Raw genomic sequence first — 72,089 nt, forward strand, 5'->3', positions numbered from 1 at the left:
TTGCGTCAATGGTCTAGCTACCTGAGAGAAATTCACTATGAAGCGACGATAATACCCTGCCAGACCTAGAAAACTACGGATCTCAGCCACCGTCGTAGGACGTGACCAATTCAGCACTGCTTCGATCTTGCTGGGATCCACAGAAATTCCTTCCTTGGAAATCACATGACCAAGGAATACTACACGATCAATCCAGAACTCGCACTTACTCAGCTTAGCATACAATTGCTTCTCGCGAAGAATCTGCAACACAATCCTCAAGTGCTGGATATGCTCTTCCACACTGTGAGAATAAATCAAGATATCGTCGATGAAAACCACAACAAACTGATCTAGATAATCCCGAAAGACTCGATTCATCAGATCCATGAACACCGCTGGCGCATTCGTCAATCCAAATGGCATAACTAGAAACTCGTAATGCCCATATCGAGTACGAAATGCAGTCTTGGAATTATCATCATCTCTGACTCTCATCTGATGATAACCCGATCACAAGTCAATCTTGGAGTAAACAGAGGTACCCTGAAGCTGATCAAACAAGTCATCGATACGGGGTAATGGATACTTGTTTTTAATCGTCACACGATTCAGCTGGCGATAATCAATGCACAATCGCATAGATCCATCTTTCTTCTTGACAAACAAGACTGGAGCTCCCCAAGGTGAAACACTCGGGCGAATATAACCTTTATCAAGAAGATCCTGTAATTGCTGCTTCAATTCTCTCATCTCTGACGGAGCAAGACGATAGGGGGCACGAGAAATCGGTGCAGTCCCTGGCATTAACTCAATGCCAAATTCCACCTCTCTAACCGGAGGAAAACCAGGAATCTCATCTGGGAAGACATCAGGAAATTCACAAACCACTGGAATATCCTCTATACCAACACTACCTGTGGACGAATCAATCGCATAGATGAGGTAGCCTTCCCCGCCCGACTCTAAAGCACGACAGGCTTTCAGAGCAGATACCACTGGCATCGGAGGTCGCGCTCCCTCACCATAGAAAAACCAACTAGAGCTCTCAGTCGTACGAAACTGAACAAGCTTCTGGTAACAATCCACGGTAGCTCGGTAGGTAGTCAATAGGTCTATACCTAGAATACAATCAAAATCTTCCATCTCCAAGATCATAAGATTCGCAATCAATTCGTTACCCTCAAAATCTAAGGGACAACCCATCACTAGACGCTTTGCTAACACCGAATGACCCATCGGGGTAGAAACGGAAAGAATGACGTCTAGAGAAACATATGGTAACTTATGACGCTTAACAAATCGTGCAGAAATGAATGAATGTGATGCTCCGGTATCAATAAGAACAAAAGCAGGAATACCGCATAAACGAAAAGTACCTGCTATGACTCTCTCCGTTTCATCTGCAGCCTGATCCTGGTTCAGCGCAAAAACCTGACCTTGGGCACGAGGTCGAAGATTTGAACTACCCACTGCCTGACCCTGCCTCCTCTGCTGAACAGTCGTCTGAGATCCGGAACCAGATCCTGCTCCACCTCGCAACTGAGGACAATTCTTCTTGAGATGACCCATCTCTCCGCACTGAAAACAAGCTCCCGCGGCTGATCGGCATTGCTCCGATGGATGGTTCTTCCCACAATGCACACAAGAAACCTTCTTCTTACCAAAGCGGAACACACCGCTAGACCGTGATCCAGATCCAGAAGAAGAAGAACCAGATTTCTTGAAAAACTGAGATCGAGGGCTCAAAGTACTCGAAGGTCTAGAAGAAAGAATAGCCCTACCACGCTGGAGACTGATCTCTGCCTGGCGACACCGGTTCACTAACCCATCATACGAAGTAGGATTATCACAGACAGTGACTCGATCAAAAATCTCCTGGTTAAGACCCTGGAGGAAATGGTCATACTTGGCCTCAGAACTGCCACTGATATGAGGAGCAAAAGGTAACAACTCAAAGAACTTCTGCTGATATTCGTCAACAGACATACTACCCTGCTTAAGATTCAGGAGCTCAATCGTCTTTGCCTGACGAAGGGCTGGAGGAAAATACAGCTGCATGAAAGCTGCACGGAAATCGGCCCAAGTCACCCTACCCTGGGACTGGACTATCGGCGCAGAAGTCGATCGCCACCACTTGCGCGCACGGCCCTCGAGAAGAAAACCAATGGTCTCCATCTGCTGCTCCTCGGTGCACTGGAATGCACGGAAACAACTCTCCATGCGCTCTAACCAATCCTCAGCATCATCGGGAGTCTCACCGCCGACTAAAGGCTTAGGCCCCATCTGAATGAAACGGTGCAAATCAAAACGCCTAGAACCATCCCGACGATGACGATGTTCACGATGACGCCTACGATCGTCCTGGTCACCCCAACGACCCACACTTCCCTGACTACTCTCATCACCAAAGTGGTCAGCCATCGCTACAAGATAGAATGGGGAAAATGGTAAAATGGTCAACGAAAATCCCAAAACAGAATCTATAACCCAAAATCGTAAGCATGCTCTGATACCATAAATGTAGTGACCCGTTCCAGAATCATCTACTAATCAAGAACTAAGCATGCAACTAACTTAATTAATAATAAACAGAGATAATTGCGGAAAAGGCCAACAAACGATAGTTATACAACCCAATCGAAATCCAGAACAACTCGAACTAAAATGAAATATACGGTACAACCATATCGAAAAGAATAGTACTGAAAATTAAACCAACCAGCCACTCACTGTCCTCCTCCTGCTCTTCCTGAGCTGTCCAACCTGAGGCCTGCCCCGTGGGAATGGGGTGTCCAAGATAAACAAAACCGAGGACGTGAGCGATAAGAACGCTCAGTACAAAAGCATGAGTATACAAGCCTATATGAAATGCACATGCTATGATATGATACCAGGGTAGTCAAGAAACAGGAGTAACAAAGGATCTCAAAATGCTCAGTCTAGAGGCGCCAAGTGGATAGTGCCGCGCGGTACTCCTCTGGGTCACTGCATCCACTACAAGAACAGACGTGGACCAAAAATGTCCCGGATCACCGAAGCCCTCCCGACCCGTCGGCCACTGTGTACTCTCGGTGTCCATGCGTCCACAAGACAAGACAGGGCTGAGCGGCCCCACAAGATATAGCTTATCTCGAAAGAGATACAGCTCAACAGTAAAGGCTATCTCGAAGGAGATACGGCTCAACATGAAATGCAACATGCATCATAAAACGTGACATAATAGCATGCATCATATGACATATATCAATGCACCACATAATCATGCAACACATATAAGGATGTATACTCGACCAGGATATCTCGGATAGTACTTTCGTACCTCTATCACAGCAAGCCTAGCCTTACGCAACACCGCTAATCAGGTCTAGAACAAGCCTACGCATCAAAAGCATACCCAATGAACAATACTACCATGCTAGACTAGCAAAACCAGTACTACCAAAGGTTTAGGGTTTACCTTCGTCCGTCGACAGCCCTTTGATGTCGATTGCCTCGTAACTCAGGCGTCGCTACGCTACCAATCCTGGCAGCTCTTGGCTATCGCTCGACCAACAACTAACCCTAGAAACCTTCCAAACCTCTCAACTAGGAGACACAACTTCAAGAATTTGCAATCCAAAATGAGGAATTCCGAGCACTATTTATAGGCTATGTTCGGATCCACCGAACACACTTCGGAACGTCCGAACTCCTACGTGTCCATCGGCTCTTGACACCTCATGATCGGATCCACCGAACCTACACTTCGGATCATCCGAACTTGCATGCAAACTGACGTGTCGATCAACTCTTGACACCTCATGATCGGATCCACCGAACCCACTTCGGATCGTCCGAACTCTTCGGTGCTACCGAACCATCTTCGGTCCGTCCGATCATGACCATGGTCAAAATTACACATTAAACCTTCTTAATCACCATTAATCCGTTAATTACCCAATTTGGAATTCGGGCTACTACAGTAAGAATCATACTCTTCAATAATAACATATTTTAATATCAAATCTGCGCAATCTCAATCATATCAAATCTAAAAATCATAACAATTATATAATCAGTCCGTTCTTCGATCTGACTTCAATTATATACTGATCAGTATACCCAGAACACAATATATCAGTCAAGTATCAATCCCAACATCTCATACTCAATAACACCACAAATCTGATATCAATTCAATCTTATCAAAATCAAATCAACTCTAAAAATTCATAATAATTTCATACGGTATCTGTTTTTTTATTCGGTTTCGATTATACGATGTCTGATATCGTAAGAACAACATATATTACTCATATCTGATTCTGACAGTACCATAATTTCAAATCATGTCAAAAACGTAAGAAACTTACGTCCAGTTGAAGCTCTCGTCGATAGAAACACGGTGCTGTACTCAGATTCAAAATCAGACGGGCGAATCGTCACCAGGTCAAATTTCAAAATCAGAATCTGAAGTTTCCCTCGGTTCCATGCTTTTTTTCTGAATAATGAAATCAAGTTGTATATATATATATATATATACATACACGGTGCATGAGAAGGCTAGGTGGCTTGATCCATGCACTGCACGTCTCGCGCATATGCGCGACTAGCATCGGCGCATATGCGCGAGACACAAAGTCTCGGCGCGTAGTATGCATAGCGCCTCGCGCATATGCGCGCCCTAATTCGGCGCATATGCGTGAGGTCCTCTGGACATATACTTTGGCTACTGGACACCTCGCGCATATGCGCGCCCTCACGCCGAGCATATGCGCGGGGTCTTCTGCCAAATCCACGCATGTGTGCGGACAAGATCGCGCATGTGCGCGAATGGCGTCTCCCTGGCACATATTTCGCGTCTTTTCTCGTCTTTCCCAGTCTGATCCATTCCGTCTATAATCACATCAATTAATCACTAAATCATTTCAGATTAATTTCAGATTACGGTAATAAAATCTCGGGCCTTACACCTTTGTCCTAACATGACATAACATAAAACCTTTTAAAATGATCATAACCATTTTTCCTTTTTCTTTTCCTTTCCTTTTTCCTTTGCTGAATTCAGATCGTTAATTATGACTTTCCTCAAACCTCAAAAATTCGATGGATCTATCTACATGAAACCGCAGTACTGGGCAGCGGGGGACACCAGCAACACTCTCACCGATCAACTGGGCCCTGGCCTATCCTCTTTCGAATAGAAATATGATCGTCGGGGTTCGCTCAGGGCTTTTTCTCCTCACGATATTCTCATTCTTATCGTTACCTCATATTCGTAATAATGAAAAAACGATCGTCGGGCTCCCACTGGGACCGTCACTCTCACGATATCTCCAACATTATCGAATTAGTCACAATTATTTCACTTCCTTCAACGTTTACATTCTCATTACTTTATAAAAATCATGCATAACATATAATTTTGTTTTTGAAACTAAGCATGCAACATGTCTTTTAAATGTTTTCCTTAAATTATAAAAATCCCATAGACATTTAAAATCATAATTTAATCATGAACATTTCATAAACATTTAAAAATAATCATAATATTATAAAAACAACATTTAGAGCACTGCCATGATGTTTACTGATTTTTAGGTGTAAAAAGACCGTTTTACCCCTAGAGTGAAACTCCTCGATTTTAAATTTTTCTTGAATTCATTGACTCTAACATGTCCTGAATAATTTTTTAAGCCTAAATTAATTTTTAATTTTATAAAACATAAAACTAGGCTTTTCAATTAACTCGTTAATTAGCGTTTCGTGCGGCGATTAAATCGCGAATAAATCAAAAACTCATTATTTTGATCCCAAATTTTTAACATAACATTTTTAAGATTTATTCTACCCTTCCAAGCCATGAGCCACCCCCGTGGACCCATGGATTCAATTTTACTCTAATTAAATTCGAAATTGACTCCTTATCGAACACATCGAGCCATCTTTTAATTTACTCGAGCCACGCCCAAGCCACCTTGAGCCAAAACCTAGCCAACTCACCTAGAGACCCTCCTCACCAAGCCCAGCCCAAAAACCCGGCCATTCTCGCTCAAAAAACCTGCTGGACATTATACCAGATTGCATGTGTATGTGCGTGAGTGCTTTCTAGATTATATAGGACTCCTAGTTGTCTTAGGACTCGTCAAACCATCTAAGCACCGACCCCCATGACCCTTACTGACCCTAGACCACGCCCAGACCCAGCTGGGACCTAGGCCAACCTCTGAACCCGCGTAGCAAACACCTGAAGCTGACAGCAACCTCCCGCGTAGCACACTGCCATGCTTCCCTCACGTTCCCACTCGACCAGCAACCAACCAGGCCGCACCAGCCCCTAATCAGAACCTTGTGCACCCTCTTAGGACTCTAAGGAATTAGACTAGCCCAGCCCAGAGCCCCCTGGCCGAGCAACTTCAAATGCACCAGATAATCACCTGCGCACTTCCCTATCAAATTCCCGGGTGGAGTCCTAGCTTGCTAGGACTCCTCCCAAACCCCTGGTCTCGATTCCTAGCATGGCTAGGACTCTTCACTCGACTCATACCTGACCCTAGCTAGCCTTGGCCCAACCCGAACCAACCCATGCTAAGCTTTACCCAAAAACGAGCCACACCTGCAACAAAACAGAAAATTGGTTCCAGCTTGTTCTCTCGTGCGTGCAGCAAGTTTCGTTTGTGTCTAAGACTACTTTAAACTCGTGTAAGACACCCTTGATCCTTTCCTAATTCATGGCAGTCCCTTTTTGGACATATTAAACAAGTTTTGGAACAAAATTCATACTTTAAATTCCACCTATGATGCATAAACAAGATTATTTGAAAGCCTCACTTAATTTTTCATACAAACATATTTAAACAAATACTATGATGTGATGGATGAGAAAAATGGAGAATATGACATGCCTTTGCGTATTTTACGCACGAATAAACGTTGACGATTGTGAAGAACGGCGACAAACGACAAGACTTGAAACTCCCTTGAAGCTAACGAATTTTCGTTCAATTGCTGAAGGTGTGTGTCGTTTATTTGTGTTTGAGGGGGAGAGTTTATCAATTATTGGGGTGTGGGGCGTGAGTTATGAGAGTGGGGGAGGATTGTTTAATATATTATATACCTAATTAATCCACTAATAAGGCTTAGTACCATTAATAAATTTAATTAAGCCCACTTATCCCATTAGTGGTTAACTTAAATATTTAAAATAATTTTGCTTAATAAAGTTTCTGAATTTATTAGTCGGGTTTCCAAAAAGCTCGTATTTTTGTTGAAAAACCAACACCGATAAAATTTACGTCCTGGTGTATAAAATTACCTCAAAACCCCTTATTTTCAAAAACAAGAAAAATCATCACCCTTAATTTAAATAATTAAAAACAATTAACTAATAAAAACATTTTCTATATTTCAGCCCTCGGTCTCCGTTCTTCGATCGCAACTCGAATAACCATTAAAAATACATTTTAATGCAACCATGTTGAAAAATATATTTTAAACATGTAAATATGCACAACATAATTAATTCATGCAATTTAAAACATTTAATTAAAATACAAGGAAATTTAATAACTACATGCATGTGGTTTGTGTGGACCTTAAATTTTCGAGGCGTTACAGGTTGAGTGTTCTATCCTAGTATATATATGTATCTATATACCGGGGCATTTGCCAAGGATATGAGTTGGTTGTATGCAGTGATTTTAGTCATGTGTGGGCTTGTTTTATGGTGTGATGTGTTTGAAGAGACTTTATTATATACTATTTTAAGTTTTATAATTATAGTTGACATATTTTGGTCTCATTGTAAAGAAATTTTTTACTCATTTTCCACTGTAATTAATTAACCCTAATCAAATTGCATTGTAATAACGCTTAAGACTTAAGGGCCCCACATGAAGAGAACGAACTAGTGGTGGGCCGAGCGCTCAAGCTTGAGGGGCGAGCGTGGCGTGCTGGGCGAGTGCTCGAGGGGGGAGCGTGGTGGCGAGGCGGCACATGCGAGTCAATGGAGGGGCGAAGGTGAGGGCTAACTATGGTGGCGAGGCGGCTGTCCGAGTGGCAGGCTAAGGGCGAGGGCTAGGGTAAGGTGGTGGCGAGGCGGCTGTGAGAGTGGCTGGCGGAGGGTGAGGCGAGGGGAGAGGAGGGCGTCCGGGAGAGTGGCGTGGCTATCGCGAGACGACGAGGGTTGGCGGTTGGGCGTAGACGAGGAGGGGCGAGGGTTGGCTGCTGGGCGTAGGAGAGGGTGTGCGAGCTGACGGCAGTAAGCCTGGCGAGGGGAGATGTGGACGAGGGAAGATGCGAGGTGAAGGGGCTAGGGGCTGCGCTCGAGAGGAGGGCGAGTGGCGAAGGAGAAGGGTGAGGCGCAAGAGGCGAAGGGGCGAGAGGAAGGAGGGAAAGGCAACGGTGCGGACATGGAGTGTGCAAGGGGGCGAGATGAGATGAAGCCTGGGGCGAGGGTGCGGGCGGAGATGATGGGGCGATATGGCAGTGAAGCTGGTGAGAGGGAGAGAGGGAGGAGGGCGAAGGCAAGGCGCTCAGGTAGAAAGGTTTGGGCGGGGGCGGGGGCGGGGGCGGGGGCAGGGGCGAGACAGTGGAAGGGATGCGGCGTGGTGGCACAAGGGCGGACGAGCAAAGACGAGGATGAGGCGTAGACGGTGGAGAGCTGGCGAATGAAGTGCAGAGAAAATTCTTTGTGGGAGTAATGAGAATGATGTGAGGAGGGGACCTCAGATCTGGCCCTTCAGAACGGGGAGGTGATTTAATTTGCTTCCAAAATTTTGGAGACTAATGAGCGGCATGAGGAGAATACAAGACTCACATGTTGTAACCCGAGGACAACGCAATTAATCGAACTTCGAAGACAAGACTGATGATACCTCATGGTTGGACCCATTAAGATCAGGCCCAAACCAGATTTTGGACCTTGAGCCCTCCCCAACCAAGGTAGATGTAACACCCTCTGAACGGTTTTAATAAAATAGCAGCGGAATTTAAAATTTTACTTGAAGGGAGGAAGGATTCAAAATACATTTCCATATATAATAAAAAGTACATACATGATCAATAAAATGATGCAACAAAATACAAAATATCATTTTTGTGATCATGTCCAAAAATGCTATCAAAATAGCCTTCTTCCTTCCTTCTCTATATGCATGTGACTCCGGCCCCAATCAACGTCCCGGCTCGTCGCTCTTATCTGCATCACATGAAATAACTGAAATGAGTATAAAACTCAGCAAGTGGAACTCTTACATAGCAATGAATACATATCATACTCTGAAAAACATAACTTTGAAAACATTGAATACCATCAACTCTTGAAACATAAATATCATAGCATGAATAACAATAACGATGGTATTTCTCTTTTCTCTGATGGATTGATATCTAGATAGTATCTCTGTCTCTGTACCTATATCCCATCGATATGAATCGATATTCTGTTAGGATATAAGCCTATGGTCGTTGATCAACTAATTGCATGCAATCTCTGACTATGTATCTATCAATCCAATAAATCATTTGAACTCTCTTTTAGGCATTAAATCAAACACTTTGCATACTCTTTTTTTTTGTATTTCCTTGACATAATTGAGACATAAAATGCCTCTAATATACAACAAAGTGTATTAATACATAGCATGAATCAAATGAAAGGGAATAACATTTTAAAACCATTGAAACACAATACATATATTATCATGTGAGCACAAGGAAATGAATTCCACTTACAACCAACAAGAAGCTTGATTCTATTCTCTTGGTACACTTCCTACAACAATAAACCATATATTGCATCATCAACAACTCCATAATCACAAACCCATAACATTAAATCCATAAAACCAACACAATAAAATACCCATGACTTCTCCCAACACCAAAAACCAAGAATAAACTTTACCACAAGCTTACCTTAGCTCCTTGAATCCTAAATAACCTTGTTCTCTTTCAAATACCCAAATAAGAATCTTGAATCAAAGGCACAAAATGAAGAAAATAAGAACCCTAGGTTACCCTTGCTCTGAAAATCGAGAAGAGGTGGAGAAGAAATGAGGAAAATGAGACCAACTCTTGCATTATATCACTTAAAATCGAAAACACGTTTATACTGTTCATCGACCGCGGGTGCGGTACCTCTTCTACTGCGGGTACGCTGCATGTACTGGATAACATCCGAAAATCTCAAAACGTCGACAGCAGGTGCGCTACAAAACTGACCGTGGGTGCGGTGCCGCCTCTGCCAATCCACCGCGGGTCCGGTCTCCCCACTGTCCAAATACCACGGGGGCGGTAGCTATCTGACCGCGGGTGCACTAACACCTGAAGCCAACAATCAACTCTATGCAATAAAAATCGAATCACAACGTCACTTCTTCTCATAATCCGGCAACACTCCCAACAAGAAAGTTGCACCTCTATATCTTATCTAACCACTATAATTGGCCTCATACCAATTGGCTCAACATACTAATTACCATGAATTAAATCGCAACAACGCTACAATAAAACCACATAACAAGTACAACTAACAACACTATAAACCATAAATCACAATTCTTAGCATCAACTATACTTAAACTTAACCAAGGAGTCAACAAACATATGAAATCATAAACCGTACCGTTCACCAGGATTGGCTATTACAATCTCCCCTACTTAAAGGAATTTCGTCCTCGAAATTCACGTCACTGCGCGAACAACTCAGGATAATTCTCTTTCATCTCATCCTCTGGTTCCCACGTGGCTTCTTCAATCAAATAATTCCTCCAAAGGACTTTAACAATGCCGATCTCTTTGTTTCTCAACACTTTAACTTTGTGATCCAGAATTTGAACTAGAATCTCTTGGTACGTCAAATTCGGCGTCAAATCCAATGGCTCGTGGCGAAGAACATGGGAAGGATTCACAATATACTTCCTGAGCATGGAGACATGAAAAACATTATGAACTCTGTCAAGATCTGGCGGTAGGGCAAACCTGTAAGCTCGATCATCAACTCTATCCAAAATCTCAAATGGGCCAAGAAATCTCGGATTCAACTTTCCCTTCTTGCCAAACCGCATCACACCCTTAAGAGGTGCTATCTTCAAGAACACATGATCACCAGCCTCAAACTGAAACAGCCTACGACGCACATCAGCATAACTATTCTGTCTCGACTGTGCTGTCTTCATTCTCTCTCGAATAACAGTAACAACATCAGCTGTCTGTTGGACCAACTCTGGACCCAACATCTTCCTCTCACCAATCTCATCCCAATACAAGGGAGATCTACACTTTCTGCCATAAAGTGCTTCATACGGTGCCATGCCAATCGTTGCTTGGTAGCTATTATTGTACGTGAACTCAAGAAGAGGCAATTTGGAATCCCAGCTACCAGGATAATCAATAGTACAAGCTCTGAGCATATCCTCTAGAATCTGAATAACTCTATCTGATTGACCGTCGCTATGGGGGTGATATGCTGTACTGAATGCTAAGCTTGTACCCATAGCTATGTGCAAACTCTTCCAAAACTCTGAAGTAAATCTAGGGTCACGATCAGACACGATCGACACAGGAACACCGTGAAGTCTAACAATCTCTGCTATGTACTCTTCGGCATACTGGTTCATGGAATACGTCGTCTTGACTGGAAGAAAATGCGCTGACTTGGTCAACCGATCAACAATAACCCAAATAGAGTTAAAACCTTTCTGCGTTCTGGGAAGACCAGTCACGAAAATTATTGTAATATGCTCCCATTTCCATTGAGGAATCGGCAATGAATGCAATGTCCCAACAGGTCTCTGGTACTCGATCTTCACCTGCTGACAAGTTAGGCACTGAGAAATAAACATGGCAATATCTTTCTTCATACCTGGCCACCAATAGAGTCTACGAAGATCTTGATACATCTTGGTGCTGCCTGGATGTATCGAGTATGGCGCGGTATGTGCCTCTGTCAAGACGTCTCGCCGAATATCATCACCAGTAGGAATGCAAATACGGCCTCTGAATGTCATCAAACCATCTCCATTCATGCCAAACTCTGAATTACCTCTCTCCTATGCTCTGGCTCTCAACTCTGTCAACTGTAAATCATTGACCTGCTCTCTACGGATCCTGTTCGTCAATGTAGCCCGAATGACCAACGCTGAAAAGAGAGCAATGGTTCCTGGGACTACCAAAGCTATCTACTCTCGATGCAAGTCCAACAACAACGGCTTCTGAATCATCGAACTCAAAGAAGAACTCGACTTACGGCTCAATGCATCTGCTACAACATTCGCTTTCCATGGGTGATAACTAATCGTCACATCATAATCTTTGACAAGCTCTAACCATCTTCTCTGTCGAATATTGAGTTCTTTCTGAGAAAACAAGTACTTTAAACTCTTGTGGTCCATGAAAATTTAACACTTTTCGCCATATAAGTAATGTCTCCAGATTTTCAGGGCGAATACCACAGCTGCCAGATCCAGATCGTGCGTAGGATAATTTTTTTCGTAGTCCTTCAACTGGCGAGAAGCATAAACTATAACTTTCCCACGTTGCATCAGCACTGCACCAAGACCTTTCTTCGACGCATCAATATAAACAACAAAGTCCTCTGAACCACTGGGCAATGCAAATACAGGAGCTGTTGTCAACTTATCTTTCAACTCTTGAAATCCACTATGGCAGTCATTGGACCACTCAAACTTCACAGTCTTCCTCATCAGATTGGTTAACGGCAGGGCAATCTTAGAAAAGTCTGCAATGAAACGACGATAATAACCCGCCAAACCAAGTAAACTACGTACCTCTGATACATTGGTAGGGATAGGCCACTTCTGAATTGCCACGATTTTCACTGGATCAACAGCTATACCATCCTTCGAGCAACATGGCCTAAGAAAGAAATCTGCTCCAACCAGAAATCACATTTCTTCAATTTAGCATACAACCGTTTCTCTCTCAACAACTGAAGAACAACTCTGAGGTGCTCTGAATGAAGCTCTCTGGTCTTGGAATAAATCAATATGTCATCGATGAAAACAATGACAAAGATATCCAAATACGGCTTGAACACCCGGTTCATAAGATCCATGAAGACTGAAGGACCATTAGTCAGACCGAATGACATCACAAGAAATTCGTAATGACCGTACCTGGTCCGGAACGCCGTCTTAGAGATATCAGACTCCCTAACCTTTAACTGATAATAGCCAGATTGCAGATCGATCTTCGAAAACAATGTAGCCCCCTGAAGTTGGTCAAAAAGATCGTCTATTTGCGGCAACGAATATTTATTCTTGATAGTCACTTTGTTGATCTCTCTATAATCAATGCAAAGCCGCAAAGACCCATCTTTCTTCTTGACGAAAAGAACCGGAGCTCCCCAAGGAGAAGAACTCGGTCGAATAAAACATTTATCTAAAAGATCCTGCTACTGCATCTTCAACTCTTTCATCTCTGAAGGGGCCATTGTATACGGAGCCTTGGAAATAGGAACCGTACCCGGAACTAGATCAGTCACAAACTCGTCATCTCTGTCCGGCGGTAAACCCGAAACATCATCCTCAAAAACATCAGGGAATCCTCTCACCACATCAATATTCAACTTAACCATTCTATTCATATCAACAATCGAAGTCAGAAACCCATCACAACCTCTATACAACAACTTCTTAGCCTCAAGACACGAAATAAAAGGAAGGACCAGCGAAGTACCTGCACTGGCGAGCATACCTTCCCTATTGCCATCATCTGCAAATTTTACCGTTTTAGCAACGCAATCAATCACTGCACGATAGGTTGATAGCCAATCCATGCCAAGTATAATATCAAACGCAACCATCGGAATAACAATCAAATCGGCATAAACCACTCGCTCATCAATTTGAACAGGGCATGCATACACAATAGATTTCGGGCACAACACATCTCCCGAAGGCAATACAACATTAAACTGGAGGGGAAGTATAGAAGGAACTAGACCCGAAGATCTCAAAAATAGTTCAGACATAAAAAGAATGAGTAGCACCTGTATCAATCAATGTCGTAGCTACTCTGCCTGAAATTAAAATAGTGCTAGAGATCACAGAAAATCATGGTTTGTACCTTCCTTCGTCATGGTGAAGATGCGACCCTCCACCTTCTCTTTACTCGAGCCTCTTGGACAGTCCTTGGCAATATGGCCTGCAGTGCCACATCGATAACATGTATGAGTACCAAATCTGCACTCTCCCCGATGATGACTACTGCACTTGGGACACAACGGCTTCTCTGGATCAAATTGAATTGCCGGTGCTTTAGAACTCGGTTCCATCTTTCCTTTCCCCTTAAAATTGCCCTTTCCTCTTTGGCTTGAACCCTGACCCCTTTGAGCAATAGCATGTTGCCTCACCTGTCTCTCTCTTGCAATATCTTTCTCGTCTTGCTCGGCTAACAAGGCTTTAGCCACAATCTCTTTATATGTCACCGCCTTCGACATATTGATGTCTCTTCTGATCTCTGCTCGAAGACCTCTAATGAAGTGAGCCCTTTGTCTTTGTCATTGGAGGCAATATACGGGGCAAACAGACAACCCTCCTCGAACTTTAGAATGTACTCGTCGACATTCATACCCCCTTGACGAAGCTCTAAAAATTCAGTCACCTTCCTTGCTCGAAGTGCATCTGGGAAATACTTGTCAAAGAAAAGATCAGTAAAATCTTGCCACTTCATTGCCGGTACATCAACACCTACCTTGGTATCATTCCACCAAATGCGTGCAGCTTTGACTAACATGAACACTGCACAACTAATTCTGTCCTTGTCTTCATAGTTGAGATGATCGAAAATCGCTTCAATTGCTTTGATCCATTATACGGCCACAAATGGATCAGTACTTCCTGCAAATTCCGGTGGATCCATTCTCTTGAAAGCGGTAAAGATCCCATCAGTTCCAACTGCTTGTGCCACTTGACCTGAGACGTTTGCTCTTTTTATTGCTTTAAAAGTACTTAGAAATTTTTATTTATTTTTCTAAAATTTTCGGCTTTTGCTAAAATATTTTCATAAAATATTTTGCCATTTTAAAATAAATCATCAACCAACTAACATTTAAAAATCAAATGAAATAGTCATAATAAAATCGTCTACTGTTTTACCAAACCTAAAAAGAAATAATTTGAAAAGAATAGACCACACTAATCCTCTCAAAAACCCTCAAAGGCATAAATAAAATGTCGTAAAAATCTTTAACTTAAAATCGTAAACTTAAATGCGGAAATAGAAGCACTGGTCCTCGGGTTATGTGCACCGACAGTGCAGCAAAGTCACCCGCCAAGACATCCAAAATCATAATTATTAATATCACATGCATCAACACCTAGTGAGTCTAAAGACTCAACACGCCCTATCTTTGATAACAAGTAATACGTAATACAGTTAACATATTACAGTGAAAAATACTTGTATTTAAAATATCATTTTCTTAATAATGCATAAACTTTAAACTTAAACTTTTTCAAAACATAAAAATTTCCTACACATAAACATATCACATAACCATATTCATATTCGTATCCATATTCGTATTCATATTCATATCCATGTTCGTGTTTTGTTGAATTCTGATCGTGATTGTGACTCGTATTCTTAAACGTATTGGCCGATGGATCCATCTAAAAAAAACCACAGTACTGGGCGGCGGGGACACCAGCAATACTCTCACCGGTCAACTGGGCCTTGGCCTACGTATTAACATATCATGTCAATGAAATACGATCATCGGGGCTCCCTCTGGGGCCTTTTCCCATAAATGGGCTCCCTCTGGGGCCTTCTCCCCTCACGACATCTCCAATCATATTATCATATTCGTATCAACGGAAACACGATCGTCGGGCTCCCACTGGGACCATAACCCTCACGATATTTCCAACATATTCAGTAGTCACAATCCCTTCACATCCTTCAACATGTCGTATTTCCATCACTTAATAAAAACATGCATATAATATTTTATTTTGAAACCAAGCATGCAACATAACTTTTAAATGTCCAATTTAAACCTTAAAATCCTTAAACTTTTAAAATAAACGTTTTAACATCTTAAAAATTCATAAACATTTAAAATTGACATATTAACATGTAAAAATTCATAAACATCCATAATCATTGAAAATAATCATATTAGCATATAAAATAGCATTTAGGACACTTCCATGACGTTTACTAATTTCTAGGTGTAAAATGACCGTTTTACCTCTAGACATAAAATTTCATGTTTTGACTTTTTTCCTAATTTCATTGACTCTAACATGTTCCAAATAATTATTTAAGCCTACATAAATTTTCTCATATTTTTAATTGGAATAATTCGATGACTATTAAATTAATCTTTAAATGTAACGTATTAATGCGTTTTAATCTCGAATTAAACCAACCCTTAATACAAAATTCCCAACTTAAAAAATTATACTTATAATAATTATTTAAGCTTAAACCTAATCTTTCATAATTTTATAAAGCTTAAAACTAGGCGTTTCAATTAACTCGTTAATTAGCGTTTCGTGCGGCGATAAAATTCCGAATAAATCCAAAACTCGTTATTTTGATCCCAAATTTTAAACATAACATTTTTAAGATTTATTCTACCCTTCCAAGTCATGAGCCACCCCCGTGGACCCATGGACTCAATTTTCTTCTTTAATTTCTCGTTTTTGACCCTTTATCGAACATACCGAGCCATCTCCTAATTTACTCGAGCCACGCCCGAGCCACCTCGAGCCAAACCCGAGCCAACCCACCTATGTACCCTACTAACCAATCCCAGCCCGTATAATCAGCTCCTAAAGCGCTCAAACACCCTGGAACCGAGCTACCATATCTGTGCATGTGTGTGGGCGTGAGTCTCATTGGTAAAAAGGACTCCTATCTAGTTTAGGCCCCCTTCCAGCCAAGCCACCCCTAAGCCCACACGACCCTAACCATCCCTGGACCACGGCCAGCCCAAGCCCAGACCGACCCAGCCCCTGGACCCTACGCACGAGCCACCTGAAGAAGGCAGCACCTGTGCGTGACTCTAATGATGCAATCCTCACGTTCCTGTTGCTAGGCCTCTAACCATCGAACCACCCCTTGAACCATCATGATGTGCACTCACTTAGGACCCCAAGGAGTTGACCTAACCTAGCCCAGGTCCCCTGGACCGAACCACAAGCCTGCGGAACTCACAGAACCTGCGCCCCACTCCTTTTCACTCTCGGGTAGGAGTCCATGGTGGATAGGACTCCTCCCAGCCCACTTATCTCGAACCCTAGCCTAGCTAGTACCCTACCCTTGACTCCCCTCACAGCCCTGGCTAGCCCTGGAACCAAGCCAGAACCAGGCCAAGACCACAAGACCCAAAGCCGAATTCTTGAAGAATTTGACAGCAAGTTGGACAGCTTGTTCTTGGCTTTGTGTATGGTGTTTAGATGGTGTTTTATGAGTCTATATACCGTGTAAAATCATGCCTTAACATAACCTATAACATGGCAGCCCTTATATACATGAAACCAACAAGAGTTTGAATCAAAATCATGCTAGAATTTTCATGGATTACATAAGAACGAAAATAATTCAAGTGTCACTTGTTTTTCTTTTTCTTTTTCAAAATTTTCATGTATAAAACAAAAAATATGATGTGCTGATGGTTCGAAGGAATAGTAGGCGTGCCTTTGCGTATTTTACGCACGAATTCTCTTTGACGAATCGAAGAACGACGGCGAGACTTTGGCTACAAGTATTCGTCAAGGCTTCCTCGATTTTTCTCCTCTAAATTTGTGGGTTTGTGCACGTCTATTTGCTGCTGGTGGGGAAGAGTTTTAAAAGTCTAGGGGTGTGGGGCGTGTAGAATAGGTTATGGGGTAGGATTTAGTACTTTAAATACTTAAATTAACTCTTCAAACAAGCTTAGGCCCATGAAAAGATAATTAGGCCCATTAGTCTTAATTAGGACTTAATTAAAATAATAAAAAAAAAATTTGGTACAATAAGTTTGTGAATTTATTAGCCGGGTTGCAAAAACGTTCGAATTTTCGTTGAAAAACCAAAACCGATAAAATTTACGTCCCGGCGTATAAAATCACCTCAAAACCCCTTATTTTCAAAAATAATAAAAAGCATCACCCATATTTCTAAATAATTAAAAACAACTATTTAATAAAAATCATTTTCTAATTTTCAGCCATCAGTCTCCGTTCCTCGATCGCAACTCTAATAATCTTTAAAAATATATTTTAATGCAACCATGTAGAAAAATATATTTTAAACATGTAAATATGCACAACATAATTAATTAATGCAATTAAAACATTTAATTAAAATACAAGAGAATTTAATAATTGCATGCATGTGGTTTTCGTGGACTTTTAAATTTTCGGGGCGTTACATGACCTCTCCCTTGCAACCGAATTAGTTGCTGAATCTGCTCACTATGGACCTTGGCTTGCTCTTTCAGTAACTTGCCGAACTCGTCGAAACTCTCGAAGAAGAACTATCCTCACCCTGTGAAGCCTTTCTCTTAGGAGGCTTTACTCCTACAATGTGCTCACACAATACATATCAACCAATAACAATGAATAGATGTAGAAGAAGACATACCCGGACTGTTGAAAGTAGACGAAGTCATATGCATTGGTCCGAAGAACGGTTCTCTGATACCACTAAATGTAACAACCTCTGAACGGTTTTAATAAAATAGCAGCGGAATTTAAAATTTTACTTGAAGGGAGGAAGGATTCAAAATACATTTCCATATATAATCAAAAGTAAATACATGATCAATAAAATGATGCAACAAAATACAAAATATCATTTTTGTGATCATGTCCAAAAATGCTATCAAAATAGCCTTCTTCCTTCCTTCTCTATATCCATATGACTCCGGCCCCAATCAACGTCCCGGCTCGTCGCTCTTATCTGCATCACATGAAATAACTGAAATGAGTATAAAACTCATCAAGTGGAACTCTTACATACCAATGAATACATATCATACTCTGAAAACATAACTTTGAAAACATTGAATGCCATCAACTCTTGAAACATAAATATCATATCATGAATAACAATAACGATGATATTTCTCTTTTCTCTGATTGATTGATATCTAGATAGTATCTCAGTCTCTGTACCTATATCCCATCGATATAAATCGATACACTGTTGGGATATAAACCTATGGTCGTTGATCAACTAATTTCATGCAATCTCTGACTATGTATCTATCAATCCAATAAATCATTTGAACTCACTTTTAGGCGTTAAATCAAACACTTTGCATACTATTTTCTTTTGTATTCCCTTTGACATAATTGAGACATAAAATGCCTCTAATATACAACAAAGTGTATTAATACATAGCATGAATCATATGAAAGGGAATGACATGTTAAAACCATTGAAACACAATACATATATTATCATGTGAGCACAAGGAAATGAATTCCACTTACAACAAACAAGAAGCTTGATTCTATTCTCTTGGTACACTTCCTACAACAATAAACCATATATTGCACCATCAACAACTCCATAATCACAAACCCATAACATTAAATCCATAAAACCAACACAATCAAAATACCCATGACTTCCACCAAAAACCAAGAATAAACTATACCACAAGCTTACCTTAGCTCCTTGAACCCAAAATAACCTTGTTCTCTTTCAAATACCCAAATAAGAAGCTTGAATCAAAGGCACAAAATGAAGAAAATAAGAACCCTAGGTTAAACTTGCTCTGAAAATCGAGAAGAGGGGGAGAAGAAATGAGGAAAATGAGACCAACTCTTGCATTATATCATTTAAAATCGAAAACACGTTTCTACTGTTCATCGACCACGGGTGTGGTACCTCATCTACCGCGGGTGCGCTGCATGTATTGGAAAACATCCAAAAACTCAAAATGTCGACCGCAGGTGTGCTACAAAACTGACCGCGGGTGCGGTGCCGCCTCTGCCAATCAACCGTGGGTGCTGTAATGCCCGAGATTTTATGTCGTGTTAAATTACGATTATAGATTTTTAATCGAGACGATTATGAAGAGGCTAACCGAGACACGAAATGAGATCACGTGTGAAAATTGATGTGCGAGAACAGTAGCATCGGCGCACATGCACGACTATATGCGCGCACATGCGCGAGGGTTCCAGAGAGGTTGGCGCACATGCGCGACTTGAATTCGCGCACATGCGTGAGACAACCCGAGAGGGGGCAATTTTGAGCAAATGGCCTCACGCATATGCGCCGAATAGGGCGTGCATATGCGCGGAAAGTGGTTGCGCATATGCGCGAGACGTGCAGTAGGCACACCGAGCCACTTGGCTTTTAGCATGTACGTTGGTATATATATATATATATATATATACACATGCAACTTTCATCAGAAGAAAGAAACGAAACTCCGAGGAAGAAAATTAGCTTTTGAATTTTATAATTCGATTTGCGATCAATCCGTCCATCCAAACTTGAATCCGAATACGACACCGTGTTCCTAGCAACGACAGCTATTACAGGACGTAAGTTTTGTTACGTTTTGTTAATATTTGAAATTATGCTATGTCCAGAATCAGATACGATTCATATATAGTGTTCCTGGCATAATAGACATCATAGAATCGAAGTCATATTAAGAAACGGATATCATATGGAATTATTATGATTTTCAGAATGGAATTGACTGAGATGTGATGTCAGATTTGTATGGTGGTTGATTGTAAATTATTGGAATTGATATAGACTGATATAGTTTTATCAGTATCGCAAGATTGTACTGTTGTACCGTCAAAATTTGATAAAACAGAGATGTTGTGATTTGATTAGAATATTAATACAGAATATTGATATTGTCATTGCCAGATTGAACAGTGACAGACTTTGAATCAAGACTTCGACTGTATCAGAACGACAGCAAGAAAGGTATAAATAAATGTTGATTCGGGATTGCACAACTAGAGTTAGGTTTGACTTGAGTTTCCCAAAATCACATACTTTATTTTATTGCATTGATATTTGCAGATTATCAGATTGATATGTTTAGTCTATTGAATTATAGCAGAGCCAGAGTTTGAGTCTAGGGAAGAACAGCCTAGCTAGGGCAGAACCGCCGAGTCTTTCTCAGAACCGATAAGACTCTAGACTTACGGTGTATCGATGAGCTTTAGATGTAGATCGACGTCTATTGTAGACACTCGATACAGCATACCAAAGTCTAAATTTAGGTCGGGATCCCTAGATTAGAAAAGAGTCCTAGATTTAGGTACATATTGGTATCGAATCATGTAGTGAGATTGGATGCATGTTTTTATGATTGTTTATGCTTTTATATATGTTTTATATGATTGTATTTAATACATTGTTTATACTGGGATATTTATATCTCACCGGAGTTATCCGGCTGTTGTCTTGTTTGTATGTGTGCATGACAACAGGTGGGACAGGTTCAGGGTCACAGAGGTGAAGACAGATCGAGATTAGAGTGGAGACTACGGACTTGGACTAGAGATAGGGTTTAAACACTTGATAGTTAGGTGTTGAACCTGAGATGTTTGTTATTGTATGATGTTTTAGATTTATACTTTTATACTGATATGTATAGGAGTTTAATTCCATTACCTTCCGCATTTAAAAAAAATTAGACCCTGTTTATTATAATTGACTAGATTAGTCCCAATGACGATTTAGAAGATGATTAGCGTCCGGGTCCCTACAACAGGTGGTATCAGAGTGATAGATCCTTTAGATTGAGATAGAAGAGGCTAGTGAGCGGGGTAGATTGAGGTTTTCTTTCCTGCTTTTGAATGCTAGCATGTCTTACTGCTTTATTACATGTTACTTGTTTATCTGATTTGATATAGTAATATGTTTTATTGAGATTCGATCAGTACTGATTATAGATTAGCAGTAAGATGATCAGAGGAGGATTGAAACAGAAATGTGGTATTTGCTACTAATCTATTTGATTATCATATATGCCTCCGAGACGAGTACATCAAATCCTCCAATGGATGACACTCCGAATCCAGTGTAAACGTTACTGAAACGATTTCAGTCATTTCATCCGCCGACCTTGAAAGGAACAGAGAACGCTGTGGAATGCGAGAGTTGGCTTGATGATATAGAGATGTTGTTCGAATCCTTGGAGTATACGGATGAGAGGAGAGTGAAATTAATTGGACATCAGCTGCACGATGTTGCCAAGGACTGGTGGATTACAAGAAAGAGGGCATTGGAGCACAGAGGTACGAATATTACCTGGGATATTTTTAGAACTGAATTTTATCAACGATTCTTCCCAGTGTCGTACTGAAAGGACAAGTGGGCAGAGTTTGCCAACCTCAAGCAGGGACAGATGAACATAGAAGAGTACGTGTCAAAGTTCTCCTCCTTGCTGAAATTTGCTCCACATGTAGCTGACAGCAAGGAAGCAACTGCCGACCAGTTCATCAACGGCTTGAACCCCGATATTTTCACATTGGTGAACACAGGGCGACCGAATAATTTTACTGACGCCCTGAACAGAGCCAAGGGAGCAGAAGCCGGTCTGAAGAGACAAAAAGGGGCTTCATTTGTGCCTCCAGCACCGAGACCACAGCAACCACCTCCCAGATTTGAGGGTGGCAGCAGCAGTGGAGGGAAGAAAGAATTTTTGAAAGCCAGAGGGAAGCAATTCAAGAAATCTGGCAGTAGTTCTTCCAGCTCCGGGGTTTCTAGACAGAGCCAGAGTTACACTGGAGTATATTGCAAGACTTGCGGAGGAAGACATGCTACTGAGCAATGCCAGGGAGTGACTGGTAGTTGAAATTTCTGGAAACAGCCGGGGCACTTTGCTAAAGTGTGTCCACCAAAGATCTCAAGGGGCCGAGTCATCGGGATCAGCAGCACAGACTGAGAGACGATCAGCTGTTGTTCACACATTTCAGCCAGCGCCAGCTCAGTCACAGCAGAGGCCAGGAGGTAGCCAGACTATTAGCCAGCCTCCGAGACAGCAGGCCAGAGTATTCGCTTTGACAGAGGAGCAGGCCCAGGAAGCACCAGATGACGTTGTGGCAGGTAACTGTTCTTTATGTGGTTATCCTGTTTATGTATTAATTGATACCGGTGCTTCACATACATTTATTTCTGAACGATTTGCCTTAAGTCATGCATTGCCTGTAGAGTCTTTAGCTACTATAGTGTCTGTCTCTTCGCCTTTGGGGACATGTTTGATATCCGTAAATTCTGTTAAACATTGTGTACTACAGTATGACGGGCATGAGATTGAATTAGATTGCATCGTACTTGGGTTGTCCGATTTTGATTGTATTATCGGTATTGATATGCTGACCAAGTACAGAGCGAAAGTTGATTGTTTCCACAAGATAGTGAGATTCAGACCGGATATGGCTGAAGAGTGGAAATTTTACGGTAAGGGTTCTAGATCAAGAATTCCTTTAGTATCCGTACTATCTATGACTCGATTGTTACAGAAAGGAGCAGAAGGCTTCCTTGTATATTCAGTAGATTTAATGAAATCGAGTCCATCATTGGCTGATTTGCCAGTGGTACGTGAGTTTGCTGACGTCTTCCCAGATGAGATCCCGGGATTACCTCCAGTTAGAGAGATAGACTTCAGCATTGAACTGATGCCAGGTACAGTGCCAATCTCTAGAGCTCCGTACAGGATGGCACCAGTTGAATTAAAAGAATTGAAGGATCAGCTGGAAGACTTACTGGCCAAGGGGTACATCAGACCGAGTGTTTCTCCTTGGGGTGCTCCAGTACTGTTTGTAAGAAAGAAAGATGGTTCGATGAGACTCTGCATCGACTATCGGCAACTGAATAAGGCAACGATAAAGAATAAATATCCTTTGCCTCGTATTGATGATTTATTCGATCAGTTGCAGGGTTCTTTAGTATATTCCAAGATTGATTTAAGATCGGGATATAATCAGCTGAGAGTCAGAGATTCTGATATCTCAAAGACAGCATTCAGAACCAGGTATGGACATTATGAATTTATTGTCATGCCGTTTGGTCTGACGAATGCTCCAGCTGTGTTTATGGGATTGATGAACCGTATATTCCAGAAATATCTCGATGATTTTGTGATTATTTTCATCGATGATATTTTGATTTATTCAAAGAATATGAGTGAGCATGCTGAGCATTTAAGAATTGTGTTACGAATTCTAAGGGCTGAGAAATTATATGCTAAACTGTCGAAATGTGAGTTTTGGCTAAAGCAGGTATCATTTCTGGGTCATATTATATCCGGAGATGGGATATCAGTGGATCCCAGTAAAATGGAAGCCGTGATTTCTTGGGCAAGACCGACATCAGTACCCGAAATTCGCAGTTTCATGGGTTTAGCGGGATATTACCGTCGTTTCATTAAAGATTTCTCGAGTATAGCTAAACCAATTACTCAGCTGACTCAGAAGAATGCTCCATTTGTTTGGTCTGAAGAATGTGAGACCAGTTTTCTGGAGTTGAAGAAGAGGTTGACCAGTGCCCCGGTGTTGACTATTCCATCCGGTACTGGTGATTTTGTGGTTTATTGCGACGCTTCTCACAGAGGGTTGGGATGTGTGCTGATGCAACGAGGGCATGTTATTGCTTATGCCTCAAGACAGCTTAAACCACATGAGACCCGTTATCCAATTCATGACCTAGAATTGGCAGCCATTGTCTTTGCATTAAAGATATGGCGACATTATCTTTACGGGGAGAAGTTTGAGATATATTCTGATCATAAGAGTTTGAAATATCTGTTTTCACAATCTGAATTGAATATGAGACAGCGAAGATGGCTTGATTTGCTTAAAGATTTTGATTGTGAAATAAAATACTATCTAGGAAAGTCTAATGCAGCAGCAGATGCATTAAGTCGAAAGGTATGTTCTTTATCCTTATCGACGATTGGTGTTTCAAATTTGATAGAAGACTGCTGTTTGTCTGGATTAGCATTTGAAACAGATTATAAACCGTTGAGACTCTATACGGTGCAAATAGAACCAGAGCTGATCATGAGAATTAAGGCAGCTCAGAGAGTTGATCAGAATGTACATAAATCAGTATCGATGGTTAGAACAGGACATCGATCAGAGTATCAGGTACGTGATAACGTCTTGTATGTGAATAATCGTCTAGTTGTGCCAAATGTTTCAGATTTGATACGACAGATATTGTGAGAAGCGCACAACAGTCGATTTAGTATTCATCCTGGTGGCAGAAAGATGTATAATGATTTGAAAAGACAGTTCTGGTGGAAACAAATGAATATTGACATTGCCGAAATAGTTTCCAAATGCCTGAATTTCCAGCAGGTGAAAGCAGAACCATGAGGATTATTACAGATCTTGTCCATTCCTGAATGGAAATGGGATCATATTTCCATGGATTTTGTGACGCAGCTACCGCGTTCCTCCAAAGGTTGTGATGCGATTTGGGTCGTAATAGACAGATTGACCAAATCCGCATGTTTTATACCGTACAAGATGACGTACAGATTTGACCAGATGGCAGAGATCTATGTCAGAGAAGTGGTCATATTGCACGGAGTTCCGAAATCGATTGTATCAGACCGTGATCCTCGATTTACTTCGCACTTCTGGCAGAGTTTGCAGCAGGCTCTCGGTACGAAGTTACACCTGAGTACCGCATATCCTCCACAGACCGACGGACAGTCAGAGCGAACTATCCAGACACTGGAGGATATGATGAGAGCAGTAGTGCTTGATTTTAGCACTAATTGGCAAGATGCATTGCCTCTTTGTGAGTTTTCGTACAACAACAACTATCAGACGAGTATTGAGATGGCACCATTCGAAGCGTTGTACGGAAAGAAGTGTCGATCCCCTCTTTATTGGAATGATATCTCTGAAGTGCATGAGATTGGACCTGATATGATCAGAGATATGACAGAAAAGGTAAAGTTAATTCGGAAGAACATGAAGGCAGCGCAAGATAGACAGGCCAAATATGCCAATGTTCGACGTAGACCGTTGGTATTTGAGGTAGGGGACCGAGTATTTTTGAAGATTTCACCTTTCAGAGGAGTTGTCAGATTTGGCAAGAAAGAGAAACTGTCTCCACGATACATCGGGCCTTATGAGATTCTCGAGAAGATAGGAGATCGTGCTTATCGACTCATTTTACCGCCTTCATTATCTGGGATACATGATTTCTTTCATGTATCGTTATTAAGGAAGTACCTTCCTGATGCTTCACATGCTATTCAACCAGACGAGGCCGAATTGGATGAGACGTTGAGCTATGTTGAAAAACCGATTCAGATTACTGATCGTAAAGAAAAACAGCTCAGAACGAAGACTATTCCACTTGTAAAAGTTCAATGGACTCATCATGGTACTGAAGAAGCAACTTGGGAGACTGAATCAGATATGAGACAAGAATTCCCAGAGTTGTTTCGATAATGTAAATTTCTTATACAGTTTTGTATATACTCCCTACTGATATAATTAAATGCCAGTGATTTCGAGGACGAAATCGTATCTTAGGGGGGGAGAAATGTAATGCCCGAGATTTTATGTCGTGTTAAATTACGATTATAGATTTTTAATCGAGACGATTATGAAGAGGCTAACCGAGACACGAAATGAGATCACGTGTGAAAATTGATGTGCGAGAACAGTAGCATCGGCGCACATGCGCGAGGGTTCCAGAGAGGTTGGCGCACATGCGCGACTTGAATTCGCGCACATGCGCGAGACAACCCGAGAGGGGGCAATTTTGATACGATTCATATATATTGTTCCTGGCATAATAGACATCATAGAATCGAAGTCAGATTAAGAAACGGATATCATATGGAATGATTATGATTTTCAGAATGGAATTGACTGAGATGTGATGTCAGATTTGTACGGTGGTTGATTGTAAATTATTGGAATTGATATAGACTGATATAGTTGAAAGGGGATCGGTTACGGTGACCGGAAGCGCAACGGAAGTTTTTAAAAATCAAAATTTTACATCAAATTTTCGGCCACCATGACTAAGTGTAGCAAATACAATAAAAACACATTCATAGTGTGTTGAGAAAATTACCTATCAATCTCAAAGATTGATTGTGGCTCCAACTAAGGTGTAAACACCTTAGCTCTTGAAGGTAGACAATCTACAAGCTTCACCTTTCTTTTGGACTTCTTTCTTCCAATCAAGCCCACCACCAACTTAAAAGATCCCCTCTTAATTTGCACTAGAAAACTAAGAGGATTTTTCAAAGAGAAGAGTGTGTTTTCTTTAACAAATTGAAGAACACAAAAATGAGAGAAAAATGGAGGAGAAAGATCAAGAAATTTCGGCCAAAGTGGAGTGTGGGAGGAGGGAAGGAAGACTAGCCTTAGTTGTGGGAAAAGGTGTTCCAAAAAGTTGCATGCCATGCCTTGAAAACACAAAAAGTAGTCTCCCAACCTTTCACCTCTCATACATGTATATTATATGGTTTTTAATCAAATTAAAACCTTGGACTAAATTTTAATTATCTCAAACATATTTGAGACTAATTAAACATTACTTGAATTTACCCAAGTCCCACTAGTTAAATAATTATTTTAATTGAGCTCTACAAGACCCAATATTATTTAATTAATTCAACACTTGAATTAATTTAATTATTTGGACTCTACTAGGTCCACTAGTGTTTAATTAATTCAACACTTGAATTAATTTAATTTAGTCCATAATAATTTCTATGAAAATCACAATTTTCAAATACATTATTTATTTGGCCAAATTTTAATTTAGGAACACTTCCATAAATTAAAATTTACATTTCTCTCATAGAAGTCATACTTCTATTTTTCTTTACACTTATAAACTCATTTATAAGTCGTTCAACACATTGAACTATTTTCTCCTTTATAGAAGTCATACTTCTAATTTTCCTTACACTTATAAACTACTTTATAAGCCGTTCAACACATTGAACTATTTTTACTTCTCAACGGGATCTAGAAAGCTAGTACTTGTGTGGCCCTCAATGGTTCATTGATACAACTAGCCGTGGGTTCACATCTCCATGTGATTCGGACTAAACATGTCCTTATATGAGCATATCCCAATTGCTCCATTCTTATTTATCAACTCCTTGATAATAAGAACGTCAGAACTCAAGTCTGATAGTATCCAACCAATCATGTTAAACGCCTAGCAGCATCGCTTACATGATTCCCTAGGTATCAAATGATAGTGCCTGCAAGAACTATTCAATTATGGTTAGCGTACAGTACGGTCCCTTCAACTCATATATCCCGACCGATTCGACAACCATTGGTTTATCGAGAGTTGTCAATGAATCGATGCTATGTGTCATGTCGTAGTTGCATCGATGGTGTAATCTATGAAACCCTTTCATAATTACTACCATACTCTGGCCAGAGATTTCGATCTACATACACATGATAACACATAGGATATCCATACCCGAAGGTAAGCGGTGAATCCCGACTACAATGCATCGACTCCTATGTGTTTCGACAGAACACCCAACCTTGCCACCTGATGACCCCATGAGAGTCGGTAAACAAGTCAAAGTGTAATTCTAGCACATAGAGTCTCAATGTTGTCCCGGGTCATAAGGACTAATTCTGTACAACCATAAACCAAGGACTTTTCCACTCGATAAGTGAGAACCACTTGGAAAGTCCTTTTATGGAGGGTTGTTCAGTGCACTCTACTAGGAGCACCTATCTGCATGCTCGGACATCACAATGTCCCCTACCAATGAAACATGGTACTCACATCGCAGATACTAGTCTCGAACTCGAGCGGCCTATATCCTTCTTAATGGCGGCTGAATCGACTAGGAACCGTTTAGAATATACAGTATTCCAAATATGAGTTTCATGATACTCATCATATGAGCATCTCATATTCTTTCTACTATTTGTATATTCAAGGGCTTTATCTATGCAACTAGCATGGGTATACAGATAAAGATTTGCCAAAATAATAATTTCAAATATTATTAAAATAAAGATTGCTTATACATAGGGTTTCATTGTGAACACTCGGCCAACACTTGGCTCGACGGGCACCTACTCTAACAATAGTATTATCAGTATCGCAAGATTGTACTGTTGTACCGTCAGAATTTGATAAAACAGAGATGTTGTGATTTGATTAGAATATTAATACAGAATATTGATATTGTCATTGCCAGATTGAACAGTGACAGAATTTGAATCAAGACTTCGACTGTATCAGAACGACAGCAAGAAAGGTATAAATAAATGTTGATTCGGGATTGCACAACTCGAGTTAGGTTTGACTTGAGTTTCCCAAAATCACATACTTTATTTTATTGCATTGATATTTGCAGATTATCAGATTGATATATTTAGTCTATTGAATTATAGTAGAGCCAGAGTTTGAGTCTAGGGCAGAACAGCCTAGCTAGGGCAAAACCGCCGAGTCTTTCTCAGAACCGATAAGACTCTAGACTTACGGTGTATCGATGAGCTTTAGATGTAGATCGACGTCTAATGTAGACACTCGATACAGCATACCAAAGTCTAAATTTAGGTCGGGATCCCTAGATTAGAAAAGAGTCCTAGATTTAGGTACAGATTGGTATCGATTCATGTAGTCAGATTGGATGCATGTTTATGATTGTTTATGCTTTTATATATGTTTTATATGATTGTATTTAATACATTGTTTATACTGGGATATTTATATCTCACCGGAGTTATCCGGATGTTGTCTTTTTTGTATGTGTGCATGACAACAGGTGGGACAGGTTCAGGGTCACAGAGGTGAAGACAGATCGAGATTAGAGTGGAGACTACGGACTTGGACTAGAGATAGGTTTTAAACACTTGATAGTTAGGTGTTGAACCTGAGATGTAAATTATTGTATGATGTTTTAGATTTATACTTTTATACTGATATGTATAGGAGTTTAATTCCATTACCTTCCGCATTAAAAACAATTAGACCCTATTTATTATAATTGATTAGATTAGTCCCAATGACGATTTAGAAGATGATTAGCGTCCGGGTCACCACAGGTGCGGTGCTCAAATGACCGCGGGTGCGGTCTCCCCACTATCCAAATACTGCGGGGACGGTAGCTATCTGACCGCGGGTGCACTAACACCTGAAGCCAACAATCAACTCTATGCAATAAAAATCGAATCACAACGTCACTTCTTCTCATAATCCGGCAACACTCCCAACATGAAAGTTGCACCTCTATATCTTATCTAACCATTACAATTTGCCTCATACCAATTGGCTCAACATACTAATTACCATGAATTAAATCGCAACAATGCTACAATAAAACCACATAACAAGTACAACTAACAACACTATAAACCATAAATCACAACTCTTAGCATCAACTATACTTAAACTTAACCAAGGAGTCAACAAACATACGAAATCTTAAACCGTACCGTTCACCAGGCTTGGCTATTACAGTAGAAGGCCCATCACAAACCCAGATATTCTCCTATAAGTACCAGGTTTGAGTGTTCAATTCATTCATTCACTATATTGACTTTTAGCAGCACCCTTAGCTGCTCTCTCATTATATACTCAATCTTTGACTTGAACGTCGGAGCGACTACACCGGGACACCCCCCCTTCTAACAGTCTCCTTTGTGGTTTTAGGCTTTGATTAAATTCAAGGTCTGCACTCGTACTAGTATCACCTGCTGGAATCGAACCTTAAATTTTCAGTGAGTATCAGTTTGAAATCTTCTTTGGCTGCAATAGCCTCTCCAGCTCCGGTATGTATGATTTTGAATTTTCTTTTACTGTACCGACCTCTCTCATCTGATGGGGTGGCATTGAGAAATGCTTTTGATTTAAACTTAATGTGTTAAACTAATGGCAACAAAACAATTTGGTTATAGTTATTTAACAATTGATTGTGCAGAATAATTCAGAGTATTATAGGGAAACATTCCAGGTTTAGTCTTTCGAATATCTTTTCTGAGTGAATGGTTTCATTCGATGATCAATTTTTTAATAATAAAATTTTGTAATATATTTATTGCAGTGTTTGGTTTTAGTTCTTAAACTAGCTTCCTTTCCCCACAATAAAAGAGATATTTTCCTAAATAGACTTTACACAATTGTTATAATTAATTTTAGTCTTCAGTTAAATTAATTTACCAAAACAATCTTTTTATCATATCAAATTACAAAGATATCCCTTATGTTTTAAATCCTATTCACCATCAATTTTTTCATATCAAACTCTTTATTTTATTAACTCATCAATTCCGTGCGTATAGAGGCGGACGTGAAAGACATCAATCCTATTTCTTTAAACAATTATGAATTTCTTTTTTTCCACTTAATTTTTACGAAAAAAATTGATTTTATAATGATATTACTGTGTGAGTAGGTATATGAGTTATGGCAAACCCATTTTGTTACAAATTTTGTTTACGTAAAATCATTATAATATATTGCCTAGAATTGATTGCTCTAATTTATTTTAATTTTTTTTAAATATTTGACTTGATTATTTTCATGATTTTTTGATAATTTGTAGGTTTAATTTTTTTTAATCATGAATATTTTGAAAGAATCGAGTTAGAAAAATTGGAATTCTTCAGTTTCTTTTTATGGGAAGAGTTTGTCCGAGGAGTAGTGATGATGTGGGGACCCGGACGCTAATCATGTTCTTAATCCTCATTGGGACTAATTAATCAATTGTAAAACAAGGTCTAATTTTTTTTTTTTAAAATACAAAGCGGAAACGTAATGTAATTGACTCAAATTACATATTAAACATATACATACAACTCTGTATTATCTACAAGAATTCAACTAGGTTCAACTACATATCAGTGCTGAATCCTAAGTTGCTTCAAAGCCCGGATCTCCACGCTATCTAGTCCAGCCTCATTCTCATCTTTACCCTGATCCAGCCCCACCTGTTGTCATGCACACATACAAAACAAGACAACAGCCGGATAACTCCGGTGAGATATGAATATCCCAGTATAAACAATGTAAACATGCAGTCATATAAAAGCATATACGAAAGCATATAAGAATTATTCATAACATGTCTCAAATCAGAAACATAAATCCATATCAAACATTCAATAATCATGAATGGCATAACCAATGTAAATCAACATGTCATATCAGACTCAACTCAACCGACGCGTCGTCTCAGACTCGACTTGTAGTAGCCCGAATTCCAAATTGGGTAATTAACGGAGTAATGGTGATTAAGAAAGTTTAAGGTGTAATTTTGGCTATGGTCATGATCGGACGGACCGAAGAGGGTTCGGAAGCACCGAAGAGTTCGGACGATCCGAAGTGTAGTTCGGTGAATCCGATCATAGGTGTCAAGTGTTGATCGACACGTCATTTTCCATGCATGTTCGGACGGTCCGAAGTGTATGATCGGAGGATCCGATCATGAGCTGTCAAGAGCCAATGGACACGTAGCGTTCGGACGTTCCGAAGTGTTGTTCGGAGGATCCGAACATGGCCTATAAATAGTGCTCGGATTTCTCATTTGTGACTTGCCAATTCATGATTTTGCCTCATAGTTGAGAGGATTTGGAAGGTTTCTAGGGTTAGTTGTTGGTCGAGCGATAGCCAAGAGCTGCCAGGAGTAGTAGCGTAGCGGCGCCTGAGTTTCAAGGCAATCGACATCAAAGGGCTGTCGAAGGACGAAGGTAAACCCTAAACCTTTGGTAGTACTAGGGAGTACTGGTTTTGCTAGTCGAGCATGGTAGTATTGATTGAGTATGCTTTTGATGCGTAGGCTTGTGCTAGACCTGATTAGCGGTGTTGCGTAAGGCTAGGCTTGCTGTGATAGAGGTACGAAAGTACTATCCGAGATATCCTGGTTGAGTATACATTCATATATGTGTTGCATGAGTATTTGCTGCATTGTTATATGTCATATGATGCATGCTATTATGTCACGAGTTATGATGCATATTGCATATCATGTTGAGCCGTATCTCCTTCGAGATAGCCTTTACTGTTGAGCTGTATCTCTTTCGAGATAAGCTATATCTTGGGGCCGCTCAGCCCTGTCTTGTGGACGCATGGACACCGAGAGTACACAGTGGCCGACGGGTCGGGAGGGCTTCGGTGGTCCGGGACATTTTAGGTCCACGTCTGTCTTGTAGTGGATGCAGTGACCCAGAGGTTGGACCGCGCGGCACTATCCACTTGGCGCCTCTAGACTGAGCATTTTGAGATCCTTTGTGATTCCTGTTTCTTGACTACCCTGGTATCATATCATAGCATGTGCATTTCATATTGGTTTGTATACTCATACTTTTGTACTGGGCGTTCTTATCGCTCACGTCCTCGGTTTTGTTTATTCTTGGACACCCCATTCCCACGGGGCAGGCCTCAGGTTGGATGGCTCAGGAGGAGCAGGAGGAGGACGTTGAGTAGCTGGTTGGTTTAGTTTTCAGTGTTTTCCATTTGATTCGATATGGTTGTACTGGATATTTCATTTTGAGTTAGTCTAGACTTCGATTTCGATTGGGTTGTATAACTATTGTTATTGGCCATATTTCCGCTGTTATCTCTGATTATAATTAATTAGGTTAATTGCATGCTTAGTTTTTGATTAGTAGGTGATTCTGGAACGGGTCACTACATTTATGGTATCAGAGCATGCGTATGATTTTGGGATATAGATTCTGTTTTGGGATTTCCGTTGACCATTTTACTATTTTCCCTATTCTATCTTGTAGCGATGGCTGACCATTTTGATGACGGGAGTAGTCAGGGGAGTGTAGGTCGATGGGGTGACCAGGACGATCATAGACGTCATCGTGAGCATCGTCATCGTCGGGATGGTCCTAGGCGTTTCGATATGCATCGTTTCATGCAGATGGGGCCTAAGCCTTTAGTTTGCGGTGAGACTCCCGATGATGCGGAGGATTGGTTAGAGCGCAAGGAGAGTTGTTTCCGCGCATTCCAGTGCACCGATGAGCAGAAGATGGAGACCCTTAGTTTTCTTCTCGAGGGCCGTGCTCGCAGGTGGTGGCGATCGACTTCTGCGCCGATAGTTCAGTCGCAGGGTAGAGCGACTTGGGTCGATTTCCGTGCAGCGTTCATGCAGCTGTACTTTCCTCCAGCCCTTCGCCAGGCCAAGACGATTGAGCTCCTGAACCTTAAGCAGGGGAGTATGTCTGTTGATGAGTATCAGCAGAAATTCTTTGAGTTGTTACCCTTCGCTCCTCATATCAGTGGCAGTTCTGAGGCCAAGTATGATCATTTCCTCCAGGGCCTTAATCAGGAGATCTTTGATCGAGTCACTGTCTGTGATAATCCTACTTCTTATGATGGGTTAGTGAATCGGTGTCGCCAGGCAGAGATCAGTCTCCAGCGTGGTAGGGCTATTCTTTCTTCTTCTAGACCTCCGAGTACTTTGAGGCCTCGATCTCAGTCATTCAAGAAATCTGGTTCATCTTCTTCTGGATCTGGATCTCGATCTAGTGGTGTTTTCCGCTTTGGTAAGAAGAAGGAGTCTTGTGCGCATTGTGGGAAGAACCATCCATCGGAGCAATGCCGAGTAGCCGCAGGAGCTTGTTATCAGTGCGGAGAGATGGGGCATATTAAGAAGAATTGTCCTCAGTTGCGAGGTGGAGCAGGATCCGGTTCTGGATCTCAGACGACTGTTCAGCAGAGGAGGCAGGGTCAGGCAGTGGGTAGTTCGAATCTTCGACCTCGTGCCCAAGGTCAGGTTTTTGCGCTGAACCAGGATCAGGCTGCAGATGAGACGGAGAGAGTCATAGCAGGTACTTTTCATTTATGCGGTATTCCTGCTTTTGTTCTTATTGATACAGGAGCCTCTCATTCCTTCATTTCTGCACGATTTGTTAAGCGTCATAGGTTACCCTATGTTTCTCTAGACGTCATTCTTTCTGTTTCTACTCCGATGGGTCATTCGGTGTTAGCGAAGCGTCTAGTGATGGGTTGTCCCTTAGATTTTGAGGGTAACGAGTTGACTGCGAATCTTATGATCCTAGAGATGGAAGATTTTGATTGTATCTTGGGTATAGACTTATTGACTACCTACCGAGCTACTGTGGATTGTTACCAGAAGCTTGTTCAGTTTCGTACGACTGAAAGCTCTAGTTGGTTTTTCTATGGTGAGGGAGCGCGACCTCCGATGCCAGTGGTATCTGCTCTGAAAGCCTGTCGTGCTTTAGAGTCGGGCGGGGAAGGCTACCTCATCTATGCGATTGATTCATCCACAGGTAGTGTTGGTCTAGAGGATATTCCAGTGGTTTGTGAATTTCCTGATGTTTTCCCAGATGAGATTCCTGGTTTTCCTCCGGTTAGAGAGGTGGAATTTGGCATAGATTTAATGCCAGGGACTGCACCGATTTCTCGTGCCCCCTATCGTCTTGCTCCGTCAGAGATGAGAGAGCTGAAGCAGCAATTGCAGGATCTTCTTGATAAGGGTTATATTCGCCCGAGTGTTTCGCCTTGGGGAGCTCCAGTCTTGTTTGTCAAGAAGAAGGATGGATCGATGCGGTTGTGCATTGATTATCGCCAGCTGAATCGGGTGACGATCAAAAACAAGTACCCTTTACCCCGTATTGATGACTTGTTCGATCAGCTTCAGGGTACTTCTGTTTACTCCAAGATCGACTTGCGATCGGGTTATCATCAGATGAGAGTCAGAGATGATGATATTTCCAAGACTGCATTTCGTACTCGTTATGGGCATTACGAGTTTCTAGTTATGCCATTCGGATTGACGAATGCGCCAGCGGTGTTCATGGATCTGATGAACCGAGTCTTCCGAGATTTTCTGGATCAGTTTGTGGTGGTTTTCATTGACGATATCTTGATCTATTCCCACAGTGTGGAAGAGCATGCCCAACACTTGAGGATTGTGTTGCAGATTCTTCGCAAGAAGCAATTGTATGCTAAGCTGAGTAAGTGCGAGTTCTAGATTGATCGTGTGGTATTCCTTGGTCATGTGATTTCCAAGGAAGGAGTTTCTGTGGATCCCAGCAAGATTGAAGCAGTGCTGAATTGGTCACGTCCGACGACGGTGGCTGAGATCCGTAGTTTTCTAGGTCTGGCAGGGTATTATCGTCGCTTCATCGTGAATTTCTCTCAGATAGCCAGACCATTGACGCAACTTACTCGGAGGGATGTTCCATTTGAGTGGTCATCCGAGTGCGAAGATAGTTTCAGAGAGCTTCGTCGACTTCTGACTTCCGCACCTGTTTTGGCGTTACCGTCAGGATCTGATGGTTTCAGTGTTTACACCGATGCCTCCACTCAAGGCTTAGGGTGTGTGTTGACGCAAAACGGTCATGTGATTGCTTATGCTTCCAGACAGCTGAAATCTCACGAGGAGAAGTATCCCACTCATGATCTGGAATTGGCAGCTATTGTGTTTGCGCTGAAGATTTGGCGTCATTATTTGTACGGTGTTCAGTTTGAAATCTTTACTGATCATAAGAGTCTGAAATATCTGCTCACTCAGGCTGAGTTGAACATGAGGCAACGTCGTTGGATGGATTGGCTGAAGGATTATGATTGCGAGATCAAGTACCATCCAGGTTCTGCGAATCTCACAGCTGATGCGCTTAGTCGCAAGGTGAGAGCCTCTGCACTTCAGACTTGTGCTATGACTAGTGCCATCCAGGATAGTTGCTCGTTGGGGTTTAACTTCAAGCATCGGAAAGGTATGGAGAGCATTCGTGTTGCTACCATTTTATCTGAGCCCAATTTGTTCACTCGGATTCGAGAAGCTCAGATGTCTGATCTCAAGACTCAGAGATTAGCTCGGTTAGTTGGTGGTGATAGCAATTTCCATTATCAGTCCAATGGTCTTCTGTGCTTATCTAATCGGGTTGTAGTACCAGAGGATGACACTTTGAGGGACGAGATATTGTCTCAGGCGCATCGAAGCAAGTTAAGTGTTCATCCAGGAAGCAACAAGATGTATAGAGACTTGAGGATGCGGTTTTGGTGGAAAGGGATGAAGCGCAGCGTGTATCAGTTTGTCTCCAAGTGTCTAGTTTGCCAGCAGGTTAAGGCAGAGCACCGTCGACCGGGAGGATTGTTGTTGAACTTACCTATTCCAGAATGGAAGTGGGAGCATATTACGATGGATTTCATTACTCACTTGCCATTATCTTCGAGGAACAGCGATGCTATCTGGGTAGTGGTGGATCGACTCACCAAGTCTGCTCATTTTCTGCCGTATAATCGTGATTTCACTTTCGATCGTATGGCTCGATTGTACATTCAGGAGATTGTACGTTTGCATGGAGTGCCTGTCAGTATTGTTAGTGACAGAGATCCTCGTTTTACCTCACGGTTTTGGGGTAGTTTCCAGTCAGCTTTGGGTACTACACTGAGTCTGAGTACTGCTTATCATCCGGAGACTGACGGTCAATCAGAGAGGACTATCCGTACGCTTGAGGATATGTTGCGAGCCTGTGTTATGGATTTCGGACCCGCTTGGCATTATCATTTGCCTTTGATTGAGTTCGCGTACAACAACAGCTATCATCGTAGTATTGGTATGGCACCATTTGAGGCGTTGTACGGGCGACGTTGTCGTACTCCATTATTCTGGGATGAAGTCGGGGAACGACAGGTAGAGGGACCGGAGTTAGTCCAGCAGGCTATAGATAAGGTTACAGTAATCAAGAAGCGGATTAAGACTGCTCAGGATCGACAGGCTAGTTATGCGAACACAAAGCGTCGACCTCTTCATTTTCAGCCAGGTGAGAAGGTGTTTCTCCGAGTTTCGCCTTTTCGCAGGATTTTGAGATTTGGTCTCAAGGGTAAGCTGTCTCCGAGATTTATTGGTCCATTCGAGATACTGGAATGTGTGGGAGATTTAGCTTACAGACTTGCGTTGCCGCCGTACCTATCAAGTATTCATGATGTGTTCCACGTATCCTTGTTGAGACGTTATGTAGCAGATGAGTCGCACATCTTACATCCATCTGAAGTTCAACTTGATACGGATTTGTCTTACGTGGAGCGACCAGTTCAGATTCTAGATCGCAAAGATAAGGTGTTGCGGAATAAGATCATTCCTCTTGTCTTAGTGCAGTGGCAGCGTCGAGGCACTGAAGAAGCCACTTGGGAGTTAGAGAGTCGTATGCGTTCGGAGCATCCAGAGCTCTTTTGAGTTGTGCTTTGTATAAGTTTGTGTTTTCAGTTGTAATCATAGTATCAGTTGTATTCAACAACAATTGAGATGTATTAATGATGTTGTTATTTCGTTTTGTTCATTCTCTAAGCCTGATTTCGAGGACGAAATCTTTTAAGGGGGGGAGAATGTAGTAGCCCGAATTCCAAATTGGGTAATTAACGGAGTAATGGTGATTAAGAAAGTTTAAGGTGTAATTTTGGCTATGGTCATGATCGGACGGACCGAAGAGGGTTCGGAAGCACCGAAGAGTTCGGACGATCCGAAGTGTAGTTCGGTGAATCCGATCATAGGTGTCAAGTGTTGATCGACACGTCATTTTCCATGCATGTTCGGACGGTCCGAAGTGTATGATCGGAGGATCCGATCATGAGCTGTCAAGAGCCAATGGACACGTAGCGTTCGGACGTTCCGAAGTGTTGTTCGGAGGATCCGAACATGGCCTATAAATAGTGCTCGGATTTCTCATTTGTGACTTGCCAATTCATGATTTTGCCTCATAGTTGAGAGGATTTGGAAGGTTTCTAGGGTTAGTTGTTGGTCGAGCGATAGCCAAGAGCTGCCAGGAGTAGTAGCGTAGCGGCGCCTGAGTTTCAAGGCAATCGACATCAAAGGGCTGTCGAAGGACGAAGGTAAACCCTAAACCTTTGGTAGTACTAGGGAGTACTGGTTTTGCTAGTCGAGCATGGTAGTATTGATTGAGTATGCTTTTGATGCGTAGGCTTGTGCTAGACCTGATTAGCGGTGTTGCGTAAGGCTAGGCTTGCTGTGATAGAGGTACGAAAGTACTATCCGAGATATCCTGGTTGAGTATACATTCATATATGTGTTGCATGAGTATTTGCTGCATTGTTATATGTCATATGATGCATGCTATTATGTCACGAGTTATGATGCATATTGCATATCATGTTGAGCCGTATCTCCTTCGAGATAGCCTTTACTGTTGAGCTGTATCTCTTTCGAGATAAGCTATATCTTGGGGCCGCTCAGCCCTGTCTTGTGGACGCATGGACACCGAGAGTACACAGTGGCCGACGGGTCGGGAGGGCTTCGGTGGTCCGGGACATTTTAGGTCCACGTCTGTCTTGTAGTGGATGCAGTGACCCAGAGGTTGGACCGCGCGGCACTATCCACTTGGCGCCTCTAGACTGAGCATTTTGAGATCTTTTGTGATTCCTGTTTCTTGACTACCCTGGTATCATATCATAGCATGTGCATTTCATATAGGTTTGTATACTCATACTTTTGTACTGGGCGTTCTTATCGCTCACGTCCTCGGTTTTGTTTATTCTTGGACACCCCATTCCCACGGGGCAGGCCTCAGGTTGGATGGCTCAGGAGGAGCAGGAGGATGACGTTGAGTAGCTGGTTGGTTTAGTTTTCAGTGTTTTCCATTTGATTCGATATGGTTGTACTGGATATTTCATTTTGAGTTAGTCTAGACTTCGATTTCGATTGGGTTGTATAACTATTGTTATTGGCCATATTTCCGCTGTTATCTCTGATTATAATTAATTAGGTTAATTGCATGCTTAGTTTTTGATTAGTAGGTGATTCTGGAACGGGTCACTACACGACTCAACTGACGCGTCGTCTCAGACTCGACTCAACTCTATCCTAGGGATCCCGGTGTCTGAATAATAATAATTATACCGAATCTCAGTCGATAGGAATGACTCAATCCCTAATCGGCATCGATATAATTCATATATCCAGTGTCTGGGCGAATCAGCCGCAGAATTGACGAATCAGTCAAGAATTAGGCGAATCAGCCAATAACCAGACGAATCAGCCTGTAATTAAGCGAATCAGCTATACTTAGGCGAATCAGCCAATAAATAGACGAATCAGTCTATAACCCGACGAATCAGCCGGTAACTAGGCGAATCAGCCCATGACTCAACGATTCAGTAGTCAATACATGCATTCTGTATCTAAGCAAATCAGTCGATGACAGCGAATCAGCAGTCATTACATGCAGTGGCTATAAATCAATAGACTACAAATATCAATCTTATCATACAGTAGCTATAAATCAATAGACTACAATCATAAGTCTCATCATTTGCAAATATCAATGCAATAAATAAAAGTATGTGATTTAGGGAAACTCGAGTCAAACCTCACTCGAGTTGTGCAATCCCAACTCAACATTAATTTATACCTTTCTTTCTGATATTCTGACTCGGTCGAAGTCTCGAACTCAAAGCCTGTCAATACTCAATCTGACAAGAACAATATCGAGGAGTATAATATCAATACACACTCGAATCAAATCTGTTCTGCTCAATACTTAACCTAATTCGATATCGATGGCATAACGGTATAATATACATATACCCAACAATACCATATCAATCAGATATTAATTCTCATATCTCATACTCAATAAAAACTCAATTCTGATATCAACTCGAGTCCAAAACTACTCCTAAAATCATAACAATTCCATAATCAGTCCGTTTCTTAATCTGACTTCGATTCTATGATGTCTAATATGTCAAGAACAGCATATATGAGTTCCATTCAATTATGACAATATCATAATTTCAAAGCATGTCAAAACGTAGTAAAACTTACGTCCAGTTGTAGCCTACGTTGCTAGGAACTCGATATCGAAGTCGGATTCAAAATCAGACGGGTGGATTTCTCATAAATTCTAAATTCTTTACGTCGAAAAACTTGAAGCTATCTCCTCAAACCTTTCTCGTTTCTCTTGCCTGATTCTGAAGAGATTAGCCTTTGTATGTATATATATATATACATCTCGTGCATGACAAGAACGTGGCTTCTCCAAAATTTGCCACAAAACCACTCGCGCATATGCGCGCTTCATCTCGCGCATATGCGCCAAAGATTCTGGAGCTGTCGCGCATATGCGCGCATTAACTCGCGCATATGCGCGAGGGCTTCTGGACCCCTCGCGCATATGCGCGTGTTTCTTCGTGCATGTGCGCCGGTCGTCTCTTTTGAGATGTTCGGCCGAACATCTCGAGATGTTCGGTTGAACATCTTGGATTATAATGTAACGATGCCCGACTTCTTCATTCAAGTTCGTATAACCTCAATCATGTCAATTGATCAATAAATCATTCCAAATTAATCTTAAATTACGGTAATTATACACAAATCATTTCAGATTACGGTAATTAGATTCTTGGGCCTTACATTTCTCCCCCTCTTAGATTTGAGTTCGTCCTCGAACTCACAAGCAATCAATTCAGATATATCAGAAGAAATGTATAACAGAGTTTAATTCAAAACTCAGATTTCTGATTCCAATCTGGAATGAGAATTCACTAAGTATCATATCATAATACTTCTCCAATCCTTCTGACGGAATCAATATCGCATTACTGGCTATACAATATCCGTATAAACCAATCTACAGCTCCTCACATATCCGTATCATCTGCTGTTATCAAAGACATCTACAGTCTTCAGCTTCAAATACCACTCGTCATCGAAATCTGTAGTATTCACCGTATACTGTCTTGTCTATAACTATCTCATTACCCATCTGATAAGCTGATAGTTATTGTCACACAGTGATAATAAGTCATATCAAGTAGTGCTAACATCCAGCACTAAAGCTGTACAAAAATCTTCCAATCTCTGGCTAATACATTCTGACGGTCTGTCAATCTGTAAATTCATCTAAAAGAGAGTTCATGATATATTCTATCACAAGTACACAATCAATCAAAATCACAATCTGATATAATCTACTGTGGCATTCTGATCTTTCTGACCACTTTTCTGACATCAATCTGCGTCATTGGGTCATGTTTGTACGTAATCTGGTACAAACTGATAGCTATAGATTGAACAATCTGTCAATCTTAATCATATCATATTACACAATCTGTAAAAATGACGGTAATTTCATTACACAGGCTATAGAAATGTACTCCCATTTCTATTTAGAATTTTACAATTCTGTAATAAATCTTCTGATTTCTATCTTTCCATCTTTTCTGTTAGCGATTTAGACATATCAGTACAACTTCTGCCAACATTTCAATACAATTCTGTTACAACTGATCTGTTCATATCAAAACTAACTGTTCGAATATCATTCATTCTCAATCATCAAACTGAAAACTGAATCCACGACTGTAAGTTTCTGACAATATCTGTCATTTCTGATTCGAACTATTTGATGTACACAATTCAGTTAATAACATAAATTAAATAGGAAATACCTACCTGGTATTCGGCTCTGACTATCAATATCAAACTTTACTGTACAATTCTGACACATCTGACATCACAGAATAATCAATCTCATACAAAATATAACATCACATATCTGTTACTCTGATCGACACTCTGTTCTGACTATCGATATTGAGTTCTAAACATTCTAATCAGCTTTTTTTTGAACTTTTAACGTTTCAAAATCAATTCTGGTTCGGACTGTACAATATAATCTCCATTGTCTACAATCCGTCTCAACCACGTGTTCAGAATAACATCAATATTCAATCAGATTCAAAACATGTTGAATTCATAAACTGCAACTGTCTGACACCGATGTCAACCTCGGCTGACTAATTACGGTTTAATTCTGTTAGCATCAACAAATATATCATATTCAGATATAACACATTCTGAATGCAATCTGTCTTAATCAGGATTCAAAATTTCAATAATTTCTAATATCAGTTTAAGGCTAAACTCAATCTCTCTGAAATCAGATCTGGAGTCTTATCTGGGGAAAGCATCAATGATTTTCATATAATTGGTAAATCAGCCAATGATAGACTCAACTTCAGTAAATCAACTGAATACATAAGGGGTCACTCTGCTCCTCTCTGTAATAATCGAGTCATAGTTAGTACGAATATCAAAGGAATTCTCAATCTAGAATTCTTATCGTATAATAGTCATCTCTTGGTTATCTCAGATCTGATTCTCACCATCCTCTGAAACTAATCTAGGGTAGCTCTGTACTTGGTCAGCATATCAATATCAGTAATGCAGTCCCAAAATCAAACCACACTGGTACAATACAGGCTACCATATGCTCTAACTCGATCTCATTCTCATCCTACTGTAGTATACAAGATCTAACAGAAATCGCTGATACAAGATCTTTTCCCCAAAGGGAAAATAAACAAATACTACAGTAAATAGGGACTCAACAGATAGTGCATGCATCAATGCAAATCTTTCAAAAATAAAAGTATGTGAAGCACCGGTATCCCTCAATACATATGCAGGATAATCAAACAAATCAGTTACCTACAACATCATCATCTGGTGCTTCCTGAGCCTGCTCCTCAGTCAAAGCAAATACTCTGGCCTGCTGTCTAGGAGGCTGGCCAACTGTCTGGCTTCCTCCTGGCCTCTGCTGTGACTGAGATGGTGCTGGCTGAAATGAAGGAACGGCAGCTGATCGTCTATTCCACTATGCCGCTGGTCCAAATGGTTCAGCTCCCTGGGATCTTTGGGAACCCCTCTGTGGACATACTCTGGCAAAATGTCCCTGTTGTTTGCAGAAGTGGCAGCTACCAAGTACTCCTTGGCATTGCTCAGTGGAATGTCTCCCTCCACAATTTTCGCAGTATACGCCGGTATAATTCTGTTGGGGACTACTAGAGCTAGAAGAACTGCCGCCAGATTTCTTAAATTGCTTTCCTCTAGCCTTCAGAAAATCTTTCGTTCCACCACTGCTACTGCCACTCTCGAATCTGGAAGGTGGTTGCTGTGGTCTCAACACTAGAGGAACAATTTCAGTTCCTCTCTGCCTTATCAGGCCTGCTTCAGCGCCTTTTGCTCTATTCATTGCATCATCAAAGTTATTGGGTCGCCCTGTATTCACCAATGTAAATATATCGGGATTCAAGCCATTGATGAATTGATCGGCAACGGCTTCGTCATTTCCAGCCACGTGTGGAGCAAACTTCAATAAGGTCGAGAACTTGGTCACCTATTCTTCAATGTTCAGCTGACCCTGTCTCAAATTGGCAAACTCCGCCCCCTTGTCTTTTCTGTACGATATTGGGAAAAATCTCTGATAAAACTCAGTTTTAAATACATCCCAAGTAATAATCGTACCTCGTTGCTCCAAAGCCCTCTTCATTGTAATCCACCAGCTTTGTGCAACATCCAGCAATTGGTGACCAATCAATTTAATCCGGCGCTCATCACTGTACTCCAATGAATCAAACAGCCACTCAATGCTACCTAACCAACTCTCACACTCAACTGATGTCTCAGTACCCGTCAGAGTGGGTGGTTTGAATGACTGAAACCTCTTCAGCAAGGTTTCCATTGGAGTCGGTGTTACATCCATTGGAGGATTTGATGTGCTACCCTGTTCTGGTACTCTTCTCGGAGGCATATCTGAATATCACAATTAGTAACTCAATCCAACAAACATGTTTCAATTCAGTCTCTCCTCCGATCATCTTACTGCTGATCGAGAATCAATTCAGATTCGTTCCAAATAATACATATTACAAAATCAAATCAGATAAATCAAGTAACATGTATTATTTAAAGCAGTAAGTCATGCTAACAGTCATAAGCAAGGAAAGAAAACTCAATCTACCCCGCTCACTAGCCTCTTATATCTCAATCTAAAGGACCTATAGCTCTGATACCACCTGTTGTGGGGATCCGGATGCTAATCATGTTCTTAATCCTCATTGGGACTAATTAATCAATTGTAAAACAAGGTCTAATTTTTTTTTTTTAAAATACAAAGCGGAAACGTAATGTAATTTACTCAAATTACATATTAAACATATACATACAACTCTGTATTATCTACAAGAATTCAACTAGGTTCAACTACATATCAGTGCTGAATCCTAAGTTGCTTCAAAGCCCGGATCTCCACGCTATCTAGTCCAGCCTCATTCTCATCTTTACCCTGATCCAGCCCCACCTGTTGTCATGCACACATACAAAACAAGACAACAGCCGGATAACTCCGGTGAGATATGAATATCCCAGTATAAACAATGTAAACATGCAGTCATATAAAAGCATATACGAAAGCATATAAGAATTATTCATAACATGTCTCAAATCAGAAACATAAATCTATATCAAACATTCAATAATCATGAATGGCATAACCAATGTAAATCAACATGTCATATCAGACTCAACTCAACCGACGCGTCGTCTCAGACTCGACTCAACTGACGCGTCGTCTCAGACTCGACTCAACTCTATCCTAGGGATCCCGGTGTCTGAATAATAATAATTATACCGAATCTCAGTCGATAGGAATGACTCAATCCCTAATCGGCATATATCCAGTGTCTGGGCGAATCAGCCGCAGAATTGACGAATCAGTCAAGAATTAGGCGAATCAGCCAATAACCAGACGAATCAGCCTGTAATTAAGCGAATCAGCTATACTTAGGCGAATCAGCCAATAAATAGACGAATCAGTCTATAACCCGACGAATCAGCCGGTAACTAGGCGAATCAGCCCATGACTCAACGATTCAGTAGTCAATACATGCATTCTGTATCTAAGCAAATCAGTCGATGACAGCGAATCAGCAGTCATTACATGCAGTGGCTATAAATCAATAGACTACAAATATCAATCTTATCATACAGTAGCTATAAATCAATAGACTACAATCATAAGTCTCATCATTTGCAAATATCAATGCAATAAATAAAAGTATGTGATTTAGGGAAACTCGAGTCAAACCTCACTCGAGTTGTGCAATCCCAACTCAACATTAATTTATACCTTTCTTTCTGATATTCTGACTCGGTCGAAGTCTCGAACTCAAAGCCTGTCAATACTCAATCTGACAAGAACAATATCGAGGAGTATAATATCAATACACACTCGAATCAAATCTGTTCTGCTCAATACTTAACCTAATTCGATATCGATGGCATAACGGTATAATATCAATATACCCAACAATACCATATCAATCAGATATTAATTCTCATATCTCATACTCAATAACAACTCAATTCTGATATCAACTCGAGTCCAAAACTACTCCTAAAATCATAACAATTCCATAATCAGTCCGTTTCTTAATCTGACTTCGATTCTATGATGTCTAATATGTCAAGAACAGCATATATGAGTTCCATTCAATTATGACAATATCATAATTTCAAAGCATGTCAAAACGTAGTAAAACTTACGTCCAGTTGTAGCATACGTTGCTAGGAACTCGATATCGAAGTCGGATTCAAAATCAGACGGGTGGATTTCTCATAAATTCTAAATTCTTTACGTCGAAAAACTTGAAGCTATCTCCTCAAACCTTTCTTGTTTCTCTTGCCTGATTCTGAAGAGATTAGCCTTTGTATGTATATATATATATACATCTCGTGCATGACAAGAACGTGGCTTCTCCAAAATTTGCCACAAAACCACTCGCGCATATGCGCGCTTCATCTCGCGCATATGCGCCAAAGATTCTGGAGCTGTCGCGCATATGCGCGCATTAACTCGCGCATATGCGCGAGGGCTTCTGGACCCCTCGCGCATATGCGCGTGTTTCTTCGCGCATGTGCGCCGGTCGTCTCTTTTGAGATGTTCGGCCGAACATCTCGAGATGTTCGGTTGAACATCTTGGATTATAATGTAACGATGCCCGACTTCTTCATTCAAGTTCGTATAACCTCAATCATGTCAATTGATCAATAAATCATTCCAGATTAATCTTAAATTACGGTAATTATACACAAATCATTTCAGATTACGGTAATTAGATTCTTGGGCCTTACAGATGAGTCGGTTAGATGGTGGCGGAGTGAGTGGCGGCGGAAGAGGGGTGTGGTTGGATTTGTGCTTTAGGGGGTACTCGGATGAGAGTTTTAGAATACCAATTGGATATGAGATTTAAAAAAAATCAAAATAAGCATCGTTTTACCAGGTGAATTTGATAAGCACGGTATCGAGCCAATTGCTTGAATTTGATAAGCACGGTACCGAGCCAATTGCTTGAATCAAAATCCAAACATTGCACTGTGTAAATTTGATATGAGATATAAAAAAATAAAAATAAAAAATTTGATTCATAATCTGTGGTCAAATGTGTTGTGAGTCAATACAATTGGCTCTGTATGACATAGACTTGTTACTCCAAATATATAAAATATTTATAGATTAAACATTCATAGAATGAAGTGATATTTATAAACAAAAAATAACATTGAAGTACGTTATTGGGGTGAATTTATTTATTTTTTCAGGAGTATAAAGATGTGATTTATGTATAAACTGTAATTTATTTATTTTTTTTTGAGGAATATAAAGATGTGATTTATGTGTTATATAATGTTTTCACAAAATTATGCAGCTATGGATTAAGTCAAAAGACTCGTTGTTTCTTATTTTGGACACTTTACAAAAAATGCGAATGATAGTTGGGTTTGGAATGGAAAACATACAAAGTCTCTGATAGTAACAACTACAATTTCGTACACAGAGTAGTACGATATGGTTCAAGATTATCTGAATGTTAATTGTTTGTATCATAAGATCGTGATGCAATTTTTTGTTCTAAGTATGATACACGTTCCAATTCTCCAGTTGAAATCTTATCTGATGATGATCTACATTGGTTTATTTCTATTCATGAACAAGTTCCTCTTTGTATATCTCTTGAAGAGAAAACATCAATTGATTTAACTCCAGATGTTGAACCAATTACTGTTGGTAATCATCATTCTCCTTGTGTTAATGATACATTACAAAATTCTGGAATTGAAAATGTTGTGCAATGTTTGGATGTTGAAGGAAGAGGGGTGTCAAACCATGTTTTGGATATTGATCAATTTGTTGTAATACAACATAATTATGACGAATTGGAAGATGGAGATATTAACAATGGTAATCCATACAGTTATTTTACTGATTATGTGATTGTTTCAGATGCCCACCAAAATGCCATTTCTGCTTTTGTACCGAATTTAAGAAATTAAAAAAAACATTGATGATTTATTTTAGAATTGCAGTGAGAATGAAGCACACGTGTTTGTACCAATGGCAATGAAAGAGAACATTGTTGGAACTTCATCAAGTCGCTCAAAAAAGTATAGAAGGTTAGAGAAACTAGGGTCATCTGAATCATTTGATGATGAATTTGATGTTCAAGTTGATCAGTTGTTTCGAAACAAAAGAGAGTTACAATAAAAGTTACACATGCTTGCCTTGAGGAATAAATTTGAATTCAAAGCTAAAAAAATCTAACAAGTCTGTCATTTCAGTTGTATGTTGATGATAACTGCAAGTGCAGTATGAGAGCAAAGAAGCTAGAAGATTCAGACTACTTTCAGGTTCGTAAATATACATTTAAGCGTACATGTTCATTGGATTTCCGGCATAATGGACAAAGACAAGCAAGTAGTTGGGCAATCAGTCAGCACATCAAGTCGAGATTGCAAGATCTTAACCAATCGTATAATCCATCTAAAATAATTGGTGATATACATAGAGAATTTGGTATAAACTTGAGTTATCGAAAGGCATGGAAGGCCAAAAAACGTGCACTTGAGTTTATTAGGGGGTCACCTCAAGACAATTATGGGAATTTGGCATCATATTGTTACTTCTTGGAGAAGAATAATCCTGGAACAACTACGTATATTCAGACATATTATTCTTGTCTTTAGGACCAATTATATGTGGTTTCCATTCTTCCATGAGACCAGTTATATGTGTAGATGTTACTTTTCTGAAACGTACATACAAAAAGACATTGATAGTTGCAACATGTCAAGATGCCAATGGACAAATTTATCCAATTTCTTGGGGAATTTTGGATTCTGAGAATGATTCATCATGGTCGTGGTTTATGTCAAAATTGAAATAACAAATTGGTGACTCCAACCTGTTGGTATTTATATACGGAAAAAAATGAGAAACTTGGAAAATATTTGGAGAATGCATGTTATGATTCTTGGTCACGAGTTCATTTTAAAGGGAACCGCTATAATATTATGACATCAAATAATGCCGAGTCTATGAATTCTTTTTTAAAATCTCAAAGGGATTATCCGATCACTGCATTGATTGAACATATACGATCAGTTATGCAAAAATGGTTTTATGAGTGTAGTGTAGAAGCGGAAGCATGCACAACACAATTGACTCCAAAGCTTGAATAAAATCTTACGCAAGATACTTGATTCTTCTTCAATTCTCGTAGTGAATCCTATAGCAGCACACGAGTTTCAGGCCGGTTTGGATAAGACTAACATGGATGTTGTGAATATTGCACAACTTACATGTTCATGTAAGAAATTTGGGATATTAGAAATTCCATGTAGACACGCCCTTGTTGCTGCAATTTCAAGAGGGATTTCAATTTATAGTTTGTGCTAAGAATATTATAGAACTACATGTTGGAGAATCTCCTATGATGAGCCAATTCATCCTGTAGATAACCAAATAGATTGGATGATTCCAGAAAAAGTTGAAAGAAGGGTTATTCTACCTCCATGTGTGAGGAGATCGTGTGGAAGACCACGAATGTGAAGGATACGATTCACGGGTGAAATATCTCGTATGCGTCATTGCTCTCACGTGGTTCCACTGAACATAATAAGAAAAGTTGCAAAATTCTGCTCCGATTTTTACTTGAATTAATTATTTTTATAATTTTTTTTTTCCGAATAGGATTATTGCTTCACTAGGATTTGGTTTGTTTTTAATTTTTTTTCGCAATTTCTCGAATAATCTTATGAATTCCATGCATTTAGAGAGTGGTGATAATTTGAGATAATTCTTTTGCCGGATTGCATTTTATTTTTTGAAAGTTTGTTGTGCATACTCATAAACTGTTAGCACAAAATAAGGTAAAGAATTAATTGATATCATCGGATTTTTTGTTTATATATGTGTAAACTCACACTGATGTAATTATTACGTTTCATAACCATGATGATTGATGATTTTGTTTATATTATTTTGCATGAACAACAATCATAATTAAAATATTATAACCTTGGTGCTTTCGTATGCACTGATTCAAATAAAAAATTCATAATTTTATTAAAATTTGTTTATTGGTATATGTTATTAGTATTAAAAAAATTAATATATTATAAATTAAATAAAACAGAACAAATTTTAAATCAACTCTTAAAAAGAAATAATAGATAATTAAATAAATGAATTACGAAAATGGAACATTTGCGTGGTCATAGAAAAGGGTATTTAAGGATTTTTAAATTATATAAGACATAATGAAAATTATGTAATAAAGAATGTTATTTTTAAAATTATGACTTTGAATAGACTAGAATAATCAATTTCGCAAAATAAATCATCACATCTTTTTTTATTTTTCCATAAGGCAGTGTTTGGTTGACTTGATTAGGTGGGTTTATTATTTTTAACCCACCTAATCACTCGTTTGGTACGTTTTTTATTTAACCAAGTCAATCCCTCCTATGAATGATTAAGTTATATTAGGTAGGTTAAAATAATACATCCTCACTCCTAGGATTATTTATCTCACTCTTAATACATCCTATTTTTCCAATTTTACTATTCTCCTAAATCAAAACTCACCACTTCCTTCCACCGCCGGCCGACCGCCAACTGCCGACGGCCGACCGCCAACCGCTGCTGGCCACCGTCGCCTCGACTTCCGGCCTACCACCGCCGTCACTTCCGTCCGCACTCCGCTTCCGGTCGACCGCCGAAGCTTCCGATCGACAGGCCGACCACCGCTGACGCACAAATGGAAAGGCAATTTTGTCAGTTCATAAAAAAATTATTAATTATCACATTCTTATCCATCATATCAAACATAATATTATTTTATCATTATATATTATATTTCTATTTCAATCATTCTTTTTATCATTTCATTATTTTATCCTCCGACAAATTATTACATTTTTAAGCCAGATTTTTACCACTCCCAAAAATATTCTACCATTCTTTTTTATGTAAAAAATTTAAAATTCATCACTCAAATACTCGTTAGTATTTATCAATTTAAATATTATTTAATAACGTTTACCAAACAAAATTTTATATGATTTGGTATAACTAGAAAAAATGCCTATTAATCTCCTAATCCCATTTCTTAAAAAAAATCTCATAATCTGTGTAGCTGTGAATTGTGATATCAAAATAATCCAATATTATCCCCCGAATGATGGACATCAGTTGCTGTTTTACATGACTTCATTGATTGCATTAATAAGCTAAGGTTATACAATACTCCTGGAACAATATTTTTTACTCGATATCATTTGGTGTTTCCAGTCCATTGAGGATATTCCTTTTTATGTTTGAGGCTTTACGCAGGTTTAGAAAAAATTGATTCTATTCAGACATTTGGAAATGATTTTGATTAAAAATGCGAGTACTTGTCCTTCAAAAGGCAGCTTATCAAATTGAAGTACTGTTAATCAATTATTAGATAAAAATTGGAGATGTTGTATTGGCATTTGTTTTTTCTTTTGTGAATTACATTATTAACTACCAAGTAGTCTGCATTATTTACCATGAATTTATTTGATCTTAAAATTTAATTCCAAGGCTTATTGTGTTTGAGCTTTCACTTCATTTATTGAGTGCACATAACTATATTGATTTATCTTTTCTTTCTCATTTTGGGGGCTGTTTTTAGTTGTTTCTTTTTAAGCAAAAGGTACAATTCCATGATGTAATCCTAAAATCATAGGTAATGGCGCTCTTCGGCGCGAAATGATTTTGAAACATCTTGAGAGATGACAGAGGTGTTGAATCCTTAATTTTATTTTATTTTTTGGACTTCTCTAAGTCCTTGGGTTTTTTTTCCCTTTTATATCGTTTATGAATGTTGGCAACATCTATGATACGTCTTATAACCGGATGCCACCATCTCCAGACAACATTATCTTCCACACCACAGGTTGCTTCCGCTCCAGACCAAGTGGAAGAAACAGCTTCTCAAGACAGTAATTCAGATGCAGTTGCAAGAACCCCACCTCCTAAGAGTAATAATCTTAGTTCTTCTGCACCACAAACACCACCAGCGGCAAGCCATGCTATACTCTAGGTATCAAGTTGTTCGATTGTAACTTTGTGAGTAGCGGTTCATCTGATCCCCCCTTCTTTGAGTGGTAAGCAATGCACTCGTAGCTGACAACGACATCCATCCATCCCTCAAAGATGTCACAAGAGCAACACCCACAATGGTAGTTTAATATATAGCATATATTGTACACATGATGAGTGAAAATCAAGTGAATGATCCTGGAAACAACAATCAAGAAATACGAGGATAAAGGAATAAACATTTTATGAGAAAATCACCAAAACATACTTATTTGGCTTTATTCTAAGATCTATTTCAGGGAATTTTTTTTACCTCTCACTTGTAATTAATCAACCCAAGTTTAGCTACACCGCTAATGATTATTTTCAAAGTCATGAAATGTGTTCCTTAGGGTAAAAATTATTTTGAGTTATAGTATAAATCCACTTTTTAACACCAACAGGCAACAAGAAAGCATGCAAAAATTAATTCAATGATTCTTCATAGCAACATAATAGATATATCCAAGATCTTTATTCAAAAAACAAAACAAAAAAAAATAAATCTCATGGAAACAGCAAAAATCAATACTAGGGTGTGTTTGGTTGGATGGATTAAATAAGGATTGAAATAGTCAAATATTTATCGTTAAAATTTTAAGATATTTTAATAATCATTTTGACCCGATTTAAGATCCAATTTTATTAATCAAATAGTTATCCATAAAATTGGATCTTAAACCGAGTCAAAATGATTATTAAAACATCTTAAAATTTTAACGATAAATATTTGACTATTAATCAATCCTTATTTAATCCACCCAACCAAACACACCCAAGAATCAAAACAATCAAAAAATGAATGTTTAATATTTTCATTCAAGCAATTTTCTGTCAAATGTGGGCAACTCAAGCTTAAAACTTCAAAGCATTCCCATCAAAACTATTTCAAGAGGAGCCGTGACAACATCAAAATACCAACCAACAACAACAATAGCCAAACAAAATAAATCAAACATGTTGAAAATAAGAGTTGAGATTATTGAATGTTGAAAATAAGAGTTGTGATTATTGAAAATTAGTGTGTGATGATGTATTTATTTTTGAATTATTTCCAAAGAAATTCTATAAATAGGTCTCTCAATTTGTGAAGAAAAAGACAATTGAGTGGAGAAATTTTATAAAGTGTATAGTTTAATATATTTTGTGAGTTTGAGATTTTTATATTTTATCGTATATTTTTACTTTAACACATTATCAGCACGATACTCGAAAGTTCGGTTCTCAATTTTTCCAAGCTCCAAAACACAAGAAAAAGATAACAATATTCAAAAGTAAGAATATTTATTTTATTGTTTATTTATTTTTATTGTGTATATATTTAATATATAATATCATGTTATTATATAAAAGAAGTCTATGACACCTCATTATAACAACGTGATGTGATTATATTATTACATTGCTTATATATTTTTTATTGTGTTACTGTTTATTTATTATATATATTTGAATAATATCATGTTATTATATATATGTATAATGTCACAGTATTATATAAAAAGAGTTATTGATACCTTATTATAATAATGTGATGTGATATACATAATTATTTAAACATGATTAACATTATATATATCATATTATTACCATAAAATTTACATATGTGATAAAAATTAAAATTAATAATTTATTATATGTTAAAACTTATATTTTAAAATTTAAGTTTCATTAAAATTATAAAATTATGTTATTTTAATATTTTTTGTTTATATTTAAATGTCTTATTAAATTTGTTTTATTTTCAGGTTTTCTACATGTTGGTAAAATAATAATAACTAAAGCTACAAAATTCAAATTGAGGTGATTCAAATTGTGCAAATATCAAAAGGATGACATATCTACTTTTATTATGACCAGCTTATAGTAAAAAAAAATCATAACTATTTCAATATTTAACCAAATAAGGTGAACTAAAGGACCAAATTCATCAACAGACAATTCCTTGCATGTTTGCTGTTTTGAGCAAAGTCAAATTCGGAGATTAAAGTCATGGAACATAGAATTCAAAGAAGGGCCATGAAATTGAAGTTGGAGGAGACAAAGACTACTATTACAACTACATGACATTAATAAAAATTTTGACTTTTTCTCTCATTTGGCCTATAAATAGAGGCTTTGTATTAGCTTGAGGAGTATCATATCCCATTGTAAAATAAAGTGTGTGTATATTAGTGTGGAAATACAAGTTTTAAGTTCAAATATATTTTGTTAGACTTAATTAATTTGTGGTGATGAGAGTCAAAACCAGTAGGTCGCGATAGTTATAATCAGAAGACAGTATAAAATCAGAAGCTCTCATATCGCATTAACAAAAGCAGTACTCTTCGAGTACTCAAACGGCTTAGAAAATCAGAAGCAGCTCTTAGCTATAAAAGCACAACTTAGATTAAGAAGAAGTAACTTAACTTCTTTACTTTATCTTTACAACCTTAAATGTTACTGTTACTTTACCTAGTAATAGAATTTATTTCACCATTAATGTTGTACAAAGACATTTAACGCTCCTGACTAGTTTTGGTATGAAACAAAACTGATTACTCTGAAAGCTTTCTGCAGGACCATTTTTTAGGTATTAAAGCTGATTTTACTCAGGAGCCTCAAAAGCTATTTTTTATTATAGACGTTGGACTCAAAGTTTTCTATATATATAGAGGTCAATCCTTTATAGAAAATAACGTTATCATCATTATCAAATGCAACAATTATTCCAACGTAAGTTTTGAGCTATCATCATCTACTTATCTCCAAGCTCAACATACAGAAAAGCAGCACATGCTTCATTATCCATATCCGATCTTCTGAGATCATTTTGTGTTGTTGACTGTTTCGTAAACCTCTTCAAGCTAAACACTTTACTATATTTTATTGAGAAGAGTTTGTAATCTTTCAAAGAGTCTTTTCCAGAACTTTGTTGTATTAGTTTTACTGAATTGTGTAACTAAGAGTTTCAGTAGGCTAAGGGTAATGCCTGCTGAAGTGGATGTGTACAAGTGTTGTACTGTAATATCCAAAGTATTTTAGTGATACCTTCCAAAAAAACAGAAGAACAAGAGACGTAGAAGATTTTATCTTCGAACTTCCGGAAACAACCATTTTTCTACTGCCTACTATTTTATTATTTCTTCTCGTACTCCATTGGATCATTTCAGCACTTATTATTGTGAAATACTAGACTTACATTCGAACAAGATCAGCTACAATCTCTAACAAGATTCTAGCACCCTTTGCAAAATCATAAAACAAAAGAAAGAGTTTATTCACCCCCTCTAAACTCTTTATCGATCCCCAACAAGTGGTATCAGAGCAGATTTTTCTTGTTTTAAATATTTACAACAGAAATGTCACATTTCAGCAAAGTACCCATGTTTTCAAAAGAAGATTTCGATGACTGGAAGATCTGGATGCAAGCACATCTTGCAGCTCAAGACGATGACATGTGGTTTGTCATCACAGATGGTCCACTAAAGATTTTAAAGCCTAACACTGCTATTGCAGTCACTGAGGGAGCACCTCAGATGGTTGAGAAGCACAGAAGTGAATGGACTGGTGAGGACAAAAAGAAAGCCAATCTAGATAATGTTGTGAAGGAAATTGTCTACAAAACGCTTGATAAGAACACGTTGAGTAAGATAAAGATGTGTTTTACTGCAAAAGAGATTTAGGAAAAACTCATCCAAATCTGTGAAGGAAATGAACAGAAAAAGGAGAATAAGTTGTCTGTAGCAATGCAAAAATTTGAAAATCTCAAATGAAAGTTGGAGAAACTCTGAATGAGTTTGATGAACGTTTCAGCAGCCTAGTTAATGAGCTAGCAGCTCTGGGAAAGAATATGGCAACAGAGAAATAGCACTCAAAGTTATGAGAGCTTTTGTAGTGACCCGTTCCAGAATCACCTACTAATCAGAACTTAAGCATGCAAAATTAACATTAAAACTGAATCAGGTAAAACAGCGGAAAACAGTAATACAACCCAATCGAATCTGTAAGTACAAAATACTTAAACAACCAGATCGAACTAAATTCCAAGAACAAATACCAACAACTACAGGTCAACCTCTGCCAGCTCCCTGTCCACTCCCTCCTGGACCGTCCAACCTGAGACCTGCCCCATCGAATAGGGTGTCCAAAACAGAGATAAACCGAGGACGTGAGCATAAAACGCTCAGCACCGAAAGCATGAGTATACAAGACTATGACATGCATGTATGCAAAATGTACTGGATACCAGGATCTAGGTATAACGAAATACTGCTCAGGTAAATGACGTCAAGGTATGTAGCACTCTGCGCCGTCGCACCAGGAGGTGGCTCCCATACCAAAATAAACCTGTGGATATACCGGTGACCTGACCACCGTCGGCCAACGGGGTCCAACCATCCACAACAAACGAGGGCTGAGCACCCTCTCAACAGGCTATCTCAAAGATAATCAGGCCCAATATGATTATGCAAATGCCGCATAATAAACCATGCATCATATGACAGATAATAATGCAACATATAAACATGCAATACATAGTCAAGCATACTCAATCCTTCTATCTCGGATAGTACTTTCGTACCTCAAACCAGTAGATCCTAGCAATCAGCCCTAGAATCAAGCCTGCGTCCGTAGTCAGCCCACTGATGCCGCTAGCTCCCCAACTAGAGCACAGCTCCGCTACAAAACCAGTAGCTCCCCGCTAGTGCCTGAACCTCGGGAAAAGACTAGAAACTCATCAGAAACGACTGAAACGCTCTGGAACACTCGGAATTGGCGAGTAAAAAGTGAAGCCTCGCGCCTCTATTTATAGACAACGATCGGTAGATCCGATCCACTTCGGACGCTCTGATCCGGTACACTTCGGACGATCCGAACTCACTTCGGACGATCCGAACCTTGCATGTCTTCCACGTTTCCAGCCATCTGTCTCGGACGATCCGAACTCTGATCGGACGATACGAACCCTGCATGGCTTCCACGTGCCCAGCCACCTGTCTCGGACAATCCGAACCCTGATCGGACGATCCGAACCCTCTTCGGACGATCCGAACCCGGTTCGGTCCTTCCGATCCCACTGAAATATAATTAATCCAATAATTAACTCAAATTAGGCATCGGGATACTACAGCTTTACCTAGAGAATGGGATGTAAAAACTATGGCTATGAGAGTATCTAATGATCTGAACAAGTTAGAACTACACGACTTGTTTGCAGACTTAAAAGCCTATGAGTTTGAACTGGAAGTGAGAAATGGAGAAGAACCCTTCATCAAATCCACCTACCAAGGCTCTTAATGCTACTGCTACTGCTGCAGTTATTTCAAGTGCATCACCTGCTGTTGTCATTGAAAGCACGTCTGAAGAGAATGTTGAACAGATCAGCAACGATGCAATGTCTTTATTTGTGAAGAAATTTTCCAGATTCATGAAGAAAAATCATCGAGATTACCAGGGTCCTAACCGAGACTTTAAGAAGGATTCACCACCTGGTGACATGGCGTGTTTCAACTGTGGAAAAGTTGGGCATTTCATTGCTGTGGAAAAGCACCTAAAGAATGGTGATCAAAAGAAAAAGGAATAAAAGAGGAATGACAAGAAATCCAGAAGAGACCGCAAGGCGATGATTGCAGAAGAAAAGCAAATCAAAATGGGCGGATTCTATTTCTGAGTCTTCTGACTCAGAAAGTCATTCCAGTGATAGTGATGCAGAAGAGATCAAATGTCTCATGGAAGAAACTGAATCAACCTCAACATATGGAGAGGTATTTGACTTTGAATCTAATGAATTTACACGAACTGATTTGGTTAAAGCACTGCATGACATGGTAGAAGAGTACTCAAGACTTTCTCAATCATTCGAGGAAGTTAAAAACTGAAAATCAAAACTTAAATGATCAAATCAGTAAGTTCACTTGCTTCCAAGAGAACAGCTGGTAATCTAAAAGTTGAGATAAGTAAGTTGAAGAATGAGAATGACAGAGCAAATGCATATTACCAAACAATAAGGTCTAAGAATCATGACCCATCGGTTCTGGTAATTGCATGGAACAAGTATTTTGTTTCATTAGAGAATATTAAAGAATTGTAGAAGCAATCTGGAGACATGAGTGGTCTCAGATTCAGTATTAATCAAAGCACTTCTGAAACAAGTACTAAGCTAGAACTGGATACAAGCAAAGGGAAATACATTCATTTTGTTAAATCCAGTGTGGTATATGAACCAGTAGTACCAACTATTCGAGTTGAAAGGTTGAAGATCAGACGAACAGAAGAAAGCATTATGGTCTAGGTTACGCTGAACCTAAGGGAAGAGTCCACCAAAATTCTGGATCCAGTAGAGGATTCAAGTCAGGAAGACAACCCTCTATGAAGGTTAGAAACTACAAGTACTATAATTCTAGACCTGTTCAGAAGAGATACAAGCCAGACAACAAAAACAGAAGGGAAGAACAACATTCTAAGATGCATTCTGTTTGAAATAACAGACCTTCTATTGCACATACCTCTGTGGATACCCCGAAGTACAAGGTCACCTAGAATTGTACAAATCTGGGTTCCTAAAGGATTGATAGGGCTCGGACCCAAATAGATTAGGTACCAGTTACTAAAACTTGTGCTTGCATGAATAGGAGAAGAAAACCAAGATCCGCAGCTCCACATGGTATATGGACAGTGGATGTTCCAGAAAAATGACTGGACAAAAGAGTATACTCTGAGAAATAATGAGTTGTACTGGACCAAAGATAACTTTTGGGTACAACTCAAAAGGTAAAACTTTGGGTAAGGATAAGATTATCCATGGTAACATTACTATAAATGACGTGCTATTGGTTGAAAATATTTGTTATAATTTAATCAATAGTAGTCAACTATTTGATAATGGTTATTCAGTAGCTTTTCAGAAGCACACATGCACAGTTAAAGATGCTGATGAGTCTATTGTATTAACGGGGAAAAGACAAGGCAATACTTACAAAGTATCTTGGAACATAGATCATGTAAATGTTCCTAAATGTTTAGTTGCCTCCCTAAGTGATAAACACTGGCTATGGCACAAGAGATTGAATCACATGAACTTCAAGTTAATTAATTATCTCAAGAAGCAGAACATAGTTGATGGTTTACCTGATATTAATTTCGTTAAGAATCATGTATGTTCTGCATGTCAACTTGACAAACAAGTGAGATCTAGCTTCAAGAATAAAGGTAGTAAATCAACTTCAAGGTGTTTAGAATTATTGCATATGGATTTATTTGGTCCAATCCCTATCATGAGCTTAGGGGGAATGAAGTATATACTTGTTCTTGTTGATGACTTTTCTAGATTTACTTGGGTGATATTTCTTACTGGAAAAGATCAAACCAGTAGCCTTCTAATCAAGCTTCTGAAAAAGATTCAAGTTGAAAAATCAGTTTCTTTCATCAAAATCAGAAGTGATTGGGTTACTGAATTTACTAAAAACATTCTTGAGTTATATTTAGATAAACAGGGTATTCATCATGAATATTCAGCTGCTAGAACACCTCAACAAAATAGAGTAGCTGAGAGGAGAAATAGAACTCTTAAAGAATCTGCTAGAACAATGCTAGCAAATGCAAACATCTCTCAGCGCTTCTGGGCAGAAGCAATCAATACAGTGTATTTCACACAAAACAGAACTATGATCAACAAGAGACACAATCAGACCCCATATGAGATATGGAAAGGGACTAAGCCTAATGTAACATATTTTCATGTGTTTGGCTGTAAATGCTTTGTGCACAATAATGGTAAAAATCATTTGTCTGCATTTGATTCAAAATCAAATGCTGGATTATTTCTTGGATATTCAGCAGTAAGCAAAGCATTCAGAATTTTCAATAATAGAAATCTTAATGTTGAAAAATCTATTCATGTTGTTTTTGATGAAGATAGCAGTGCTCCTGGAATTTCTAACGTGTCAAATCTAAATAACAGATTAGACAGGATTCATTTGGAACTAGATAGTGAAGATGATGCAGAACCAAGTGTCAAAGATGCTCAAAATCTAGAACCAAACATTCCTCTGGTAGAACTAGTTGTTCAGACACAGGACATACAAGAACCAGTAGTTGACATTCAAAAACTAGCTACTGCTTTAGCTAAACTTGATTCGAATCCATCAAACCAGGAAGAAATTTCTTTAAACCCTTTTGTCTAGAGAAAATCTCACCCTCCATCTTTTGTTATTGGTAATCCAGCAGCTCCATTAAGAACCAGAAGGCAAATGATTAATGAATATATGCATGCTTCTTTTATCTCTCAGGATGAACCAAAGAAAATTGAAGAAGCTCTTTTGGGTCTTAGTTGGATTGAAGCTATGCAAGAAGAGCAGAATCAATTTAAAAGAAATGAAGTTTGGTTTCTTGTACCTAGAACATCTCATCAAGCTGTTGTCGGAACCCGGTGGGTATTTATAAAAAAATCTAAATGAAGAAGGTATTGTTGTCAGAAATAAAGCAAGATTAGTGGCTCAAGGTTTCAGACAAAAAGAAGGAATATACTATTATGAGACCTATGCTCCAGTAGCGAGGCTTGAAGCTATCAAAATATTCTTAGTCTTTGCTGATTTCAAAAACTTCAAAGTTTATCAGATGGATGTGAAAAACGCCTTCCTAAGTGGTCTACTGCAAGAAGAGGTCTATGTTGAACAACCTCCAGGTTTTATTTATCATTTATTACCACATCATATATTTAAATTACACAAAGTCCTATATGGTTTAAAACAGGCACCTCGAGCTTAGTATGACACACTCTCACAATTTCTTTTCAATCATGATTTTACAATCTACACAGTAGACAAGAATTTGTTAACTTTAGTTAAGAATAAGCACATTCTGTTAGTACAGATTTATGTTGATGACATTATCTTTGGGTCAACTAACATCAAATTGTGTGCAAAGTTCTCTAAATTAATGCAGGAACAATTTGAAATGAGCATGATGGGAGAATTGACATTCTTTCTAGGACTGCAGATCAAAAAACTTGATACTGGAATTTTAATAAATCATGCTAAGTACACTAAGGAACTACTGAAAAAGTTTGGCATGGAAACATGATCTTCTGCTTCCACTCCAATGAGCTCATCTACTAAACTTGATAAGGATGAAAATGGAATTTCAGTAGAGGTAACTCGGTATCGTTTCTAATTGGTTCATTGTTATATTTTACTGTCAGTAGACCTAATATTATGTTTGATGTTTGTATTTGTGCAAGATTTTAATCTAACCCTAAGAAATCACATTATATTGCTGCTAAACATATTCTAAAATACTTAAAGGGTACTCAAAATGTCGGCTTATGATATCCCAATGATTCTTCTTTCAATATTATTGGATATTCAGATGCTGACTATACAGGTTGCAAATTGGATAGAAAAAGCACAAGTGGTTTTTGTCAATTTCTTGGTGATAGGTTGATCTCCTAGTTCAGTAAAAAGCAGACTTCCCTAGCTACATCTACTGCATAGGCAAAATACCTTGCTGCTGGAAGCTGCTGCTCTCAAATAATGTAGATACAACAACAACTCAAGGACTATGAAGTTCAAGCTTCTGAATCACCTATATTTTGTGACAATACCAGTGATATAGCAATTATGCACAATCCAGTACTTCGTTCCAGAACAAAGCACATTGACATCAGACATCATTTTATTAGAGATCATGTGCAGAAGAAGGACATTCATCTGGAATATGTTTCTAGTAATCAACAAGCAGCATATATCTTTACTAAACCTCTGCTTGAGAATAAGTTTTCTCATTATCGTAATATACTTGGTTTAATTGACTTAACATTATTATATCATTTTTTTCATTGTCATCTTATTAATTATCATTTCAGTCAGTTGTTATTAGTTAAGTGATTCTCTATTTAACATCAGTTTGTTTGCAGAAATGTAAAGGAACTACAATAAATCGAAATTGAAACTTTATTGATGATAGAATCCAAGGGCAGTTAAACGATCCATATGTTCTACAGTGGCATCTTTCCACACAGTCAACCAATTATTCAAATCATGACTTCTAATATTCCTAAAGGTTTCGGTATTAGAAATATTTTCTAGCAAGTGCACTCCTTCCACAGAATCGTATGGAGCAGCACATCATCCTTGACAAGCTCGGATATATGATTGACTTCAGCAAGTCTCTTAAACTTCCTTGCAAGTGATCTCTGCTTAGCAGAAGCAGGAAATTCACCAATACTGATCGATTGGAGGTCATGAGTTGTAGTCCAAATGGAAATAACCTCTGAAAAAACGTATTCTTCAACATCTCTTTTAAATCTTTGAACGCAATAAGACGTCCATGAAGGATGAGGGACAAAGCTATTGAAGAGACAGAAGGAAGACAAAGAGTCATCAGTTATCTAATAGCCTTAACTGATCCAGACTAAGTTTTTCTTTCCCTTACTTTTATTTTATTGTATTTATATAGGGGAAATAATTTTATTGTGTCTGGTATTTCCATGCTATGTTATAAGCAGAAGAAGATTTGTCTTTTCGATAAAACATTGTGTCTACTGGTCTTTATAAATTTGCTAGATATATTTCAGAACTTTATGACTTCCAGTAGATATTATCATAAGACGACAAATCATCTTCTGATTTTCCTTAATAACTGCTTGGACAGCCCGCCTCTTTTATTATATTTTAAAATTTTGGCATTAGTTCACACTCAACTTTTAACTTTTCAAAATTCGACCGCAAACATTCTGACACGTGTCCTTATGTTTTCACTGACGGCTGTACATTTTGAATATTTACCGCCTATTTCTTCTCAATTCATCTTTTATGATCTCATACTATTGCATACTAGCTACTGCTTTCTCTCCCATTCATCTCTACTACAAAATCTATTTAGAATTTATTGTATTTGTAGAAATGGCTGGAGCTTATACACTAAATGCTTACCAAATCAATTTCGCATCAGTTCTGAAAATCAAGGATGATAATCTTGTCAAAATGATCAAGGCCATTAAAAAATCTGGTCTTAGAAGATTTCTGGAGGCACCTGCTATTATATACAAGACTACCCTTCTGGAATTCCATGCGGAAGCAACCGTCGAGGATGGAAAAATCATTTATTCCTAGGGAGGTTCATCCATCTCAATTGATGCTACACTATTGGGATCGAATTTATTTCTCCCACTCTCAGGTACCTCTGACTTTTCTGATATTTCTAAGGAGGAGATGTCTACTGCCCTTACCTCCTTCTCAGCTTCTGAAGAGGAACTCTTTCCCTATTGATTCAAAAAGCTTCTCAAGATGGAAAATCAAGTGCTTGCCGACATCGTGGCAAAGGCACTTTTGGTCAAAGCTGGTACTTTTGATAATCTGACCAAAGAAAAGGTTCAAGTGATGGTAGCTATCACTTCTGATATTAAAGTGGACTGGAGTCGATTTTTGTTCAGAATCATGAAGGACATGATTGTGAGGAAGGGTACTGGTTTTGCTGTTTAGATCAGCATGATGTTGAAAGATGCTGGTTTTCCTCTTACTTCTGAACAGGATGGTTCATCTGTTACTATGGCCAATGTTGATAATGTACTTTCTCTAAGGCCTAAGCCAACTTTGGCTGAATTTTTTGCCCTGAAAAAGGAGATTGGCGACACCCAGACTGAGGCTCAAGGACCTCAAACGAAAATCAAGAAAAAAAGAGTGGTTGTTTCTACTAATTCAGATAAAACAGAACTGAGGAATCTGCTGCTTCAATCAAAGCCTCACTCCCAGCCACCTCAAGCAAGAAGAAAGCTCGCACAACCCTCCGCCTCAAGAAAATAGCAGTTGTTGTTGATTTAAATAGTATCCCTCTGAGACAAGTATTTCCAGAAGATACATCATCCAAACCAGAATCTCTCCCCGTCTCCAAACCAGCAGCTATCTTTACTGCAACCACCTCAACTTTTGTTCAGACTTTCAGACCCACGTCTGGAGTCGTTATTAAATAATCTACTGCAGGGTTTTCTGCTTTTAAACATGTGATTCCTGCCTCTCTTTTAGATAAAGGCAAGGGAAAACTTGTTGCAGAACCGCAAGATCTTGGCGCCAAGTCATCAGTTATCACTGATTTTGATCTTCACTTGGAGGAGATTGAAAAATCTACCAGTAAAGACATGAATTTCTTTGATGATTGGATGAAAGTCAGAATTCTCCACCCAATCACTCATTTGAAAACATCAGGTGTTTATGCGAAAATGGTGAAAAATGAGAAGAAGGCCTTTGATTCTGCCAAGACCGAAAATGTGATTGAGGCAATAAACATAAGAAGATACATTCTCGAACAGCTAAAATTCCAGAAGCTGGAATCTGTTTTAAAGACTCTTAGGTCTAATTTTGACTCTATGATTTCCATTGTTGTTCACGATCAGAATGTGATCCAAATTTTGGCTGACCAACTGCGATCGATGAATGAGCAACTTCTTGCTCAAGAACAGGCCTTTGGAAAGCTTGTACAGTACCAATTAGGCTTCATTCCAAACTTTCTTCAGAATAAGCCAGTTGAGGAACGGACCACAACTCCATCAGAAGCTAAGGTCTCTAGTACTCCTGCATCCCTGACGATGCCTACTCAATCCTCATATCTGATTTCCGTTTGTGAATTGCCTTTGATTGATGAAGTCATTCAATGTATTGTTCTTGCTGATTCTACTGCACTAGAAATAGTCCAGGCTGATGATCTGGTCCAACCAGAAGCTCAACCAGCAGACCAACCAATGGCAAAACCAGATGCTGCTCCATCTCAATCACAGCCAAATCTAGAGATATTCTTTACTGAAGATCAAGCGAAAATGAAAGCTATTTTGAATATCCCATCTGAATCCATTCAAGCCGCTGAGCAACTGTAAACCACTTAAGCTGCCCAATCAGATGAGAGTGCAGCTCCAGAACAAACTACTGATGTTGGAAGAACCTCTGCAGAACAGACTACTGCTCTTTCTACTGCTCAACCAGAAAATGCCCCCTCTACTGCTTTGATTATCCCTCCTGCTGATTCTCCTGCTCACATGGACCATCTCGCAGAGATCAGAATGCATATGCTCAAAAGGACACCGTCCCCAGCAGAAGCAACGTTTGATCTTGAATTCGAGACAGATATTTTGAGGAGAAATCTGGATAGTTTGTCGGAGATTGTTAAGTAGTTGTCTTTTGAACATGCTGGTGACGTTAGTGCCACCAGATTCTTCCGTGACCGCATCTCAAAAGAAGTCTGCGCAGGGCAAAATCATTGGCCAAACTGCATGTAGAAACCATCCTTTTCAGACAAAATGATGTCTGAAGTCATACCAACATCTTGCTTGGACAGGCTGACATCATTAAAACTATCTCTGATTATGATTTAGCTATTCAATCAGTCTCCACAAAAGTTGAAGCTATGGACTCGAAACTTGAAACTATTGATGCCAAGATTGAGTCTCAATCTCAATCTATTCATGAGCTAAATGAACGAGTTTCAAAGCAAGCACCATTTATGGAGATGTTTAATAATGGCATTCTTACTCTTACTGGCCGAGTGGATGACTTACTCACTCGAGTTCAAGCCAGTGATGCCAAAAAAGGGGAAGCAAAAGCCAGGTTAGAAGAAGGAAGATCTGGGGGTCTTCATGCAGAATCTTCCAATAGGAATAAAGATCCTCAGAATGAGGAAATGATGTTAAGAGACATCGGCACTACTAATTAAACTCTTTTGAACTCTGTTTTACTGCTTAGTTTCTTATTGATTATTTTGCTATAAATTGCTATATGCTTTTTGTTACAATTGTTGTTTTCTAACTTCTAGGTTTTGGCATCACCACAAAGGGAAAAATTGTTAGACTTAATTTATTTGTAGTGATGAGAGTCAAAACCAGTAGGTCGCGATTGCTATAATCAGAAGATAATATAAAAATAGAAGCTCTCATATCGCATTAACAAAAGCAGTACTCTTCGAGTACTCAAATGGCTTAAAAAATCAGAAGCAACTCTTAGCTTTAAAAGCAGAACTTAGCTTAACCAGAAGTAACTTAACGTCTTTACTTGATTGTTACAATCTTAAATGTTACTGTTACTTTACCTAGTACCAAAATTAATTGCACCATTAATGCTGTACAAAGACATTTAACCTTCTTACTAATTTTGGTATGAAACAACACTGATTACTATGAAAGCTTTCTGCAGGACCATTTTTTAGGTATTAAAGCTGATTTTACTCAGGAGCCTCAAAAGGTGTTTTTGATTATAAACGTTGGACTCAAAGTTTTCTATATATATAGAGTTCAATCCTTTATAGAAAATAACGTTATCATCATTATCAAACGCAACAACTATTCCAACGTAAGTTTTGAGCTATCATCATCTACTTATCTTCAAGCTCAATATACAGAAAAGCAGCACACGCTTCATTATACATATCCGATCTTCTGAGATCATTTTGTGCTGATGAGTGTTTTGTAAACCTATTTAAACTAAACACTTTACTATATTTTATTGAGAACAGTTTGTAATCTGGAAAATGGTCTTTTACAGAACTTTGTTGTATTCGTTTTCTGAGTTGTGTAACTAAGAGTTTCATTAGGCTAAGTGTAAGCCCTCCTGAAGTGGGTGTGTACAAGTATTGTACTGTAATATCCAAAGTCTTTTAGTGATACCTTCTAGAAACAGAAGAAGGGGAGACGTAGAAGATTTTACATTCGAACTTCTAGAAACAACCACTGTTCTACTGCCTACTGTTTTATTATTTTTTTCTCGTATTCCATTGGATCGTTTTCGCACTTATTATTGTGATCTACTGGACTTACATTCGAACAAGATCTGCTACAATCTCTAACAAGATTCTAGAAACCTTTGCAAAATCATGCAACAAATGAAATAGTTGATTCACCCCCCCCCACCCCCCCCCCCCCCCACCCCCCAAACTCCTTATCGATCCCAAGCATATATTTTTTTCACTTTCCCAACTATGAGTGATGATTTTAGTGTTGATCAAAAGTAAATTCGTGATAAATTAAATCTAATACGTCAAGGTGAAGAGGATGAATTCTTGGTGAAGTAATATTGTTTGTATTTTGTATATTCTTTCTTATTTCTTTTCATTTAACTAACTTCTTTTTATTGTAGATATAAAAATGAATTATTTATTGTTATCAATTTACATAAAATGTTTGGTATCATTGAAGTGGTTATTTTGATTTGTTGTTTAATTTTGATACAATAAATATTATTATTATTATTATTATTATTATTATTATTATTATTATTATTATTATATGTAATTAAATCATTTATTTCATTTAGAAAATAGCGTGGCTCTGTCGGTTGTTCTAAATGCAATATTATGATTTAATACTAACATCTAACAATATAATAAACTAACATTTATTTTATTGCAACTAACATTTACTTTATTGCAATTAACATTTACCTTATCGCATCTAAATTTTATTTTTCACATTTAACTTATAATTTTCGCATTTAACTTTTACTTTACCGCAACTAACTTATTAAATTATATATTTTATTTAGGTAATAGCGTGGCTCTAGGGATTGTTCTAAATGAAATATAATGATTTAATTTATGCAATTTTATATTTATACAGTCATATTTATAATCATAGGTTCCATATATAAAATATCGGTTAATGATATTTTTATAGTGGGAATTATATTATATTATGTATGTGTTTAAATATTTAATTTTATTTTTCTTGGAACCATTATATATAGTGATTTCCTTTGTTTTACTTGTAGTTAAACAATATTACATCAACCAAGAATAAATCCTTGAGCTTTGACAAAAATTTATAATTTGTAAACTTTATTCTTACATTTGGTAATTTAAAAAATAATAAATTTAAACTTAAAATTACCTATCTGTTGATCGATCTTGTACTTACGAAATATATACTTGCAGACAACCTAAACTTGGGTGAATTATAATTTAAGTTGTAGCAAGTTTTTGGCGCCGTTGCCGAGGAGGTATAAATTAATTTATATTTGTTATTTATTTTTTATTTATAAGCATTGGGTTGTTTTTACTTGTATGATTATTTGGAGTCGTAAAAAAATGGTAGACTTAATCGAGTATCTGAAAACAATTTAAACATAGATGATAATTCAAATAATAATAATAATAATAATAATAAAGAACATGATCAATTAAGAACACTTAGGCACCATATGATCCCTATTAGAACTAGTGCCCCGTCTTGTTTACTTTTTCCTCCTGATGCATCTAATTTCAACATTAAACCTCAAATTATTCAACTTTTACCAAATAATTTTCATGGCTTAGATTCTGAAAATCCATATTTACATCTAAGAGAATTTGAGGAAGTTTTTATAATGATAGAAATTGTAGCATGTATATAGTTCGTTTAAAGTTTTTTTTCCTTTTTCTTTAAAAAATAAAGCTAAAACATGGCTACAAAATTTAAGATCGAGTTCAATAAGGTCATGTCAAGAAATGCAACAACAATTTCTTAAAAAAAATTTCCATTCCCATAGAACAAACTCTTTTAAAAGACAAATTACATCGTTTTCTCAAAAACAAGGAAAACATTTTATCAATGCTGGGATATACATAAAGAATTACTTAATACATGCCAACATCATTATTTTGAAACATGGAGAATAGTTTCTCACTTTTATGAAGGTCTAATACCTAAAGATAGACAAATTATAGAATTCATGTGTAATGGAACTTTTGAAGATAAAAACCCAAATGAAGCTATGTAGTATTTGGATTCATTAGCAGAAAATGCTCGAAATTGGGATAATATAGGTACAATAGAACCACCAACGACTAAAATCAATAACTCAACAAATGTGGGTGATATCTATAATCTTAAAGATGATATCGATATTCAAGCTAAACTTGCATCTTTAGCATGAAAAATTGAGTCATTTGAAATGAAAAAGAACGGTCAATTAAAAAGTATTCAAGAAATTGTTTGTCATATATGTGATACACATGATCATGCTACAAAAAGATTGTCCAACATTACCTTCATTTAAAGAATGTCTCCATTAACAAGCAAATTATGTTAACAATTATAAAAAACCAATATTAGATCATTTTTCACAATCATATAATCTTTGATGAAAAATTCATCCTAATTTTAGTTGGAGGAATGATAATAATTTACAACCTTTACATCAATATTTTCAAAATAACCAAAATCATCAAGGCTATATTCCCTATGTTACTACACCTCCAAGAAAAAACTTTGAAGACATAACTCAATCATTTATCAAAAAACAAGAGTCTATCAATATTCAAAACAGTCAATCTATGAGTGATTTGAAAAAAACTCTTGCAAAATTTGCATCTGCACTTAATATTCATGAAAAAAATTCATCTCAATCTCAACATAATCATAAAAATCAAAATCAAGAATTAAATAATAATAAAATTGATAAAATAAAATCTTTTATTACCCTTAGAAATGGTAAAATAGTTAATGATCAATATAGCTAGTAATGAAAACAAGGATCATTTAAATTAAAAATTAAAGATGATAATCCTGATACTTTTGAGAATGATGATATATTAAATTCTAAGAATAATATGGTGAATGATAAATCATCTGGAATAAAAATGAGTCAAATAAATCACCTCCATTTCCTCATCCAATAACAAATCATAAAAAACAAAAAAATGATTCTGATATCTATGAAGTTTTTAAACAAGTAAAGATAAATATTTCATTATTAGATGTTATTAAACAAGTGCCTTCCTATGCAAAATTTTTAAAAGACTTACGTACTGTGAATAAAAAATTGCATGTGAAGAAGAAAGCATTCTTAGCTGAACAAGTGAGTTCTATTCTTCAAAATAAATCTAGTTTAAAATATAAATATCCTGGTTGTCCAACAATTTCATATATTATTGGAGAAAATAAAATTAAAAATGGTTTGTTAGATTTGAGAGCAATATACATACATTTATTTTTTTTTTAAAATTGTAACGGTCACAAACAGCTAGATTTTACTCTATAAATATGATTTGACAAACAAATTCAATCACTCCAAACTTACTTTTCCCTAAAAAAAATTTCATTAAAATTTTCGAAGAAGAAGAATATGGTTCTTTCAAGGTTATTTTGTATAATTATTTTGGTTTTATACTCATTAGCCTTGTATTTAACGGAGAATATCAATCTCGTGTTTTTTCTTTATTTTTAAGAATGTTTGTACTTATAATTTATCCGTTACTTTATATTGTAATATTAATAGATTTAGAACTTTACTAATAAAATGCTTTGTTATTTTTATAATACCACCATGTCAAATTTGGCAAAACTTGAATTTGTTGCGCTTGACATTACAGGAAAAAATTATATGTCGTGGACTATCGATGAAGTAATGCATCTTGAGTTATTGGGTCTAAATGAGACCATCATAGAAAATGATATCTCATCATCACAAGAAAAAACAAAAGTTATGATATTTTTGCGTCGACAACTTGATATGGAGGATTAAAATGAGAACACGTCATTGAAAAAAATCACATGGCTTTAAGGAAATGATAAAATGAAAGATTTGAACACATAAGGTGTGGGGACCCGGACGCTAATTCATGTCTTAATCATTATTAATGTCAAAATTAACAATTAAGAAAAGTGAGACTAAATTTTTTTCTTTTTAAATATAAATGCGGAAACTTAATGTAATATATCCGATATATATGTCAATATCAAATACAAGTCATGTACTACATGTCTCTATCTCAACTATGTTCAACATCTAGACATCAAGTGCTGAATCCTATTCTGCTTCTGGGCCCGGATCTCCACGCTACTGATAAAGATAAAAAATTGTATATTAATTAAATATTTGATAATATAAATGTATAGTTTTTATTTTATTAAATGTTTAAATATTATATGTTTTATAATAAATTGTATAAAATATAAGTTTTTGTGTAATTATAAGTTTTTACTATTTTTTACAGGTTCAATAAAACAAGAATAAACTTAGCGTTGCAAATGAGAATAAGATGATTCTTGGACCTGTAGAAAGTTGATGTTAGTATCTACAATATTGGTGGCAAACATGAGATAAAAATCTTCTCACAAGTGGGATCAAATTAAGAAACAATTAAAGTTACCAAAGAAGTTACAGTTTTACCATGTTTTAGTATTTTGACCATATCTCTCAAATTACTTGGTCAAATGGTTAAAAAAAATATCACAATTCAAACAACTCAGATATCTACATGTTTGTTTTTATGTGGAGAAGAAATTTCAGATGGGAAGATTTTCAAAAGTGATGTGTATTAAAATATTAATTTCTTGGAACACCAATGAAGACTTTTGTGTAAAAAATAATATTTTATTTGTGGTTGTCTCCCCAAATTTGGCTATAAATAGGGGTGCATTGTAATGTATTGAGATATCCCTCATTCTATGAACAAACGTTTGAATTCATAATATCTCTCTCTATATTTTTCTTTTATTTCTTCATTTAAATATAATTAGCATGTTAATTTCATATTCAAAGTTTTACAGTTTGAATAATGAATAGCTAACTTCCTAAAGTTGAGATGAAAAGGTGAAACTCTTGGCATGATAATAAAGTTACTAAAAGGTAAGAATCTATGTTTTATATTATTTAATCATTATTTATTATTTATGTTATATTTATTTATTTAAGCATTTTTATACACTACTTATAAGTGGGAGTTTTGATTTATTGTTTCTATATGTTACACTAAATTCTTGGAACCATTTAAATGTTAGTTTGGTATTACCAACCATTTAAAGTGGATGCCTTGATTTATTATATATGAATATATTATGATATTAAATTATTGGAACCATTTAAATATTTGTTTGGTTTTACCAACCATTTAAAGTGAGAACCTTGATTTACTATGTATAAATATATCATAATATTAATTTCTTGGTACCATTTAAATGTTAGTTTTGTTTTACCAACCATTTAAAGTGGGAACCTT

The 72,089-nt window shown here is 38.2% G+C and overlaps 1 long non-coding RNA gene across 1 annotated transcript; it reads left to right on the forward strand.

Annotated features, from left to right (window-relative positions):
* The first annotated feature begins 30,658 nt into the window (after nt 1-30,658).
* Nucleotides 30,659-52,418, forward strand: LOC140818383 (uncharacterized). Its single transcript, XR_012114970.1, has 2 exons — nt 30,659-30,704; nt 51,946-52,418. It is a non-coding gene; the product is annotated as an uncharacterized lncRNA (long non-coding RNA).
* Nucleotides 52,419-72,089: the final 19,671 nt, after the last annotated feature.

The sequence above is a fragment of the Primulina eburnea genome, chromosome 17 (genome assembly GCF_022965805.1).
Source record: "Primulina eburnea isolate SZY01 chromosome 17, ASM2296580v1, whole genome shotgun sequence".
NCBI lineage: Eukaryota > Viridiplantae > Streptophyta > Magnoliopsida > Lamiales > Gesneriaceae > Primulina > Primulina eburnea.